The 72,089-nt window shown below is 35.2% G+C and overlaps 2 protein-coding genes across 7 annotated transcripts; one reads left to right on the top strand and one right to left on the bottom strand.

Annotated features, from left to right (window-relative positions):
* The first annotated feature begins 34,553 nt into the window (after window positions 1-34,553).
* Window positions 34,554-42,734, top strand: LOC110661879 (nucleolin 1). Of its 6 annotated transcripts, XM_021820686.2 has the most exons (22): window positions 34,554-34,659; window positions 34,746-34,786; window positions 34,874-34,922; window positions 35,457-35,629; window positions 37,215-37,298; window positions 37,410-37,553; window positions 37,668-37,754; window positions 37,846-37,983; window positions 38,143-38,256; window positions 38,422-38,547; window positions 38,709-38,816; window positions 38,971-39,087; window positions 39,206-39,277; window positions 40,035-40,145; window positions 40,425-40,505; window positions 40,596-40,687; window positions 40,761-40,878; window positions 40,988-41,085; window positions 41,164-41,257; window positions 41,343-41,434; window positions 42,012-42,286; window positions 42,486-42,734. In XM_021820686.2, exons 2-22 carry the CDS (start codon window positions 34,754-34,756, stop codon window positions 42,518-42,520), a joined length of 2,241 nt encoding a protein of 746 aa, XP_021676378.2. In that variant the 5' UTR covers window positions 34,554-34,659; window positions 34,746-34,753; the 3' UTR covers window positions 42,521-42,734. The 6 variants fall into 6 exon arrangements, with proteins under 6 accessions (XP_021676378.2, XP_021676377.2, XP_021676380.2 ...); XM_021820685.2 differs by having other exon boundaries at window positions 34,646-34,786; XM_021820688.2 differs by lacking the exon at window positions 34,554-34,659 and having other exon boundaries at window positions 34,670-34,786; window positions 37,849-37,983.
* A 203-nt stretch (window positions 42,735-42,937) lies between these two features.
* LOC110661880 (endoglucanase 5) lies at window positions 42,938-47,055 on the bottom strand. Its single transcript, XM_021820692.2, has 10 exons — window positions 46,852-47,055; window positions 46,448-46,660; window positions 45,685-45,885; window positions 45,416-45,502; window positions 45,129-45,293; window positions 44,732-44,855; window positions 44,468-44,631; window positions 44,021-44,357; window positions 43,855-43,899; window positions 42,938-43,413 (listed from the first exon to the last, which is right to left on the bottom strand). The coding sequence occupies exons 1-10, from the start codon at window positions 47,053-47,055 to the stop codon at window positions 43,124-43,126; spliced, it is 1,830 nt and encodes a 609-aa protein (XP_021676384.2). The 3' UTR covers window positions 42,938-43,123.
* Between the last annotated feature and the right edge of the window lie 25,034 nt (window positions 47,056-72,089).

Below are 72,089 nucleotides of genomic sequence, written 5' to 3'. Positions count from 1 at the left end.
TATGGCTCAAATCTTGGGTTTAAGAAGCTTTTTAGTGAGCTTCAATGGAGGAAGTTAAGAAAAATGAGAGAGATGAGAGAGGAGAGGTGGACGGCATGGAGAAGGAGACAACCCTTTTCTTTTTTTTTCTTTTGATTTTTATGTATTTATTTAGCTTTTTGACTTAGTCAATTTTTATTTAATTAATTATTCTTTTATTGCATCATGCACGATGTTATGCATGATGTCATTCACCTTTTTCTCTCTTTTTTTTTATTTTTCCATTAGTTCTTTAATTTAATTCCCGATTCCAAATTTTTCTTTTCTTCGATTTTATTTGACGATTAGATCAGGAGTCAGCTCTCAGGGTCAATTGACCAAATTGCCCCTCGCCAGTTCAACCCGATTTGCAAATAATTCAATATTTCTTCCGAATCTCTGACCTAATTATTTGACTGGCTTAACAATTCTTTTCCGTGATTTTCTCTTTTCCACTGTGTTCGCAATAGTCCTAAGGACTGCAGCGTCACATTTTACGGTTCAAAATTTGAGTTTAAATCGACTTCACAGTCCTTCCCGAGAAAGTCACCCATCGCTGTGACTCTCGGCTCATTTAACTTCTTATGTTCTGTTTTTCTTATTTATACTTAACCAATTGACAATTACTAATTATTTGTGTTCAGGGCTTATCTAGTTATCTTAAATGTGGTTCTAATCCTCTTAATTGTCTGGACTGACACCGGTCACCGGAATAGTGAAATATACCAAGCTATACAAATAGGGTGGTTACACATTGGGACATGGAGTTTTGTGCTGATCTGCAGTAGAAGTCAGTGTCACCTCCATACTTCATTTTGGCATATATACATCATTGGCTCACAGAAATGTCTGTACATGAGTTTTGTAATTAAATATAAAGGTTGTAATTATAATTTTGAGTTGTATAAAATTATGTATATCATGTAAATAATGCAATGAAAGAAATTCATGATTGGAAATGGTTATGTGAATGATTATGAATTATGATTTGTGATATTGAATGGTTATTAAAATTGAGATTATCTTATTGAGATATTCAAATAGGTTAATTATTTAACATGTCAAACGTTAATAATACGGGAAAACTCTTGCAGTTTTTTCGTTAAAAATTCCTTAAATTGAATTATAATGGAATAAAATTGAGAAATAAATTGAATAAGATAAGACGGAGTGCTTTGGCATAGAATGTGGCATTCCTTTGCTCGGCTACACTATAGATTGGGTAAGGGAGTGTTACAACTTCAGTTATTCTTCATATATACATATATACTTGACTACTTGGAATCTAAAAGAAGTAGGGCTATTATGATAAACCCACAATACTAGTAGTAATTCAGCTTCTTCTTTTTTTTAATCAAATATGCAAACTACTAATATAACCACTAAGATACTATCAAAATTGCTGGAACATTTCATTTAACAAAACAATTGCACAAAATCGCAAAACATAATTTTAAGAGACATTTCATCAAACACCAATAAGCAATCTATTGTATTGATTCAAAATCGCCAACAATAGAGACAATACCCAACAATGGAAATCAACAAATAAGTAGCTCAAAGGACACGCATGTAACACCCTCACTGTAGTAATTTCATACATTCTACTGTTCTAGTGATCGGTGTCGGTCCGGACAGTTAAAACGTCTGGAAAAATATTTAGAATAAAGTGAGGAGCCATAATTAACTCAAATATTAATAAGAAAAATGTAGGAAAAATTTTGGAAATAAAATACAACTAAGTTAAATGAGCCGGTGCCCTAGTGATGGGTAACCCAGTGGGAAGTTACGGTCCTCGCAGCTAGAAGCCCTAAACCCAGGGGAAAATTCATGACATAAATTTTTAGGACTCCAAAGAAGAGTCATTGAGGTTTCTATGGCATTAGAATGCCAAGAAAAGGCTTAGAAAAAATTTTCAATTGGTACACACAATTTTAGCTCGTTAAACCAAACGGAGGGCATTTTGATCATTTCGTCTTCAGAGATGATTTTTTACCAACTTGTCCAATTTAGTAAATAAATTATATGACATAAAATATGAATAAACATTGCTAAAAATGAAATTAAAAATGAGTAGTAAAGAAAAGAAAGAAAAATAAACTAAATGGAAATTAAAATCAAATAATGATATCAATTGATGCAATTAAAATTGTTCCAACCAATCACAATTAGATAAGCTAACTTAAAAAGAGTAAAATGGGCTGAAATTACAAAAGCAAATTTTGTCATCCCTTACCTCTCAACCCAGCCGAAACCCATCTCTAACCCATTCCTCCATTAAAGCTTTATTAAGCTTTATACCCCACTCCATTTCACCTCAAAATCCCTCACTCTCTTCACTAAAATTTATCCTCACCCCTTAAACTCTCCCTAGCCAGCAAAAAGAAGAAGGAAAAGGAAGGTTTTGCAAGCTTGGGAGTTAGCTCCAACAATGTTAGAGCCAATTTGATTGCATAATAGTTGTGTATGGCTGCCATTGAACATGATTTTGGTGTTTTAATTCATGGATTGTATGTATATAGAGAATTGAAATTGTTGGAGTTAGGGTTGGGAAAAACCTAGGGTTTTGCTCATGTATTAGTGAAAGGAAATTCTAATGGTCAATTAGTGACCATTTGGTTATGTTTGAGTAGGAATTGAAGTGAATTGTGCCATGGGAATTGAGGTTGGGTGTCCTGCCTTGAGTGCCTTGCAGGTCTGGATGTGAGTCCAGCATATTTGGGCAGCTATAACTTGAGTTGTGTAGGTTCAATTAGTGCAAGGCCAATTGGACATAAATTTAGACACATAATGGCACAACTTTGATGAAGGAATCCTGTCTAGAAAGCAAACTTAGGATGCCCTAAAAATTGACCAAATCTGGGTAACTTATATTCTGCTTGGGCAAAATGACCAAATGAACAGTGTTCATTCATTTGGTCATAACTCAGTGTATAAAGGTCCAATTGACCTGAAGTTTATATCAATGAAAAGATTAGACAATTTAGAACAACTTTTATGTTGAACACAAACTCTAATTCTAGACTTAACCAAATGAAATTATTGGCTAAAGTTGAACTACCAAATCTGACAGAATGGTATTCTGCCCAGAATTTCTGGCTAGATACTAATCCGGCCAGCCTTGCACAAAATAGCATATCTTAAGCTAGAAAACTCCAAATAGAGTGATTCAAAAAGTGAAATATAACTAGACACAATAAAGAACAACTTTGATTAAGAACACTTGGTCAAATTCTCACTGTAAAATGGGCTAATGGTACAGTGAACTCTAGCACTCAAAAACTGAAATTTTGATTTATTCTCCATTGGTTAGAAGTATGGATTGACAACTAAGACCAACACTCTTGAGAATCAAAATGTGGTAAATTTATGTGATTAGAACTCATGTAACTATTCTATATGAGAAAGTTAATATTTTGACTTAAATGACCAAATAAATAGTAACCTTACATGTTAAGTACAAATATTCAAGAAATAACTTTGTAATGTGCCCTAGTACACCTAGTAAGATTAGTTTGGATATGTTGGCATGCCAATAGAGTTCAGTTAGTAGTACTATACATGGCATTATGTCATTCTGTGATTCTATGGCTTTTAGCCATTATGATATTATGATGATACTTGGCCTTGTGCCTAATGTTTATTACAGCTTATCAGTTGTTCTGTTGCACACTGGGAGACACTATGTGACCGATGGTGTGACGGCCTGAGGTACTTGATACCCAGTGCCAGTTCACCCGTTTATCTAGTCCAGTCATCCAGTATAGGTTACTTGGGCAACCAAAATGTAACTTGATAAATTTAATGAAATAATTGATAGAACAAGTATCAAATAAATAATACTATAAATAATTACCAATAATTTGTCTGTATGAGAAATCAACATATACATTGCATATTTATTTCTTTTTAGACTTTTTTATTTTATTATTGACACCACTAAGCATTATTGCTTAGCGCGTTGCTTTTTGCCACACGTAGGTTCTAGAGAGACTGTGTGACACCCCTTACTCGTCTACAGTGTAGCCGAGCAAGATATGCAACACAGTGTGCGGAGCACTATAACTTATCTCATAACAATTTACCCTCCATAATTTATTTATTTATTTATTTACTATCCACCAAGTGCAAAATTTACCAGTTATATCATTTATTTTCAAAATTGATTAATCTGAATTTTTCATAAATTTTTATAGAAAATCTGGCAGAGTGCCGGCTGTAAATTGGAAAATAGTTCTTTTGAACCTATTTAAAAGACACTTCCAATATAGTTTTCAAACTCAGAACTCCAATATACACACATCTTGTAACATCCTCCCGGTAGCAATTCCGCACAGTCTACTGTTCCGGTGACCGGTGTCGGTCCGGATAGCTAGAACGTCCGGAAAAATATTCAAATCAAAGTGAGGGACCATAATTAACTCAAATATTAATGAGAAAAATTTAGTAAAAATTTTAGAAATAAAATACAACCAAGCAAAACGAGTCGGTGCCCAAGCGATGGGTAACCGGAGGGAAGTTGCGGTTCTCGCAACGAGGAGCCCTAGACCCGGGGGAAAAATTATAAAATAATTTTTGGGACTCCAGAGAAGGGTCATTGAGGTTCCTATAGCATTAGAATGCCAAGGAAATATTTAGAAAAATTTTTCAATCGGTACAGACAATTTTGACCCGTTAAGCCAAACGGAGGGCATTTTGGTCATTTCGCCTTCAGAGGTGATTTTTCGCCGACTTGTCCAGTTAAGTAAATAATTATTATGACTCAAAATATGAATAAAAATTACTAGAAATTAAATTAAAAATGAGTAGTGGAGGAAAGAAAAGAAAATGAAGAAAAAGGCTTAATAATGACATAAGGTGATGTCATTAAAAAGCCACCACCAATCACCATTAAGCTACCATTTGACTAAACCATTAAAAGACATAAAATGAAGACCAAATGGACCAAAAACCAGCAGCCAAAAATGTAGAGAGAGGAAGGAGAGGGTTTCCACCATAGCCACCTCCATGAAAGCTCTTTCAAGCTTTAAATTCCATGCTTCCTCACCCTAAAACCCATAAGTCCCTTCATCAAAAATTAATCCCACACCTTAAACAAGCTCTTGGCAGCCAAGAAGAAGAAGGAAAGTGAAGTTCTCTCAAGCTTGGATTGGCATACAACAAGGTTAGTGCTCTATATACTTAAAACTCTTTCATTTCATAAATAGCAACTTGAATTTAGTGAGAAAATGTAAATTAAATGAACAAAAATTCTTGTGAAGGTGTACATGAATTTCGGCTGCCCTAATTATGGAATAGGAGGGAGTGTTTTTATGAGTTTGAAGTGAATTAGAGTTATGTTGGAAGTTTGTAAATACAAGAACAATGATTAAAAAGCTAACTAAGACATATTGTATAAAAACATGAATTTGAGTTAGGGTTTTGTGAGAAAAATGTAACTTGGTTTAGAAAATTATAAGAGAGCATTTTAATGGTCAATTAGTGACCATTTTAGGTAATTTGACCAACAAATGGACTGAAGAACAAGGTTGCAAAGAGGGGTTGCAGGCTGCCCTAGGACAAAGATAGGGACTGAAAATTCAGTCCCTTTGCACTGCCATAACTTGGGCTGTGCTAGTCCAATTGGTGTTTGGCCAATTGGACATGAAACTAGGCTTATAATGGCACATTTTTGCTGAAGAAACCATGCCCAAAAGACCAAAGCAAGAGGACCAAAACTTGGCCCCAATCCGGATACCCTGAAACTGCCTCTGCAGAATTGACCAAATGAACAGTAACTGTTCATTTGGCCATAACTCACTGTAGATTTGGTCAATTGGCCTGAAATTTTTACAGCAACAAGTTAAGACATAGAAAAACAACTTTCATGAAGGAACCTACCCCAAATTATGGCCAGAACCCATTCAACCAAGTGACTCAAGTTACTGTTCATGCACTGTAGATATGGTAAATTTCTGCAGAATGCATATCCGGACAGCTTGGGTTTTTGAGCCATATCTGGAGCTACAAAACTCCAAATGGAGTGATTCAAAAAAGGAAATTCAAGTAGACAAAATAAGGAACAACTTTCATGTTTTACATTTCTTCAAATTCCAACAGTAACAATGCCTAATGGAACAGTGAAGTTGACTCACCAAAACTGAAAAATCTGCTCCTTTGGTTGAATGCTTGGAAATGGTATTAACACTTAATGCCAACAAGTTTTAAACACCAAATGTGGTATGTTGGGAGTGCCAAAGTCAATGTACACATTTTTATTCTAAAAGTCAACATTTTTGTTGACCAATGAGGTGAATAGTGACACCAAAACCAAAAAATTGGCAATTTTGCCAAAATGACCTAAACTTTGAGGAAGTGACCAAAACTAACAAGTTTTGAATACAAAATGTGGTATGTTGGGAGTATTAAAACCAATGTACCTATTGTTTATGCAAAAGTCAACATTTTAGTTGACTAAGGAAATGAATAGTGACATGAAAACTTGAAATTCAAAAATTGTGAAACTTAAAAATGCAAAATGCCCTAGTAGGCCTAATGTGATTGGTTTGGATAGTTTGGCATGCCAATAGGGTATTGTTTTAGCAGTACTGTGAAAGGAAAGGCTTTTATGCCTGTATTCATGGCTTTATGCCCGTATCCATGGCTTTTATGCCCGTATTCATGGCTTTTATGCCGATTATGTGATATCATGGCTTTTTAGCCATACTGACTGCATACGTGGTTGACGTTCTGCGTCCCATGGTATGACGGCCCGAGGCACGCGGTGTCGGTGCCAACGACCGTTATCGATCCGATCGTCAAAGATAGGTTACTTGGGCATGGAAAAGTATAACTGTAATTGAACTGATTATTGAAGAAAATACGAAAACTAAATATCAGGAATGATTACGATAGAATACAATGAAAACTTAAAATTCATGAAGAAGTTAATATCATAAAACGTAATTAGCCCTCGACTAAACACTAAGTTGGTAATTATTCAGTTCTTATGAACACAATGGCTAAGAAATTATGATTTTTCTATTGCATATTATTTCTTTCTATTTTATTATTTGCACCACTAAGCTTTATGCTTAGCGCGTCGCTTTTGCAACGCGTAGAGTGCGAAGATTGACAGAGCGCCCGGTAGACCACAGATTCGGTAAAGGCGGTTCACGATTACGCATAGTGTGCGTGTCACCTCACGTCGGCCATGCATTGGTAGGACGCTAGATGTCATTTTGGTATTTTGTAATTGATTTTATTTTCTCATATGTATTTGAAACTTATGTAATGTATTTTGATATTCATGTAAATAATGAAAAGTGTGGTTGTAAATGGAAAAGTGAATGTTTATCTATGATTTATGCATGGTATCATATGAGAAGGATGAATGAGAACTGAGATTGAACATTGTTGAGAATTTGATAAATGGAGTTGAGATGATGGAAAATGAATATAGGAAGTGTTTTTCACAGGTTCCGAAGAATTGTTTTCTCCATTTTTAGCCAAGCACTCATGGATTTTCTATAAAATTTTCGGAACCTCAAATAAATAGTAATTTCGATAAATGGCTTAAAATGAATTATATTTCACAAGTTATATTCAAAACTATGATAAAAATGAATTAAGATAAAATAGAGTGCTCCGGCACACTGAGTGGCATAACTTGCTCGGCTACACTGTAGTCGGGTAAGGGGTGTCACATTTAGTGGTATCAGAGCACGGTTTAGGCGTTTCTGGGCCTAGATTAAGTCCATACCATGCATTGCATTTGTAAGAGTCGAGGTGACACTAACGCAGATCTATTTGTCTTTGTTAAATAGGATATGGACCCTTCATCGCAGAGGGAAGTGGAAGAAGAAGTAGTAAGTCATATCCCGACTGGGAGTGATATTAGAAATCGGGGAGATCCTGCTCCACCAGTGCAAGAGGTGCCTGTACAACCCCAACAGACCTTGTTTGAGCAGATGACTGGATTCTTTCGACAGATGACTGGGGTTGTTCCACCATTGTCTCAGCAGAAATCACCTCTAGGAAAAATTAGGAAGTATGGAGCTGTAGATTTCAATGGTCGAAAGGAAGACGATTCTGCAGCGGCTAAGTATTGGTTAGAAAGGACTGAAAGAGTCCTGCAGCAGCTCCATTGCACACCAGAACAGAGTTTGGAGTGTGCAGTTTCGTTGTTACAAGAAGCTGCATATCGATGGTGGGATGTCGTAACCAAGGTAGTGCCACCAACAGACATAACTTGGAAATTCTTTCTGATAGAGTTCAGAAAGAAATATATTAGCTGTGTTCACGAAGAGGAACAGAAGAGGAGTGGTGATCAGCAAAAGAGGAAATTTGGACAATCTAGTAATAAGAGGCCGAGAGAACAGTCAAGTCAAACATCTGAACAAAGTAGGAGATCTAGACCTAGGCCTATACCCAGAAGAGATCAACCAGAAATACTAGTAGTGAGTGCGACAGGACTAGCAAGAAAATGTGGTCATTGTAACAAGTGGCATAAAGGTGAATGTAGGGGATTGACTGGAGCCTGTTATAGATGTGGGGCCATAGACCATCGTCTGAAAGATTGTCCTAAGAGGAATTTACCACGGACCCAACCAGAGGTCGTGGAAGGACCAAGTACAATAGTAACACCACTTCCAAATGTCACCAAGCCAGAGAGGAGCAAGAAGCCCCAAATGTGAATTTAAGGTAAAGTATCCTTCCCTTCTGATATGCCTAAGTGTATAATGATAGATTCAAAAAAAAAAAAAAAACTAAATAGTACCATATATATAAAAGAAGTAGACAGAGGGAGCAATAGAAAGGTAAAAGAATTGTTTTAGATACCTACACCCAGTAAATTTCGAGGACGAAATTTTTATAAGAGGGGAAGAGTTGTAACATCCTCCCGGTAGTAATTCCGCACAGTCTACTGTTCCGGTGACCGGTGTCGGTCCGGACAGCTAGAACGTCCGGAAAAATATTCAAATCAAAGTGAGGGACCATAATTAACTCAAATATTAATAAGAAAAATTTAGTAAAAATTTTAGAAATAAAATACAACCAAGCAAAACGAGTCGGTGCCCAAGCGATGGGTAACCGGAGGGAAGTTGCGGTTCTCGCAACGAGGAGCCCTAGACCCGGGGGAAAAATTATAAAATAATTTTTGGGACTCCAGAGAAGGGTCATTGAGGTTCCTATGGCATTAGAATGCCAAGGAAATATTTAGAAAAATTTTTCAATCGGTTCAGACAATTTTGACCCGTTAAGCTAAACGGAGGGCATTTTGGTCATTTCGCCTTCAGAGGTGATTTTTGGCCGACTTGTCCAATTAAGTAAATAATTATTATGACTCAAAATATGAATAAACATTACTAGAAATTAAATTAAAAATGAGTAGTGGAGGAAAGAAAAGAAAATGAAGAAAAAGGCTTAATAATGACATAAGGTGATGTCATTAAAAAGCCACCACCAATCACCATTAAGCTACCATTTGACTAAACCATTAAAAGACATAAAATGAAGACCAAATGGACCAAAAACCAGCAGCCAAAAACGTAGAGAGAGGAAGGAGAGGGTTTCCACCATAGCCACCTCCATGAAAGCTCTTTCAAGCTTTAAATTCCATGCTTCCTCACCCTAAAACCCATAAGTCCCTTCATCAAAAATTAATCCCACACCTTAAACAAGCTCTTGTCAGCCAAGAAGAAGAAGGAAAGTGAAGTTCTCTCAATGTAACACCCTCCCGGTAACCACTCCATACATCCTACTGTTCCTGAGGATCGGCCTGCCTGACAGCTAGAATGTCCTAAAAATATTCAAACTAAAGTCAGAACCATAATTAACTCAAATATTAACAAGAAAAATTTAGTAAAAATTTTAGAAATAAAATACAATCAAGTTAAACGAGTAGGTGCCCTAGCGATGGTAATCGGAGGGAAGTTGCTTTCGCAACGAGGAGCCCTAGACCCAGGGGAAAAATTATAAAATAATTTTTGGGACTCCAGAGAAGGGTAATTGAGGTTCCCATGGCATTAGAATGCCAAGAAAATACCTAGAAAAATTTTTCAATCGGTACAAACAATTTTGACCCGTTAAGCCAAACGGAGGGCATTTTGGTCATTTCGCCTTCCGAGGTGATTTTTGGCCGACTTGTCCAGTTGAGTAAATATTAATATAACATAAAATATGAATAAACATTACTAGAAATCAAATTGAAAATGAGTAGTGGAGAAAAGGAAAGAAAATGAGGAAAAAAGCTTAATTATGGCATCATGGTGATGTCATTAAGGTTATTTGGACCAATCACAATTTAACCACCCTTTGACTAACTAAATAAAAGACTAAATGAATACTAAATTTACCAAAATTTGCAGCAGCCCCTCTTCATTCCCTACCCAAATTAAACACACCTAGAAACCTCCATTGAAGTTCAAATAAGCAAGCTCAAATTCCTACCTTGTTTCACCCTAAAATCATAACCTAGCTTCACTAAAGTTTGTTCTAGTACCTTGCATGGTCTCTTGGCAGCCTAGAAGAAGGAAGAAATTGGAGTTTAGGGCTTTGGAAATTCTGCCCAAACAAGCTTAGTGCATATATGAAGTTTAAAACTCATTAGTTCCATGATCTATGCTTGTAATGAATGAAAAATTATGAAATAATGAAACAAATCCATGTGTATCTCTACCAAAGAATTTAGGCAGCCCTATGGGAGATTGAGGTTGATTGTTTGATAAGCTTAGAATGGTTGGAAATCATGGTTAAAGTATTAATATGCATGGAGACTTAAGTAAGTATGTTAATCAAAGTGTATGAGTAATGAGTTTGGATATTAGGGTTGTGTAGGTGAAATTGTGACTTAGCTTAGGAAATGGTTAGAGAACTTTTTAATGGTCAATTAGTGACCATTTTAGATAGGTTGACCCTAATTAGAACTGAAAAATGAGATGGTAAGGTGAAAGTATAACCGCCTATGGATACAAAGATAGGACTGAAATTTCAGTCCCTTTGCACTGCCATAACTTGGGCTGTGCTTGTCCAATTGATGTTTGGCCAATTGGACATGAAACTAGGCTTATAATGGCACATTTTTGATGAAGAAACCATGCCCAAAAGACCAAAGCAAAAGGGTCAAAACTCAGCCACAATCCGGAACCCTGAAACTGCCTCTGCAGAATTTGACCAAATGAACAGTAACTGTTCATTTGGCCATAAGTCACTGTAGATTTGGTCAATTGGTCTGAAATTTTTACAGCAACAAGTTAAGACATAGAAAAACAACTTTCATGAAGGAACCTACCCCAAATTATGGCTAGAACCCATTCAACCAAGTGACTCAAGTCACTGTTCATGCACTGTAGATATGGTAAAATTCTGCAGACTGCACATCCGGACAGCCTGGGTTTTTGAGCCATATCTAGAGCTACAAAACTTCAAATGGAGTGATTCAAAAAAGGAAATTCAACTAGACAAAATAAGGAACAACTTTCATGTTTTACATTTTCTCAAATTCCAACAGTAACAGTGTCCAATGGAACAGTGAATTTGACTCACCAAAACTGAAAAATCTGTTTGTGTTGAGTTACACTTTGGAATGGCAAAAACACTTAATGCCAACAAGTTTTAAACACCAAATGTGGTATGTTGGGAGTGCCAAAGTTGATGTACACATTTTTATTCTAAAAGTCAACATTTTTGTTGACCAATGATGAATAGTAACACCAAAAAAATTGAAATTCACAAATTGACGAATTTAAGAGTTTCAAATGCCCTAGTAAACCTAACAAGATTGGTTTGGATAGTTTGGCATGCCAATAGGGTTCGGTTAGCAGTACTGCACATGGCAAAAATGCCATTCTGTGATTTCATGGCTTTTAGCCATTCTGACCTTGCATTGAGACTTGGCCTTGTGCCTGATATTATTTACTGACTTGTTAGCCGCTCTGCACACCGGGAGATGCATATGTGACCGATGGTGTGACGGCCCGAGGTACTAGGTACCCAGTGCCAGTTTACCCGTTATCCAGTCCAGTCGTCTAGTGTAGGTTACTTGGGGCAATCAAATGAATAAAATTGAACAAAGTTAATGAATTAATGAATATACCAAGATCAAACAAAGAAAGCATACACATTGTATACACATTTATTTTCTTGCTATTTTCTTCTATTATATTATTGCACCACTAAGCATTATTGCTTAGCGCGTTGCTTTTTCCACGTGTAGGTACTGGAGATTCTGACCGTGAGCCCAGTAGACCACAGACTGGGTGAGTCCATCTGACAGTTCTGCTCAGTGTCCGTGTCACCTCACTACCTGTAGTGCATCGGTAGGGCACTAGGTGTCATTTTGTCATTTTGATATTTTGTAGCAGATTTGTATTTTCTCATATGTATTTGAACTCATGTAATCTATTTTGATGTTTATGTAAATAATGAAAGTTATGACTATGAATGCAAGATTTGAGCATGTATTTATTGCTTGTATATGAGAAATGGATGTTGTGAAATGAAAAGGTTGTTGAAACCTGAAACTGAAAAATTGTTTAAATCTTGATATTGAGTTTTGTGATGGTATTGAAGTTGAGAATGAATGAATTTGTTTATTGGAAGTGTTTTTAACAGGTTCCGAAGAACGGTTTTCTCCATTTTTAGCCGGTACTCCGCCGGATTTTCTTTAAAATTTTCGGAACCTTAAATGAATGATACTTTTGATGAATGGTTTAAATAAATTGTATTTCATAAATTATATGCAAAAGCATTGTCTAAATTAATTGAGGAATATTAGAGTGTTCGGTGCACTGTGGCATTACTTACTCTGTATATCGTATACGGGTAAGGGGTGTCACATTTAGTGGTATCGAGCACGTTTAGGCGTTTCGGGCCTAGATTGAGTCCATACCATGCATTGCATTTGTAAGAGTCGAGGTGACACTAACGCAGATCTGCTTTATCTTTCTTATTTTGAATAGGATATGGACCCTTCATCTCGAGAGCCGTTGAGGAGGAAGTGGAGAGTCATGCTCCACTGCAGCAAATGAGACTGGGGCATGAGAGAATCTGCTCCGCCACCAAGCAGAGAGCTCGCCAGCCTCCACAGCCATGTTTCAAAGAAATGGCCGACTTCTTTAGACAAATGGCCGGGGTAATGCCAGCACCACCACCACCAGCTCCACAGCAGAAATCACACCTGGAAAGGTTAAGAAAATTTGGAGTTGTGGACTTCTATGGCAAGAGAGAAGATGACTCATGGTACCAGAATTGGTTGAACAGAACGGCAGAGTCTTAAAACAACTCCACTGCACCCTGCAGAGCGTAACTTAGAAGTCGCTATATCCTTGTTACAAGACGATGCCTACGGATGGTGGGACATCGTGTCCATGAAGTGCAGCTAAGTCAGAATTTGGGACTTCTTCCTCTCGAGTTCAAGAAGAAATATGTGGGTATCTGTATACCGAAGAGAGAAGAAGGGAATTCATTAACTCGAGGCAGACAGCTTGTCGGTGGTCGAGTATGAGAAGGAGTTTGATCGGTAAAGCCGCTATGGAAGGGAAAAAGTCCCTAACGAAGCGGAAAGGTGCAAGAGATTTGAAGAGGGACTGAATGACAATATCAAGATACAGCTCACTGCCTTGGGAATCACAGAATTTAGCAAGCTAGTGGAAGCTGCCATAAGAGTTGAAAAAGTGAGAATTAGTGAGTGGACTAGAAGAGAGAGACAGCAGAAGAGGGACCGGTCATCGAGTTCGGCTCTGCATCGTGGAAGAAGTTCAAGGGTCCTCCCGCACGAGTTCACCACCACAGGCCGTGGCTGTGGTCGGGCCTCAGGGACCAGCCCCAACATCTTCTCGCATGTCCACACCACCAAAGATGGCATAAGGGGGAGTGTTGGAGAGTGACTGGTGCTCGCTGAGGTGTGGGTCAACAGAGCATCGCTGAGGAACTGCCAACGCAGAACTACTACAGCTGCTCCGACACAAGTAGACAGACCTGCTCCTGCACCACCAAGGGGTAGAAGGTCTGGTAAATCCGAAGCTGTGGGACCATCTCAGAGGCCTACATCTGAGCCAGCAGAGAGGCCAGATAACAGACCACCTACCAGAAATTATGCCTTGAGAGCTTAGGAGGAACAAGATGCCCCGGACGTCATCAGGGGTACGTTCTCCCTCTACAATACTCCTGTGCATGCATTGGTGGATCCAGGATCCACTCATTCTTACATTTGCATCAACCTACCCGTAGAAAGGGGGATATTGGTAGGGGAGAGTGACCAAGACATTCTGGTCACTAATCCATTGGGCCACAGTGTGGTAGTGAACAAAGTATACAAGGGTTGCCCATTGAGGATTCAGGGGTATGAATTCTTGGCAGACCTAATTGAGTTGCCCTTCCATGAGTTTGACGTGATATTGGGAATGGATTGGTTGTCACGTCATCAGGCAATAGTTGATTGCAAATTGAAGAGAATTTCTCTAAAAACTTCAGAGGGTAATGAGATCACAGTTGTGGGGGAAAGGACAGATTTCTTGTCCAATGTCATCTCAGCCACAGTTGCAAGAAGAATGATGAGAAAAGGCTGTAAAGCCTACCTAGCACATGTGGTGGATACTAGGCAGGCTAAGCCAAACTTGAGTGACATACCCACAGTGAGAGACTTCCCAGAAGTATTTCCTGAAGAGTTACCTGGTTTGCCACCAGAAAGGGAAGTTGAATTTGCTATTGAGACACCGCTGCACAAAGACACCCATTTCCATTGCTCCTTATAGGATGGCACCCACTGAATTGAGGGAGTTGAAAACTCAATTGCAAGAGTTGCTGGATAAGGGGTTCATACGCCCCAGTGTGTCACCATGGGGAGCTCCAGTGCTGTTTGTGAAAAAGAAGGATGGGACTTTGAGGCTATGCATTGATTACCGATAGTTGAATAAAGTGACTGTGAAGAACAAATATCCGTTGCCTAGAATTGATGATCTGTTTGATCAGCTGAAGGGAGCAGGAGTATTTTCTAAGATTGATCTCGCATCGTGGTATCATCACCGAGGGTGAAAGATGTAGATGTGCCCAAGATCGCATTCAGACCCGTATGGGCATTATGAGTTTCTGTTGATGCCCTTTGGCCTACCAAATGCACCAGCGGCGTTCATGGACCTTAAGAAAAGTATCATCCATACATACCTAGATCGGTTCGTAGTGGTTTTTATTGATGACATTCGTGTACTCCAAGACCGTGGGAAGAACATGATGAACATTTGAGGATTGTTACGCAAACCTCATGAAAAGAAGTCAGATGCTAAGTTGTCCAAGTGTGACTTTTGGCTGAGTGAAATTGCATTCCTTGGACACATAGTGTCAACTGATGGGATTAGGGTGGATCCCAAGAAAATAGAAGCAGTGATGGAATGGAAGCCTCCTAGAAATACAACTGAGGTCAGAAGCTTCTTGGGGCTAGCTGGGTATTACAGAAGATTTGTGAAGGGATTTTCCCTAATAGCTGCTCCAATGACCAAGTTGTTACACAAGAATATCGATTTGACCGGAATGACAAGTGTCGCACTGGGCTTTGAGAAATTGAAGGCTATGTTGACAGAGGCACCATGTTAACACAACAAAGGTCCGGAAAGGACTTTGTGGTCTATAGTGATGCCTCACATAATGGGCTAGGGTGTGTATTGATGCAAGAGGGGAAGGTGGTCGCCTATGCTTCCAGGCAGCTAAGGCCACATGAGCAGAACTACCCTACCCATGATCTAGAGCTTGCAGCAATTATCTTCGCACTAAAGATCTAGGCATTACTTGTACGGTGAAAAGTGCTACATTTACACAGACCACAAAAGCCTGAAATATTTGCCAACCCAGAAGGAGCTCAACCTTAGACAGAGGCGATGGATTGAGTTCCTGAAGGATTATGACTGTGTAATTGACTACCATCCTGGGAAGGCAAATGTAGTTGCTGATGCTTTGAGCAGAAAGTCCATCACGCCTTTGAGATCATTGAATGCCCGTCATCCTTGGTTCGAGATGGAGCTATTTTGGCCGAGTTGCAAGTGAGGCCAAACTCGCACAAACAGATATTAGATGGGCAAAAGGCAGATAAGAAGTTAATGGCTATTATGAGCAAGATCTCAGAGGGAAAAGCAACTGACTATGAGGCAAAGGCAGATGGGTGTCTGTATTTCAAAGGAAGATTGTGTGTACCAGATAATGGGGAATTGAAGGCCAGTATTCTGAAAGAGGCACACACCAGTGTATATGCTATGCACCCAGGAAGTACAAAGATGTATCGTGACCTGAAGCTTCAGTATTGGTGGCCTGGTATGAAGAAAGACATAGCTGACTATGTGACTAAATGCTTGACATGTCAGCAAGTCAAGGCAGAACATCAAGTTCCATCAGGTTTGCTACAGCCTATACGCATACCTGAATGGAAATGGGATCGGGTCACCATGGATTTTGTAAGTGGTCTACCTCTCACCCAGAAGAAACATGATGCAAAGATGGGTGATAGTTGATAGATTGACAAAGTCAAGACACTTTCTCGCCGATTAGGACCGACTACTCACCGGAGAAGTTAGCGAATTGTATATCGCTGAGATAGTTAGATCGCATGGAATCCCACTTTCCATCATATCCGATCGAGACCCAAGGTTTACATCGAGATTCGAAGAAGTTGCATGAATCCTTGGGTACACAACTCCATTTCAAAGATGCCTTTCCATCCTCACGGATGGGCAATCGTAAAGAGTAATCCAGGTAAATAATTGAAACCCATTTAATTGATACAAATATTGAATTGAAATGATAACAATAACGTGAAATACTTGTCAGGTCCTTGAGGATATGCTGAGGAGTTGTGTCATTGAGTTTGAGGGAAGTTGGGATAGATACCTCCCACTGGCAGAATTTGCATACAACAATAGCTACCAAGCTAGCATCCAAATGGGCCCCATATGAAGCACTGTATGGGAGAAAATGTAGAACTCAGCAGTCCGGACTGAATTGGGCGAAGACAAATCGGTAGGGCTGCACTGTGAAACAGCCGAGGAGAAGGTGAAATCAATCAAAGCCAACTTAAAGATTGCCTCGCATGCACATAAATCTTATGCCGACCAAGAGAAAAGAAATAGAATATGTGGTTGGCGACAAAGTGTTCCTCAAGGTGTCACCATGGAAGAAAGTGTTGAGGTTTGGAAGAAAAGGTAAGTTGAGCCCTAGGTTCATTGGCCCCTATGAAGTCATTGAACGTGTGGGTCCAGTGGCCTATAGGCTAGCTTTACCACCGTGAGGACAAGATCCATAATGTGTTCCACGTGTCCATGCTCATAAGATACCGCTCATATACTTCACATGTCATATACATTGAAGAAATTGAAATACAACCGGATTTGACATATGAAGAAGAACCTCTTGAATCTCGGCTCTGAAGTAAAAGAGTTGAGGAACAAGCAAATTCCATTGGTGAAAGTGCTTTGGAGGCACCACAACACCGAGGAGGCAACTTGGGAAAGTGAAGAGACGATGAGGCAACAGTTCCCTCAACTGTTTGCATCAGGTAAATTTCGAGGACGAAATTTAAATTATAGGGGAAGAGTTGTAACACCCTCCCAGAACCACTCAGTACATCCTACTGCTCCTGGATCGGTGTCGGTCCTGACAGCTAGAATGTCCTAAAAATATTCAAACTAAAGTCAGAACCATAATTAACTCAAATATTAACAAGAAAAATTTAGTAAAAATTTTAGAAATAAAATACAATCAAGTTAAACGAGTATGTTCTAGCGATGGGTAATCGAGGGAAGTTAAGTTCTCGCAACGAGGAGCCCTAGACGGGGAAAATTATAAAATAATTTTTGGGACTCCAGAGAAGGGTAATTGAGGTTCCCATGGCATTAGAATGCCAAGAAAATACCTAGACAAATTTTTCAATCGGTATAGACAATTTTGACCCGTTAAGCCAAACGGATGGCATTTTGGTCATTTCGCCTTCCGAGGTGATTTTTGGCCGACTTGTCCAGTTGAGTAAATAATTAATATAACATAAAATATGAATAAACATTACTAGAAATCAAATTGAAAATGAGTAGTGGAGAAAAGGAAAGAAAATGAGGAAAAAAGCTTAATTATGGCATCATGGTGATGTCATTAAGGTTATTTGGACCAATCACAATTTAACCACCCTTTGACTAACTAAATAAAAGACTAAATGAATACTAAATTTACCAAAATTTGCAGCAGCCCCTCTTCATTCCCTACCCAAATTAAACACACCTAGAAACCTCCATTGAAGTTCAAATAAGCAAGCTCAAATTCCTACCTTGTTTCACCCTAAAATCATAACCTAGCTTCACTAAAGTTTGTTCTAGTACCTTGCATGGTCTCTTGGCAGCCTAGAAGAAGGAAGAAATTGGAGTTTAGGGCTTTGGAAATTCTGCCCAAACAAGGTTAGTGCATATATGAAGTTTAAAACTCATTAGTTCCATGATCTATGCTTGTAATGAATGAAAAATTGTGAAATAATGAAACAAATCCATGTGTATCTCTACCAAAGAATTTAGGCAGCCCTATGGGAGATTGAGGTTGATTGTTTGATAAGCTTAGAATGGTTGGAAATCATGGTTAAAGTATTAATATGCATGGAGACTTAAGTAAGTATGTTAATCAAAGTGTATGAGTAATGAGTTTGGATATTAGGGTTGTGTAGGTGAAATTGTGACTTAGCTTAGGAAATGGTTAGGGAACTTTTTAATGGTCAATTAGTGACCATTTTAGGTAGGTTGACCCTAATTAGAACTGAAAAATGAGATGGTAAGGTCAAAGTATAAACCGCCTATGGACAAGAAGATAGGGACTGAAATTTCAGTCTCTTTGCACTGCCATAACTTGGGCTGTGCTTGTCCAATTGATGTTTGGCCAATTGGAAATGAAACTAGGCTTATAATGGCACATTTTTTATGAAGAAACCATGCCCAAAAGACCAAAGCAAAAGGGTCAAAACTCAGCCACAATCCGAACCACAAACTGCCTTCAGAGAATTTGACCAAATGAACAGTAACTGTTCATTTGGCCATAAGTCACTGTAGATTTGGTCAATTGGTCTGAAATTTTTACAGTAACAAGTTAAGACATAGACAAACAACTTTCATGAAGGAACCTACCCCAAATTATGGCTAGAACCCATTCAACCAAGTGACTCAAGTCACTGTTCATGCACTGTAGATATGGTAAAATTCTGCAGACTGCACATCCAGACAGCCTGGGTTTTTGAGCCATATCTGGAGATACAAAACTCCAAATGGAGTGATTCAAAAAAGGAAATTCAACTAGACAAAATAAGGAACAACTTTCATGTTTTACATTTCCTCAAATTCCAACAGTAACAGTGTCCAATGGAACAGTGAAGTTGACTCACCAAAACTGAAAAATCTGTTTGTGTTGAGTTACACTTTGGAATGGCAAAAACACTTAATGCCAAAAAGTTTTAAACACCAAATATGGTATGTTGGGAGTGCCAAAGTTGATGTACACATTTTTATTCTAAAAGTCAACATTTTTGTTGACCAATGATGAATAGTAACACCAAAAAAATTGAAATTCACAAATTGACGAATTTAAGAGTTTCAAATGCCCTAGTATACCTAACAAGATTGGTTTGGATAGTTTGGCATGCCAATAGGGTTCGGTTAGCAGTACTGCACATGGCAAAAATGTCATTCTGTGATTTCATGGCTTTTAGCCATTCTGACCTTGCATTGAGACTTGGCCTTGTGCTCGATATTATTTACTGACTTGTTAGCTCGCTGCACACCGGGAGATGCATATGTGACCGATGGTGTGACGGCCCGAGGTACTAGGTACCCAGTGCCAGTTTACTCGTTATCCAGTCCAGTCGTCTAGTGTAGGTTACTTGGGGCAATCAAATGAATAAAAGTGAACAAAGTTAATGAATTAATGAATATACCAAGATCAAACAAAGAAAGCATACACATTGTATACACATTTATTTTCTTGCTATTTTCTTCTATTATATTATTGCACCACTAAGCATTATTGCTTAGCGCGTTGCTTTTGCCACGCGTAGGTGCTGGAGATTCCGACCGTGAGCCCAGTAGACCACAGACTAGGTGAGTCCATCTGACAGTTCTGCTCAGTGTCCGTGTCACCTCACTACCTGCAGTGCATCGGTAGGGCACTAGGTGTCATTTTGTCATTTTGATATTTTGTAGCAGATTTGTATTTTCTCATATGTATTTGAACTCATGTAATATATTTTGATGTTTATGTAAATAATGAAAGTTATGACTATGAATGCAAGATTTGAGCATGTATTTATTGCTTGTATATGAGAAATGGATGTTGTGAAATGAAAAGGTTGTTGAAACCTGAAACTGAAAAATTCTTTAAATCTTGATATTGAGTTTTGTGATGGTATTGAAGTTGAGAATGAATGAATTTGTTTATTGGAAGTGTTTTTAATAGGTTCCGAAGAACGGTTTTCTCCATTTTTAGCCGGTACTCCGCCGGATTTTCTTTAAAATTTTCGGAACCTTAAATGAATGATACTTTTGATGAATGGTTTAAATAAATTGTATTTCATAAATTATATGCAAAAGCATTGTCTAAATTAATTGAGGAATATTAGAGTGTGCCAGTACACCAGGTGGCATTACTTACTCGGGTATACTGTACATGGGTAAGGGGTGTCACACTCAAGCTTAGATTGGCATACAACAAGGTTAGTGCTCTATATACTTAAAACTCTTTCATTTCATAAATAACAACTTGAATTTAGTGAGAAAATGTAAATTAAATGAACAAAAATTCTTGTGAAGGTGTACATGAATTTCGGCTGCCCTAATTATGGAATAGGAGGGAGTGTTTTTATGAGTTTGAAGTGAATTAGAGTTATGTTGGAAGTTTGTAAATACAAGAACAATGATTAAAAAGCTAACTAAGACATATTGTATAAAAACATGAATTTGAGTTAGGGTTTTGTGAGAAAAATGTAACTTGGTTTAGAAAATTATAAGAGAGCATTTTAATGGTCAATTAGTGACCATTTTAGGTAATTTGACCAACAAATGGACTGAAGAACAAGGTTGCAAAGAGGGGTTGCAGTCGCCTAGACAAGAAAGATAGGGACCTAAAATTCGGTCCTTTGCACTGCCATAACTTGGGCTGTGCTTGTCCAATTGGTGTTTGGCCAATTGGACATGAAACTAGGCTTATAATGGCACATTTTGCTGAAGAAACCATGCCCAAAAGACCAAAGCAAGAGGACCAAAACTTGGCCCCAATCCGGATACCCTGAAATTGCCTCTGCAGAATTGACCAAATGAACAGTAACTGTTCATTTGGCCATAACTCACTGTAGATTTGGTCAATTGGTCTGAAATTTTTACAGCAACAAGTTAAGACATAGACAAACAACTTTCATGAAGGAACATACCCCAAATTATGGCCAGAACCCATTCAACCAAGTGACTCAAGTTACTGTTCATGCACTGTAGATATGGTAAATTTCTGCAGAATGCATATCCGGACAGCTTGGGTTTTTGAGCCATATCTGGAGCTACAAAACTCCAAATGGAGTGATTCAAAAAAGGAAATTCAACTAGACAAAATAAGGAACAACTTTCATGTTTTACATTTCTTCAAATTCCAACAGTAACAGTATCTAATGGAACAGTGAAGTTGACTCACCAAAACTGAAAAATCTGCTCCTTTGGTTGAATGCTTGGAAATGGTATTAACACTTAATGCCAACAAGTTTTAAACACCAAATGTGGTATGTTGGGAGTGCCAAAGTCAATGTACACATTTTTATTCTAAAAGTCAACATTTTTGTTGACCAATGAGGTGAATAGTGACACCAAAACCAAAAAATTGGCAATTTTGCCAAAATGACCTAAACTTTGAGGAAGTGACCAAAACTAACAAGTTTTGAATATAAAATGTGGTATGTTGGGAGTATTAAAACCAATGTACCTATTGTTTATGCAAAAGTCAATATTTTAGTTGACTAAGGAAATGAATAGTGACATGAAAACTTGAAATTCAAAAATTGTGAAACTTAAAAATGCAAAATGCCCTAGTAGGCCTAATGTGATTGGTTTGGATAGTTTGGCATGCCAATAGGGTATTGTTTTAGCAGTACTGTGAAAGGAAAGGCTTTTATGCCTGTATTCATGGCTTTATGCCCGTATCCATGGCTTTTATGCCCGTATTCATGGCTTTTATGTCGATTATGTGATATCATGGCTTTTTAGCCATACTGACTGCATACGTGGTTGACGTTCTGCGTCCCATGGTATGACGGCCCGAGGCACCGCGGTGTCCAGGTTAACGACCCGTTATCCATCCAATCGCCCAAAGATAGGTTACTTGGGCATGGAAAAGTATAAGCGTAATTGAACTGATTATTGAAGAAAATACGAAAACTAAATATCAGGAATGATTACGATAGAATACAATGAAAACTTAAAATTCATGAAGAAGTTAATATCATAAAACGTAATTAGCCCTCGACAAAACACTAAGTTGGTAATTATTCAGTTCTCATGAACACAATGGCTAAGAAATTATGATTTTTATATTGCATATTATTTCTTTCTATTTTATTATTTGCACCACTAAGCTTTATGCTTAGCGCCGCTTTGCAACGCTGTAGGTATCGAAGATTGGACAGAGCGCCAGAGACCACGATTCGGTAAGGCGGTTCACGATTACGCATAGTGTCCGTGTCACCTCACCGTCGCCAGATTGCATTGGTAGGACGCTAGATGTCATTTTGGTATTTTGTAATTGATTTTATTTTCTCATATGTATTTGAAACTTATGTAATGTATTTTGATATTCATGTAAATAATGAAAAGTGTGGTTGTAAATGGAAAAGTGAATGTTTATCTATGATTTATGCATGGTATCATATGAGATGGATGAATGAGAACTGAGATTGAACATTGTTGAGAATTTGATAAATGGAGTTGAGATGATGGAAAATGAATATAGGAAGTGTTTTTCACAGTTCAAGAACTGCTTTTCCATTTTTAGCAAGACTCATGGATTTTCTATAAAATTTTCGGAACCTCAAATAAATAGTAATTTCGATAAATGGCTTAAAATGAATTATATTTCACAAGTTATATTCAAAACTATGATAAAAATGAATTAAGATAAAATAGAGTGCTCTGGCACACTAAGTGGCATAACTTGCTCGGCTACACTGTAGTCGGGTAAGGGGTGTCACACATCTCAACTCAATCTCCAAATCTCAACACCATTTTCAAAATTTTTGTTCACATCACCATTCGAAGCACATTCATAAATATTTCTCAACATTTCATTTTTCAACATAATATATAGAAAATTTCAATAACATGAAATTTCGTATATTTACATTATCACATAATTTCAAGAGTTTGTAATTACAATCAAAACTAATACAAAATGCAAAATACAAAATACAATCCAAAATCCTAATGTCCTACCAAGTGCACTGTAGATATGAGGTGACTCTGGACTCTGTGCAGATCTGACACTTCACCCCGTCTGAGGTCTGTTGGACTCCTCAGCTATGTCTCCAAATTCAGCCCTTAGTGGAGCACGACTCTCCACCACTTCATCAACTGCTCTTTAAGAAGCATGATCCATATCTTAATCAAAATAAGAAAACAAACAGATCTGCATCAATGTCACCTAAACACTTACAAATGCAATGCAATGGTATGCACTCTATCTAGGCCCAGAAACGCTTAAACTGATGCTCTGATACCACAAAATGTGACACCCCTTACCCGTCTACAGTATAGCCGAGCAAGCTATGCCACACAGTGTACCGGAATACCATATTTTATCTCAATTATTTATATCCAATCTTAATTTATTTCTTTATGGTGATGAAATGCAAATTGTGAAATTTGACTCATTTAAGTCATTTATTGAAATTATAAATTTATTTAAGGTTCCGAAAATTTTATAGAAAATTTGGCAGAGTACCGACTAAAAATGGAGAAAACAGTTCTTCAGAACCTGTGAAAAACACTTCCAATAATCATTTCCAATCATTCTCAAACTCCAATAACCATCAACATGGTCTCAACATTAGCAATCATTTTAAGTTCTTAACATTAATCCACAATTTCATTCAAATTCAAAATCAACTAAAATTTCATGAAGATATTCTCAAATTATATTAATTAACAAAATTCTTAATAATATGTACATCAACATATGATTACATAAATTAACTATTTACATGAGTTCATAATTTACAAATCACAAACTACTACCTATTACAAAATGCAAAAACATAATATCAAAAGGGACCTAAAGGTCCTACCACTGATGCACTATAGATGAGAGGTGACTCTGACTCTAGGCAGATCTGTGACCTCACCCAGTCTGTGGTCTACTAGGCCCTCTGTCTGTCTCTCCAGAACCTACGCATGGTAAAAAGTAACGCGCTAAGCAATAATGCTTATTAGTGCCAATAATAAAATAAAAATAACTAAAAGGAAATAAATATGCAGTGAGTGTATTGATGTCTCATGTAGACAAAATTTTGGTAATTATTTATAGTCTCATTTATTTGGTACTTGTTATATTCATTATTTCATTAAATTTATTAACTTTCATTTTTGGTTGCCCAAGTAACCTATCTTTGGATGAATTTGGATCGATAGACGTAAACCGCATCGGGTATCAAGTACCTCGGGCCGTCACACCATCGGTCACATATGTATCTCCCGGTGTGCAACAGAATAGCTAATAAGCTGTAATAAACATTGGGCACTAGGCCAAGTATCACACTGATATCAGAATGGCTAAAAGCCATAAAATCACAGAATAGCATAATGCCATGTGTAGTACTGCTAACTGAACCCTATTGGCATGTCAACCTATCCAAACCAATCACATTAGGCCTACTAGTTACACTTTTAAATTTTTACAATTCTTTGATATTGAAGTTTAATTGTAACTATTCATTTCATTAGTCAACTAAAATATTGACTTTTTCATAAATAATAGGTATATTGGTTCTAATATTCCCAACATACCACATTTTGCATTCTAAAGTTGTTGGTATTGGTTGCCAATACCATTTCAAAGCTTAGTGTTAATTATTCACAATTTTCAGATTTCAAGCACTAAGTTTATTGTTTCATTGGTCATTTGTACAGTAGGAATTTGGCAAAATTATCTTCATGAAAGTTATTCCTTATTATGTCTAGTTACATTTTTTTTTGAATCACTCCATTTGGAGTTTTGTAGCTCAAGTTATGGCCTAAACACCATAACTGGCCGGATTATAAATTTTCCAGATTTTCTGGACAGGACCAAATCTATAGTGTTTTGTATACTGACTGCAGGTTAATTTTTGAACATGTTATGATCAAAATTTGGGTTTGGTTTCTTCACAAAAGTTGTAGGTCTATGTCTCAACTTTCTGCTGGTAAAATTTTAGGTCAATTGGACCTTCCTACACTGAGTTATGACCAAATGAATAAACACTATTCATTTGGTCATTTTGCCCAGGCAAAATGCAAGTTACCTAGATTAGGGCAATCTTTAGGTCAACTTGGTTTAGTTTTCTGAGCAGGGTTTCTTCACTAAAGTTGTGCCATTATGTGTCTAGTTTCATGTCCAATTAGCCTTGCACCAATTAAACCTACACAAATCCAGTTATAGCTGCCTAAACCTGCTAGACTCACACCCAGTCCTATAGGTCACCAAGGGCAGCATACCTAGATTCAATTCTCATGAAATAAATCACTTCATTTCTTAATCACACACAGCCAAATGGTCAGTAATTGACCATTAAAACTCTCTTTCACCAAATACATGAATAAAGTTTCCAATTTGGGTCCAAACCCTACCCTACCATTTCAGATTTTTGCTTTCACTTGCACTTCACTATCCTAATCAATAGATTAGTGTTAAGGGCTACTAAAGTACCACTTTCATTCAAAGAAATCTTCAAAACCCTACCTATCCCAAAGCTGCTGAAATTTTAAGAAATGCATACACATGATATTTTTTCAATTTTCTTGTAAATTTGCATTCCACTTCACTCCTTCAACATAAATTAAAAGAAAAAGAGTAAGTTTGGTCACTAACCTCTAATGGAGTCACTTCCAAACTTGTGAGAACTCTTCCTTTACACTTCTTTTTACTCTCAAAAGCTTCACCAAGATGAAAGAACAAGATTTTGTGTTGACAACTTAGGGTTCTATTGAAAGAAGACTAAGAAAAGCAAGCTTGGTTAGCATAAAAATGGAGGAGTGAGGGAGAGAGCATGATGCGGCTTCAAGAAGAGAGGGAGCTGCTGGTTTTTTCTAGATTTTATGACTTTTTTTCCTCATTTTTTTATGTATTATAATTGTGTTTTTTTATTTTGATTAGCTAAAGAAATCTTCTGCTCCAAATTTTCTCAGTCTTTCTAGATGAGATTTCTGCTGTGGAGGTGGTGGTGGTGGTGGCATTACCCCAGCCATTTGCTTGAACATGGACCCTACATCTTAGAGGGTAGTTGAGGAGAAAGTGGAGAGTCATGCTCCACCTGCAGCAGCTGGGACTGGGGGTAGGGGAGAACTTGCTCTACCAGCTCCAACAGAGCCTGCTCAGCCTCCACAGGCCATGTTCCAGCAAATGGCCGAGTTTTTCAGATAAATGGCTGGGGTAATGCCCCCACCACCACCACCTCCACAGCAGAAATCCCATCTAGAAAGACTGAGAAAATTTGGAGCAGAAGATTTCTTTGGCTAATCAAAATAAAGAAACACAATTATAATACATAAAAAAAATGAGGAAAAGAAGTCAGAAAATCTAGAAAAAACTAGCAGCTCCCTCTCTTCTTCAAGTCGCACCATGCTCTCTCCCTCACTCCTCCATTTTTATGCTAACCAAGCTTGCTTTTCTTAGTCTTCTTTCAATAAAACCCTAAGTTATCAACATAAAATCTTATTCTTTCATCTTGGTGAAGCTTTTGGGAGCAAAAAAAGAAGTGTAAAGGAAGAGTTCTCACCTAGTTTGGAAGTGACTCCATTAGAGGTTAGTGACCAAACTTACTCTTTCTCTTTTAATTTATGTTGAAGGAGTGGAGTGGAATGCAAATTTAAAAGAAAATTGAAAAAATATCATGTGTATGCCTTTCTTAAAATTTTGGTAGCTTTGGGATAGGTAGGGTTTTGAAGATTTCTTTGAATGAAAGTGGTATCCTAGCTGCCCTTAACACTAATCTATTGATTAGGATAGTGAAGTGTAAGTGAATGCAAAAATCTGAAATGGTAGGGCTAGGGTTTGGACCCGAATTGGAGACTTTGTTCATGTATTTGGTGAAAGAGAGTTTTAATGGTCAATTACTAACCATTTGGCTGTGTGTGATTAAGAAATGAAGTAATTTGTTTCATGAGAATTGAAGCTAGGTATGCTGCCCTTGGTGACCTACAAAACTAGGTGTGAGTCCAGCAGGTTTGGGCAGTTATAACTGGAGTTGTGTAGGTTCAATTGGTGCAAGGCCAATGAGACATAAAACTAGACACATAATGGCACAACTTTGGTGAAGAAACCCTGCCCAGAAAACCAAACCAAGTTGACCTAAAGATTGCCCTAATCCGGGTAACTTGCATTCTGCTTGGGCAAAATGACAAAATGAACAGTGTTTATTCATTTAGTCATAACTCAGTGTAAAAAGGTCCAATTGACCTGAAATTTTACTAGCAGAAATCTGAGACACAGACTTACAACTTTCATGAAGAAACCAAACCCAAATTTTGATCATAACATGTTCAAAAATTGATCTGCAGTCAATGTACAAAACACTGTAGATTTGATCCTGTCCAGAAAATCTAAAAAATTTATAATCTGGCCAGTTATGGTATTTAGGTCATAACTTGAGCTACAAAACTTCAAATGGAGTGATTCAAAAAAAGAAATGTAACTAGACATAATAAGGAACAACTTTCATGAAGACAATTTTTCTAAATTCCTACTGTACAAATGACCAATGGAACAATAAACTTAGTACTTGAAATCTGAAAATTGTGAATAATTAACACTAAGCTTTGAAATAGTATTAGTAACCAATACCAACAACTTTAGAATGCAAAATGTGGTATGTTAGAGATATTAGAACCAATATACCTATTGTCTATGAAAAAGTCAATATTTTAGTTGACTAATGAAATGAATAGTAACAATTAAACTTCAATATCAAAGAATTGTAAAAATTTAAAAATGGAATATGTCATAGTAGGCCTAATGTGATTGGTTTGGATAGGCTGACATGCCAATAGGGTTCAGTTAGCAGTACTGCACATGACATTTTGCCATTCTGTAATTTTATGGCTTTTAGCCATTCTGATATCAGTGTGATACTTGGCCTACTGCCCAATATTTATTATAGCTTATTAGCTGTTATGTTGCACATCGAGAGATACATATGTGATCAATGGTGTGACGGCTCGAAGTACTTGATACCCAGTGCCAGTTTACCCGTCTATCCAGTCCAATCATCCAGTATAGGTTACTTGGGCAACAAAAAATGAAAGTTGATAAATTTAATGAAATAATGAATATAACAAGTATCAAATAAATGAGACTATAAATAATTACTAAAAATTTGTCTGCATGAGACATCAATACACTCACTGCATATTTATTTTTTTTTAGTTCTTTTTACTTTATTATTGGCACCACTAAGCATTATTGCTTAGCGCGTCACTTTTTGCCATGCGTAGATTCTGGAGAGACAAACAGAGAGCCCAGCAGACCACAGACTGGGTGAGGTCACAGATCTGCCTAGAGTCAGAGTCACCTCTCATCTACAGTGCATCAGTGGTAGGACCTTTAGGTCCCTTTTGAAATTATGTTTTTGCATTTTGTAATAGGTATAGTTTGTGATTTATAAATTATGAACTTATGTAAATAGTAAATTTATGTAATTATATGTTGATGTACATATTTTTAAGAATTTTGTTAATTAATATAATTTGAGAATATCTTCATGAAATTTTAGTTGATTTTGAATTTGAATGAAATTGTGGATTAATGTTGAGAACTTGAAATGATTGCTAATGTTGAGACCATGTTGATGGTTATTGGAGTTTGAGAATGATTGAAAATGATTATTGGAAGTGTTTTTCACAGGTTCCGAAGAACTATTTTCTCCATTTTCAGTCGGTATTCTGCTGGATTTTCTATAAAATTTTTGGAACCTCAAATGAATTTATAATTTCAATAAATGACTTAAATGAATCAAATTTCACAATTTTCATTTCATCACCATAAAGAAATAAATTAAGACCGGATAAAAATAATTGAGATAAAATATGGTGTTCTGGTACACTATGTGGCATATCTTTGCTCGGCTATACTGTAGACGGGTAATGGGTGTCACATACTGATAGAGAACCCAGTAGACCGCAGACTAGATGAGGCCATTCACAGTTCTGCATAGTGTCCGTGTCACCTCACAGACTACAGTACATTGGTAGGATACTAGGTCCCATTTTGGTATTTTGTATTGTTTGTATTTTGTAATTTAACTTTTATTTTATCATGTATAGTTGAAACTCATGTAATATATTTTGGTATTAATGCAAATATTTGTAATTTATGTTTATAAATGAAAATTGAGTATTTATTTATGATTTGTACATGATTATCATGTGAAACAAATGAATGATAAATAGAAGAAATTTTTAGAAATGGTTGAGGAATATTGAGATTATGTTGATATAATGGAGTTTGAGAAAGATTGAAAATGTATTGGAAGTATTTTTCACAGGTTCCGAAGAACTGTTTTTTCCATTTTTAGTCAGTACTTTGCCTGATTTTCTATAAAATTTTCGGAATCTCAAATGAATTTATAATTTCAATAAATGACTTAAATGAGTCAAATTTCACAAATTGCATTGCATAACCATAAAGAAATAAATTAAGGAAGGATAAAAATAATTAAGATAAAATATGATGTTCCAGTACACTGTATGGCATATCTTGCTCGGCTATATTATAGATGGGTAAGGGGTGTCACAACGCATGAATTCACCAATCAATAAATGAAACTATAGAAAAACAAATAAAATAAAATTAAAAAACTCAAACTAAAATTGATGGGTCAAAAAGGAAGAGCAAAGCATAGCAATTCCAAGAGAAAAAATCTCACATAGTAGAAATTAATATCCAAACACAAAAATAATGAAATTAACAATAAATGAGACAAGTATAACCAACCTAATTAGAAACTCAAAGCTCTGATACCAAAATGATGAGAATCCTAATGGACTTGTCAAGTAACTATCAAAATATTTGAATCAATTCTCAAAAACTCTCACAATTAGATTCTTCTAAATGAAATTACTCAACCCAAAACCAATATTATGGTAGAGAACTAAGTAAATATTTAATTAGAAAAAAACAAATCAATCTGTGGTAGAAAACCAAGAATATCAAAGTATTGCTTCTTGAAAGTTCATTAGACTTGTCAAGAATAAAAGTTCAATGAAGAACAATAAGAGGAGAAAACTCTTTCAAATTCAAATTAATGTAAAAAGCGATCAAAATACATGAAATATGAAGTATTTTATAGGTGACTGTTGTAAGTCTAACTTAAAACATTATAAAACCCTAAAATATAAGGAAAATTACAAGAAAACAAAGTATTTTTGAGAATTTTCATCAACCAGTGCATCCCACTACCAGGCTTGCAGTCTTTTGCCCATTTGCACAATTTTCCATGGAACATGGCCAGGTTGTGCTGTTCACCAAAATCACATGGCCATGCCATGTGTTTTGCAGCCCACTTGTGTAACACCCTCCCGGTAATCATTCCGTACATTCTACTGTTCCGGTGACCGGTGTCGGTCCGGACAGCTAGAACGTCCGGAAAAATATTTAAACTAAAGTCAGGAACCATAATTAACTCAAATATTAATAAGAAACACTTAGTAAAAATTTTAGAAATAAAATACAACCATAAAACGCAATGGTGCCCAAGCGATGGGTAATCGGAGGGAAGTTGCGTTTCGCAACGAGGAGCCCTAGACCCGGGGGAAAAATTATAAAATAATTTTTGGGACTCCAGAGAAGGGTAATTGAGGTTCCCATGGCATTAGAATGCCAAGAAAATACCTAGAAAAATTTTTCAATCGGTACAGACGATTTTGACCCGTTAAGCCAAACGGAGGGCATTTTGGTCATTTCGCCTTCCGAGGTGATTTTTGGCCGACTTGCCCAGTTGAGTAAATAATTAATATGACATAAAATATGAACAAATATTGCTAGAAATTAAATTGAACTTGAGTAGTGGAGGAAAGGAAAGAAATTGAGGAAAAAAGGCTATTTATGACATCATGGGATGTCATTTATAATTTTCAACCAATCACCATTAATCTACCATTTGACTAAACAAATAAAAGACATAAATAAAGACTAAAGAAGACCAAAATTCCAGCAGCCACACTCCCACAAAAGCTACCCGTAGCTCTAAAAACTCCATAGCCAAACCTCCATTTTCTTCATTTTCAAGCTCTCAAACCTCTCAAACCTCACCCCAAAACCCTAAGTCATCTTCACTAAAATTAATCTACACACCTTAAACAATCTTTTGGCAGCCAAGAAGAAGAAAGAAAGTGAAGCTTTCTCAAGCTTGGATTGGCATACAACAAGGTTAGTGCATATATGTAGTTAAAATTCCTTAATCCCATGATTTAGGCTTGAAATGGATGAGAAATTGTAATTTAAATGAGCAAAAACTCATGTGTATGAAACATGAGTTTCGGCTGCCCTAGCTATGGAATAGGAGGGAATGTTTTGATGAGCTTGAAGTGAGCTAGAATCATGTTAGAAGTTTATAAACACAAGCATAATGAATTAAAAGCTAACTAAAGTAAATTGTATAAAACATGGAATTGAATTAGGGTTTAGGAAAGGTGAAAATTGATTTGGCTTATGAAATTGTTAGAGGACATATTAATGGTCAATTAGTGACCATTTTAGATGTGTTGACCATAAATGGGACAGAAAAATGAGATTGCAAAGTGAGGATTGCAGTCATTTAGGACAAGAAAGATAGGGTGAAAATTAGTCCCTTTGCACTGCCATAACTTGGGCAGTGGTAGTCCAATTGGTGTTTGGCCAATTGGACATGAAACTAGGCTTATAATGGCACATTTTTGCTGAAGAAACCATGCCCAAAAGACCAAAGCAAAAGGGTCAAAACTCAGCCACAATCCGGATGCCCTGCACTGAATTCTGCAGAATTTGCCAAATGAACAGTAATTGTTCATTTGGCCATAACTCACTGTAGATTTGGTCAATTGGCCTGAAATTTTTACAGCAACAAGTTAAGACATAGACAAACAACTTTTATGAAGGAACTTACCCCAAATTATGGCCAGAACCCATTCAACCAAGTGACTCAAGTTACTGTTCATGCACTGTAGATATGGTAAATTTCTGCAGAATGCATATCCGGACAGCTTGGGTTTTTGAGCCATATCTGGAGCTACAAAACTCCAAATGGAGTGATTCAAAAAAGGAAATTCAACTAGACAAAATAAGGAACAACTTTCATGTTTTACATTTCCTCAAATTCCAACAGTAACAGTGTCCAATGGAACAGTGAAGTTGACTCACCAAAATTGAAAAATCTGTTTGTGTTGAGTTACACTTTGGAATGGCAAAAATACTTAATGCCAACAAGTTTTAAACACCAAATGTGGTATGTTGGGAGTGCCAAAGTTGATGTACACATTTTTATTCTAAAAGTCAACATTTTTGTTGACCAATGATGAATAGTAACACCAAAAAAATTGAAATTCACAAATTGACAAATTTAAGAGTTTCAAATGCCCTAGTATACCTAACAAGATTGGTTTGGATAGTTTGGCATGCCAATAGGGTTCGATTAGCGATCGCACATGGCAAAAATGCCATTCAGTGATTTCATGGCTTTTAGCCATTCGACTTTGTATTGAGACTTGGCCTTGTGCGAATATTATTTATAGCTTGTTAGTGCTCATTGCACACCGAGATACGTATGTGACCGATGGTGTGACGCCCGAGGTACTAGGTACCCAGTGCCAGTTTACACGTTATCGAGTCCAGTCATCTAGTGTAGGTTACTTGGGGCAACCAAATGAATAAAAGTGAACAACGTAAATGAAACAATGAATATATCAATACCAAACAAAGAAAGCATACACATTCTATACACATTTATTTTCTTGCTATTTTCTTTTATTATATTATTGCACCACTAAGCATTATTGCTTAGCGCGTTGCTTTTGCCACACGTAGGTACTGGAGATTCCGATCGCGAGCCCAGTAGACCACGTGATCGGGTGAGTCCATCCGACAGCTTCGCTGTCCGTGTCACCTCGTCACTGCAGGTGCATTGGTAGGACACTAGATGTCATTTTGTCATTTTGTAATTAACTTTTTATTTTCTCATATGTATTTGGGATTTATGTAATGTATTTTGAGGTTCATGTAAATAATAAAGATTTATGGTCATGTATGGTATTAATTTGGGTATTTAATGGTTGTTTATATATGAGAACCCTGAGAAAGGGATGTTTTGAGAAATGAAAAGGTTGTTGAGACCTGAAATTGACAAATTATTGAGATATTGATATTGAGTTTTGTTGATAATATTGGAGTTGAGTATGAATGAAATTGTATATTGGAAGTGTTTTTAACAGTGTTCAAGAACTGCTTTTCTCCATTTTTGCCAGATTCACGGATTTTCCTTAAAATCTTCGGAACCTCAAATGAATAATACTTTTGATAAATGGTTAAAACAAATCATATTTCATAAATTAACTTCAAAAGCATGACACAAATTAAGTAAGGTATATTAGAGAGTGCCAGTACACCGTGTGGCATTACTTACTCGGGTATATTGTACACGGGTAAGGGGTGTCACAACTTGAAATTATTGTGCAATTTTAATATTTTCTTGACTTTTCTTGTTACTTTGAAGGCCAATATGCTAGCATTGCTTAGGGTGATTCCCTTCCTTGAATACTTAGCCTAAAATCACCCACTTAAGTTCTCTTAACATGTCAAACTTCTCATTTTCAATTTCTTTGCTATAATGAGTTTGAGTTAGCCCTTGTGATGCCCTAGCTTTCGCCCTTGTGTTGGTCCTTTAAAGACTATAGTGCGTTGGCTCCATTCTCCATCATCAGTTGTATTTTTTATTTTTCACTTACTAATTTTTTTTATTTTATTTAATTACATTTTATAAAATTTTATATTTAATTGATATTAAATATAAGTAAGATTAAGAATAATAAATTTATATGAATCCTAAAATTAAAGATTTTAAATTTATATAAATATTAAAATTAATTTAAATAATAAAAATATAATTGTAATTAATTTAAAGAATGAATGACATTTTTGAGCAAGTCAATATTCTCTCCTTCTCATATTTATAAATAGCATAAGATAGACTAATTTATTGAATTATTAAAATATTAAGGATTAAATAAGTAGCTTTAAAATTTAGAAGGACTAAGTTGTAGATTTTATTAAATTTAAGAAATTAAGTTATAATTTATCCGATGGGGCTGTGCCTGCACCCGGTCTTAACCTAGGCTCGCGGGACGCTAAAACCCTAGCCAAAACCCCCACGCTTCTACCATTACTCGCGTATAAATACAGCAGGTTCAGCGGCTAGTAGCTCATCTCTCTGAAAACCCTTTTTCACTTTACTCCCGACTCTAATCTAAATCAGTTCTTACTTTTTTCAGTTATTATTATGGGCAAATCTAGCAAGAAATCAACCCCCAAAGTACTCTCCTTTCTGATTTAGTTATGATTTCAATCTCTGGACTATTGATTTTCGTTTTAAGCTTATGTGATTGTTACTTGTGTTTAGGTTGACGCAGCCCCTGCTGTAACCCCTTTCTTGAAGTCTGCAAAGAAAGGTATAATCTTAATTTTAATTCACATTTCAATTTCCTTGATGTTTGATTCGTTTTTTTTTTTTTTAATTGTCTATTATGTCTAGCCTTTTGAACGTTGAAGTTGTAGGTGTTTGTTAGTTGGTGTACTGCTGTTTGAATTTAGAGGGAAAGAGCACGGCTTTGTAGTCCTTTTGTTTTAGAGTATTTGATGTTCATGTTATATTGTTTAATGTTTTAATAATATGTATTCTTATGATTTAGGATGCTGTATGCGCTTTTTTTTTTTTTTTTTTTTTTTTGAGTCTGTTGAGCATTTGGCATCTTTTTTTTTTTTCATGATTTCTTTTACCTTTTCGTAATTCTGTTTTGGGGCTTGAAACTTTTCACGAACCTCAGTTCAAGTTTGCAGCATAATTTGAGATGAAAAAAAAAAAATTGAAAAGAAGTGGACAATTGATACAATGGATGTGTTCCATATGTAATTTTTTTTTTCTGAGTATTTTTCTACCTCATTATTTTTATTGTTTTCTGGGGTTTTGGATTTTTGGCTTGTAGGTAAGAGAGAAGCTGAAGAAGCAATAGAGAAGCTTGTTAGTGCAAAGAAACAGAAGATAGATGAGGGAGTAAAACATGCCCTTAAGAAAGAAAAGGTTGAAGTTAAGACTCATAAAAAGAAGAAAGAGGAGTCCAGTAGTTCTAATGACTCTTCTTCTGAGGAAGAACTGAAGGTAACTACATTTTATTTGATTACTATCATATTGCTCTCATATTAATGATTTGATTGCTTTGTCTTAGGGTAATTTGCACTCACCCTCTCTAAAGTTTGGGGTGTTTCACGTCAATCCCTCAACTTTAATTTGTGACCAAAAAATCCTTAAACTTTAGTTTCAGTATCATAAAAGTCTTTTACCTGTTTTAGCAAGTCAATGGTTTACTAAAAGTTAAATTACCTAAATACCCTCCTAACGCCTCTTATTCTCTTTATTTTTTTAATGTTTGTAATTAATTATAATAACTTGAATTTTTTAATTTATATTTTATTATTATTATTATTATTATTATTATTATTATTATTATTATTATTATTTTAACATTATATTATAAATTTTGAGTAAAAAAATTGATGCCACCTATCCCTCACCAATTATTGCCAACCACTTGGATTTCAACGAGACCCTCTGTACACCTCAGTTCACATGAGCAACCCTCTGAGACCCCATCAATGGCAGAAGGCAACAACAGGACCGCCAGTTTTTTGTTAGGACAGAGAAATGGGAAGTCGTGAGCTTCCCTACCTCAATCCAGTCGCTACAAATGGTGATTGAGTTGAGACTTGCCTCTGTACACCTCAGTTCACGTCAGCGACCCTCTGAGACCCCATCAATGGCAGAAGGCAACAACAGGACCGCCGGTTTTTTGTTGGGAGAGAGAAATGGGGAGCTGTGAGCTTTCGTACCTTGATCCAGTCACTACAAATGGTGATTGAGTAGATACATGCCTCTGTAATCAGCCCGTCCGTACAAACCCAGTCGCTACAAATGGTGATTGAGTCGAGACATGCCTCTATACGTCAGCCCATCTGTAAAAACCTGGAGCTGTTGAAAATGCGAAGATTGAAGCTCTAGGTAGAGAGAATCTAGCCGGTTGAGCCGCGACCGTAAACCCAACCTACCGGATCTTTGTTTTCTCATTGCATTATAATTAAATTAAATTATTAGTGATATAAATAAATTTAATTAATGTAATTTTGATTCTTAAAATTAAGCTTTCAGTATTTTATATATGTCTGAAATTTCTAATAGTTTTTCTATATTTTATGTAAAAATATTCAAATTTTAAATATTATTATTAGATATTTTTAATTTATAAATAAAATAAAATAAAATGTTTCTATAAATAAATAATTATATTCTTAATATTTATCGACTATTAATTATATACATTAAAAAATAAAAGAATGAGGAGTGTTAAGAGGTGGGTATTTAGGTAATTTTAACTTTTAGTAAACCTTAAACCTGCTACAACAGGTAAAACAGGCAAAGAGGGACTTTTGTGATACTAAATTAAAATTTAAGGATTTTTTGGTAACAAACTGAAGTTGAGGTTTTGACATGATACACCCCCTAAAGTTCAGGGGCAATTTGTGCAAGTTACCCCTTTGTCTTATTCTGTAATTGTGTTTCAACTGTCTTGGGAGTTGCATTGCAACTTTTTTACATGAGAGCAAAAACTTTGTGAAGACAATAGTGCAATTATTAGGACTTTTTTTGTTTGACTGGTTTGGTTTGATCATGTTTATCAAAATACTTCTAGGCCAAAGTTGTATCCACAAAGGAACAAAAGGCAAGAAAACCACCTGTCCAAGAATCTAGTAGTGAAGAATCCTCTTCAGAAGAAGTGAGCATTCTCTCTCTCTCTCTCTCTCTCTCTCTCTCTCTCTCTCTCTCCCCATTTTGTTTTTTTTTTTGTTATCTTTTTTTAGAACTAATTTGATTTAATTTTATACAGGAGGCTCCCCCCAAAGCTACTCTTCTTTTGAAGAAGCAGCTAACAGCCGCAAAAAATGGCTCTGTTGGTGCTTCTGGTACAAAAGGCAAGGAGAATAGCAGTTCAGATTCTTCAGATGATGAATCTGGTGATGAAGAGTTGAATGTACTAGGCTAGGCATTTTGCTAAATGATTAGGAACAAATTGCTATATATGTGAAGACATGTTATTTTCTGGTAATTATGTTCTTGTAATTTTCTTATGTCATTTTAAAATCAGGTTAAAGGTGCAGCCAAGAAAGGTGTCAAGGCTACAAAACCACTTGTTGATGAATCTAGCAGTGAGGATGAGTCCTCTTCTGATGAGGTAACATTGAATCAAATGCGGTGATGATTTCTCCTCTCTCTTTTTAATTTCTTTATTTTTGGTTTGGTTTAATACTTCAATTTTTGCACAGAAGCCTCATGCCAAAGTTGCTCTGCCACCAAAGCAGCAGTTAGATGCCAAAAATGGGACAGTTGGTGCTCGTCCTAAGAAAAGCAAGGATGATACCAGCAGTTCAGAATCTTCAGATGATGAATCTGATGAGGATGAGGTTAATTTTACTGGCATCTTGCAGATTGCTCAACAATTTCATTGGCCATTTGTCTTGACATTTGTGTATGATGATGAGGATGTTGGTGGATGGCATTTGTTTTGACATGATTTCAGTCATATTATTCAATATTTACATCTTGGTTTATTTCAAATGCAGAAAAAGTCTTCTCAAGCTTCCCAAGTGAAGAAGTTGCCAGAAACTGTCACTAAAAAAGCATCTCATACAAGTTCTGAGGAGTCGGACTCAGATAGCTCCTCAGATGAGCAAACTGTGAGCACTGCCTATTCTGTTTCTTTTACAATGTTTATTAAAAAAATAGGAGCTGAGACCAAATATCACATAATAATTATTCTTACCATCTTACTTTGATCTAAACCTTTGTCGGAATTGAATTATAGTAGCGACCCTATTGACCATCACTATATTTGTATGTAGGAGTTACCTGCAAAGGCTTCAGCTCCACAGATTGTTCCACAGGGAACTACCAAAAAAAATGCTGAACCAAGTAGTAGCTCTGATGAAAGTGAGAGCTGTGATGACAGTGATTCTGATGAAGAAAAGGTATCTTTATCACATTTTACTGCTGCTTGCATACGTGGATATCGTGCATGTTAAAATATCAGGAGTTTGTTTTATCAAAGAATTTGAATTTCCTCCACAGTAGCACGTTCATCAAGTCATAGCTAGTGAACTGAATTGCCCTCCATATTGTGTTTTTGTAGGCTGCTTCTGCAAAGGCCCCTGCTTCTAAGAGGGTTGCTTTACCAGCTACAAATAACAAAGCTCAATCTAGTGATGATTCTGATGATAGTGATTCTGATAAGGATAAGGTGTCTTTCTTACCCTTATTTAATTTATATGTATCTAATGGATCATAATGAATTTTGAGATTTTCCCATCCATGCACCTATAAAGAAAGTTCTAGTATTTATCTGCTCTATTTTCTATGTGGATTCTACTAATCCCTTTCTTCTGCTCTTCTAGGGCACAACCACAAAGGCAATAACAGCTGTTTTGAAAGTGCAGACATCAGAAAAGAGTGACGGGAATGGCAGTTCTGAAAGCGACTCTGATGACTCTGACTCTGACTCTGACTCTGATGTGAGAACATTGCACAGAATTAATTTATGCTAGTGTCTTGATATTCTTTGTTGGATTTATTTCTTGCAAAGCTGTGTGTCTTTACTACAATGTGGTAATTCTCATTTGTATTCTTCAGGCTTCTGCAGCCAAGGCTGCTGTTGGTTCAAAAAGGCCATCTTCAGTGGCTCAAACTAAGGAATCAAAAAAGGTTAATGTTTCCCCCAACACTCTTTTTCCTCTGTAATATAAGGTGTTGACTTTTTGTCTGGGGCCAAGGGAGTTGGATCTCAAGATTTGCTGGCTGCTTGTGGAATGGGCTTGGATTTGGACTAACCATCACCAAAATGGCTAAGCTCTTTTGTTTTGGTTGCCTTGAATTTTATATGGCTTTCTTTCTTTATCATTTGCTGTGTGGGACTTTGTCCCCTTAACCTCACTTCCAACATTTCCCCTCAAGTGCAACTAAGCTTGGCCTGTTGAGGCCCAATTATCACTTGTATTGTATCCTTGATGGCCTTGCACTTGTGCTCCTCCCTTTTTCAGCTCAGTCCCAGGATCTTTGTGGCTGTTGGGCTTAACCGCTTTGATACCATGAAGAAACTTGTAATTGTATTGATTCATTCTAATGATTACAAAGGTGTACATATATAGTTATAGAAAATAATCCTATCTAAAAGGAAAATAAATATTATAAAATCAGTGAGAGATTACGTCAAGATTACAAAATATTCAGAATTCAAATTAAGGTAAAAATAAAGCAGGAAATGAGGTTGAAATGAAGGTGAAATCCAAGCTGAATCATAGGAGAAAATCTCTGATTCCAACATGAGGTTAATGTTTGCAAATTTTGTGTCTTTTCCCTCTTAAATTACTAGAAGGGAATGCTTTCAATTGTTATGAATTTATGATGTTCTATCATTTTCATTTGCTGCTGGCAAGTATCTTTGCACAATTTTGTGCTGTAGGTTAAGATAGCTCAAAAGGAAAGCAGCAGTTCTGAGGAGAGCTCCAGTGATAGTTCAGATGATGAAGAAGAAAGCGAGGATGATAAACCTGTGAAAACCCCAAAGAAAAATGTAAAGTTATCCCTCTTCACTGTATGATAGAAAGATGTACTGGTTTGATTTTGAAAAAGTGATAATGTTTTTGGTAAATTTAGGAGCACATGCATTGTTAGGGTAATGCACATTTGGCACCAATCGTATTTTGAGGCATTGCTTTGTGCCTTATTGAATGTGGGCAATTTCATATAGTTATCTATGAACCTTTATACTTTTATCTATGAACCTTTATACTTTTGGCTTCGATCATATCGGTGCCTAATTTTGTGTAACACTAATATTACTTGATAACAGGGCGCTGATGTGGAAATGGTAGATGTTGCAACTCCACAGGCAACTGCCAAGAAGGCTGATTTGCAATCTGCTAAGAAAGCTGTAATCCACCATTTTGCTCTTGTTTTTTGGCACTTGCACTATACACGTGGACCAATTGTGAACAACAATGTTTTCCCCCTTTTTATGCAGCCCAAAACTCCAGTTACTCCTGAGGTTCAGTCTATGGGATCAAAGACATTGTTTGTTGGCAACTTACCTTTTCAAGTTGAACGAGCTGATGTGTATGTCTCGAGCATCTTAGCATCCTATAGAAGTTCTGTGTTGATTTGCTTTTGATAATTTTTCTTCCTGCAGGGAAAGTTTCTTTGAAGGTGCTGGTCAAATTGTTGATGTGCGCTTTGCTATGGACAACGATCAGAGGTTTAAGGGCTTTGGACATGTTGAGTTTAGCACAGCTGAAGCAGCACAGAAGGTTGGAGTCCTTATTGGCCTTTACAGTAGGAAGCATTTTACATTTCAGCACCAATTATGTCATCATATATGGGTCGATGTGTTAAATACTCCCATTTTCCTTTTTTTAGGCTCTTAAATTGAATGGTCAAAGTTTAAATGGCCGGCGACTTAGACTTGATTTGGCACGTGAAAGGGGTGAAAGGGGTTCGTTCGCACCTTATAGCGGGTACAGATTTCTACCAGCATATATTTAGGATGCTCAAATTCAATGAATTTGTTATCCCTTGAATTTTACCCTTTGCAGCAGCAGAGACAATAACTCAATTCATAAGGGAGGGAGAGGCCAGGCTCAGAAGATATTTGTCAGGGGGTTTGATAAGTCCCGTGGTGAGGATCAGGTAATTCTTTGCCACTCACTAAATGAGCTTTAGTTGTTTTGGTTTTCTTAAATGTTCATGTGCGCATGGATTCAAATCTTAACAGATTAGGAGTGCCCTTGGGGAGCATTTTGAAGCTTGTGGAGAGGTTACTAGAATATCTATCCCAACAGATTATGAGACTGGTGCTATTAAGGGGTTGGTATTTTTTCTACTCTTTTGCTGGATTTGTTGTCTTCTAGAGGCATATGACATCAGCTTGTATAATTTTTCTCTGCAGTGATGTGTCCATAATTTTGATTCAGGTTTCTAGAAACTATTTAGAGTTTGTATAATTGGTACAGTTTAATCTCTCTCTCTCTCGTGTATATTTGTCCTCTGGCCTCTGGGTCTACATGTGCTGCATAGTTCAACTGATTGTAATTTGATATTTATCCACTTCATGATATGCATGCTTGGTTTGGAGTAAGGCAGCAATATTGCGAAAGCTGGCAATTGTTGTGGCATGTAGTTTTAGAAACATTCTTTATAGAAATCTTTATTTTTTAGAATTCTTTTTATGATTTATCTACCTCAGTTTCAATTAACAGTAAATTATATTTGCTGAATATTAGTTTGGCAAATGAAGGGGAAAACCCACAAAAACTATTAATGTCACCATTTTAAGTGGACTTGTATTGTACACACGGTAATGTGTAAATTGCTTTTCAAACATTTGAACTTTGGCGTCTGATATGATTCTGCCCCTTGGTTCTTGATTGCAAACTTATTGCAGGATGGCTTACTTGGAATTCAAGGATGCTGAGGGTTTCAACAAAGCTTTAGAGCTTAGTGGCAGTCAATTTGGAGATCAGTACTTAACTGTTGAAGAGGCAAAACCACCAAGGAGTGATAACCGTGATGGCTGGGGTAGTGGCAGCAGTGGAGGCCGAAGCAGTGGAGGGAGGAGTGGTGGTAGAGATGGTGGTGGCCGTTTTGGGGGTAGAGGTGGTGGTCGTGGCAGAGGACGTGCAACACCCAATAAGCCTAGGGTGACTGCAGCTGCCACAGGTAATTCTGAATTTCTGATCTCTATTATTGCTGGTTTCACCGAGTCCTGGCATTATTTGTATATAATATAGAAAAGTATTGATTATTTATATGCTTATCTGTGGAAGTGAATGTTAGATTTCAGTGTTTTGCTTGTCTTAGATTTAGATGCTGTACTGGATTTTGATATTGATTTCTATGTCTTCTGCACCAATGCCAGGGAAGAAGACAACATTTCAAGATGATGATGAGTGAAGGTAGAGTAGAGAACAATTGAAGTATGTTTGCCTAATTTGAAGTGTTAATTTTTGGAAGCCTGTTGGCCCACAAGATTTTGTTTGGTTTGTTGACTTAGCATCAGGTGGTATTTGAATTTCCATATTATCTTATACTTAAATGGGTACAATGATAGTTTGTAATTTCCATGATTATTTTCTATTTATTCAAATGAAGTTGGTGATTGCTTGTATATGTGCAGGATAGCGGTGCCTAATACCCTATCATTTGCCTATAGATTAGAAATCTTAGGATCTGACCTTAAAAAATGTATGTTTCACAGCTAAAAATGTTAGTACTTGTTCACTGAAAAAAGTTGGATAAAAATTCCAATTTTTGTCAATGGATTTGGAATTTTGATTTCAAAAGTTTAGAATTAAAATCCATATTGTTGGGTATTTGTCTTATCACGAGGATGGAAACCTGCTGTTTTCGTATAGGAATATTGATTCTTCAAGAAAGTTCAATTTCCTGACGTGCGGCATGCAATTGCAAAATTGTTGTGGAAGCTGATCTTTTATCCAATCAGCAAATTGGAATGGAAAATTACTATGGTACAAAATCTCCCAAAAAAGAAATGTGTCAATGGTAACTCCGAATCGAAATTTTTGCTTGGGGGCCACCTTGAACGTAAACAAAGCTGTACTCTGAGGAAGGTTTCAAGACTTTGAGCCGTCGAGGAAGCTCATAAGTATTCTTTTCTGGCGTTGGAGAGAGACCCCAAAGAGGCCCTGAAAGGTCCTCTATCACCAACTTTAGGTCTGTAATTGGCTTCTGGGATATGTTCTTGATTATTACCTTGTGGCGATAATACGTTGACGTTCCAACAGCCCATGTGTTAGTTATGGTGTGAAGGAATTCCGCTGGGACCCCTGCATTACAAAATAATTAAAAAAAAAAAAGATCATTGCACGCGTGTAGCTTATGAATTCCCTTAATGCATAAATTTATCCCTGATTTTATATTTTACTCTTTTCGTACTCTACTTTTTTCCTTTAAATTTCATTATGCGGTGTATTTGAAGCGGCGTGGAAATAGGTGCATATTTATTAATGCCTTGTGGATTTCAAGACCCAAATCTTGCCAAAGAAGATGCGCTTGATGACCTGATGATTCATAGTGGAATTCTTGGAGTTAAGGGTTGAATTTTATTGCTTACCTAAGCTTGTGTTGGGTACTTGTGTCTTTTGGTGGTAGAAAACTGTAATATTAATTTGAAGGGCATGAATTGGATTCAGATGATGGAAGATGTATGTTTGGGAAAAGGTAAAAATAAAATAAAATTCTGTAGTAAAGAAGACATGGTTACTCACCTGGTGTCGTTGTATGGGGAACTGGTGATTCTTCATGATAGTATCCTGCAAAAATCAGTCAATTGAAACCAATCAAAATTAGTTTATGGGTATTAATTAAGCAGCAGTTAAAACTGTTTTCGACTGATTGAAGAAACAGTTGAAACTCTCTTGGATAGATCCCTACCTGTTGCTCCTCCATATACACTATGAAGCTTGGAGAAGAGGCCAACAAGAGGAGCATTGCCAGAAAGTGTAGGTTCAGTTTGTTCATAGTTAGAACGGTCATCAGAGAAGTTATCATTCTGATCAGGACCTCCGACGAGGGCTCCAAATATGCAATTAGGATTTCCCTCCGAACGACGATACCATGTTTCGAATCCTTGCACGCATTCAACAACGGAGTGGAGAGCAAATATAGAGGCAATGGAAGAACCCCTGTGGTGAACATGGATTGGATATTTTGTTCCATATCCAACCAAGTAGCTTATGGTTTTGGGGTTTTTACCAAGAATGTAATCAGCCTGTGCAATCAAATTAATATGATCAGAAATTGCCAAGTTTTTAACAGAACTATCACATACATTTAAGATCAATACCAAATCCAATATTTGTTGTACAGTGTCTCAAGTACCTGCGATTTGGCAAAATTGAGGAGCTCCTGAGGTGGGATCTGCCCTTCTGGACAACTAAGCTTGGCATTTGCAGCTGAAAGATAATCAGAGTAGATGGAAAGAAGAAGTGCCGCAGCAGAGGCATACTGCAAGTTGTTCCATTCTCGAACGTACATTAAACCCCCTGGTAAACATGCAAAATTAGAAAATTTTCAAACTGATCAAATGAACTGCATAAAAATTTAATAACCATTAGAAAAGGTATTGAAAGAGATCAGACTAACCAGGAGTTGTCTGGATGTCGTAGCCGTCATTCTTTTTCAGACAAGCACATGCAAAGCAATCTGCTTTGGCTTGATATTGCTTTAGGGTGGCAGTGTATGCGCCACCACGTCCTTCTAGCAGTATCTGCACCCAGTGTTCAATTTTGTGTCACAGGTTTAGAATATTTTTGTTAATAAGGAATTGTTCTACTGAAATTTTCCTTGTTGGAAGAAGGAACAAGGCCAAGGGAGGATACAAATCAACAACAATTTTTTTTTATATATAATGTATATTGCTGGGGCTGGGGGTGTTCTTAGCCTTTATAGCTGGGGTGTTCCTATCCCAATTTAATTAATAACTTTTGACTGTTTACTTTAAGTGAATCCTGATGAAGAGCTCTTGAATTAAAATTAGTACCTTGGAAAGAAGGATTTGTAAACCAGCATATTTATTGTCCCAAGAGAATTCTTTGACTGCCCATCCAGTTCCACTCATATACAGAGCATTGTCCACCACATACTTGAGGTAGTACTCATCATCGGTTGCCCGATACAGCCATGCTGCAGCCCACAATAACTCATCCTAAAACATTGAAAAAAGTTGTTTAACGAAAAAACAAAAAAAAATTTAATAACAGATTAACTAGTTATAATTATTAATGCACATTTTATACAATGCAGGCAAGGACCGTATATTTTACTAACCGAGTAGCCCGAGGAAGAGTAGAATTGCTTAGCATTCTGAATGGAATCATCATAAAGACCTCTAAATCTATCAGCAAATGAGAAAAGCTGCAATAGGTAAACAGAAGAAATCAATTAAATAATGCTATTGCCTTTCCACTATGTTTTTCTGAGAAAGCAATACTTTCTAAGCTAACTTCCCAAGAAGAATAGCTTCTTAATTTGCTAAAATGAACTTGTTTATAAAGACTTTTTATAACTTTAGGAGATTAATATCAAGTATTTTTCACCTGTTTTGCATGAACTAAGAGGAGAATGGAGTAGGAAGAGTTGTAAGGCTTGAAAGCTATGGATGATGCTGCCAAGGCAGCTGCAGTTTCACCAGCAAGGTCTGAACCAGGATGATATTCATCAAGCTTATAAGCAGTTCTTGGAGTTGTCATGTCCTCCGCACGCTCCCAGCAATAATGGTCGGAGTCACCATCCCCAACCTGGATTTTGAGCATTAAACCACAAAAAAAACTTTCATAAACAACAGAATTTTTTTATTTAATTTTTTTTATTGGGAGAATGTTCTGGACTCTGCAGATTGAATCAAAGAGCTTATAATTACCATACTCATTCTGTTAATTGCACTGTCTCATTGTGTGATTTTGCTATTTTTTTTTCTTTATTTAGACTCAAGTTCAAGATATCATAATACTACATATTATTCAAATGCCAGTGAATTAAAGCTCAATAGCATAACAATGAAGCATACCACACTAGTGGGCTCTAAAGAGTAGTGAAGTACATAAAAAACTTCTTTCGTGACTCAATCCGTGACCTCAAAATTAAAAATGGAGTGATTTTGAATTGCTAAACTAAACTTTATTATTAGGATTGTTGGTAGCTGGCAAATACTGGTAGCGGTTAGTGAGACAAAAAAAAAAAAAAGTTAGTTGGGAAAAAATAGCTTTCTCAAACCCACTCTATCGTTATATCCTCATCAACTTTGAGACCATCTGTGATGTAAATCAGAAATGCGTTAGCAACTACGTAATGCAAAATTACCTGAGCCCAGAGAACATTAGGCTGTGTGTGGGCCTTGATAAAGTAGTCAGTGCCCCATCTAATAGCCCACAACGTATTTCCCATTTGGTCTAATGCTGTGATCTCCTTCCTGAAATCAATAGCTCCCCATGCAAGCATTGTTACACTAAATGCCATTGGCAGCCCAAACTTCACATGATCCCCTGCATCGTAGTACCCTCCCACCAAGTCCACCTGCGCCAAATATCAACCGCTTAACATGACAATTGAGCTAGTAATCCACCCGTAAACTTGTTCATTAGGCTGCTCAGTTGGTTTTAAAGCAAATAATGCTGTAAATGTGATCCCATGGATATGACATATTTTTACGAAGGAGGAGAAAAGAAGCCTCCAAGAAAACGTTAAAATTGACAGGACATACATACCCCTTGAAGAAAGCCGTCCTTAAGGGCAGAGTCACTGCGCCACTTGACTCGATGGTTTGCAGGTAGTTTACCTGACCTCTGCGCCTCGAAAAACAGGAATGTCATATCAAGTGCTTGGCCATAGTTGAAGATTGTTGCGGTGGCTGCTTCAAGCCCAAGCATGCCTACCACCAAGATTAACATGCCAAAATGAGAGATCCTCATGGCTTAAATGATGGTGGCGGTTTAATTTAGTATGAATGGATAGATTCACATCTTGTCTGTATATATATAAGAAAGGAAGAAGAAGAAGAATAAAAGGAAGAAAATGTTTGAAGGCTGCACGTTGTGTAATGTGTAAAGACACGAAGTTGAGCCTCCCACGTTGTGTCGTGCATAAAGAATGTTTTAGTAAGCCCATGACATGGGTACTTCATTCTGTAATTGTCTACCATGCATAGATTTCTTAATTCAATTTTTGTTTCTGGTAGCCAACCTGTGACTTTATATGGGACTCAGCTATCTAACGGTGAACCAAGTTAGCATAGATCATTTGGTTTAATTTTATTTTTTCATTTATTTATTTTTATTTTTCTTATTTAAAGTATATATTAATTAAATTCAATTTATTATATATAATAAGTAATTTTAAAATGTTAGTTAAAATTCTTTTAATAATAGTCGAAATTATTTGATAAATTAATACTAAGTCACTTAAGAAATAATAATAATGATAATGACGATGGGAAAATAATTTTTGACAAGACGAGTAAAAGAAATTCACTATAGTAAAATCGAAGAAATGAAGAATTTAATTAATAGCTTAACTCTTCTCCTTGTGTATTCTATTACAAATTGAAAAATATTTAGCTATATTAGGTGAAGTAAACTATTTAATCAACAATACTAATTTTTGTAAAGCTTCTTTTTCATTATGCTCTCTCATTGTGCTCTTTCTCCCCCTGAGAACTACTGTGTTATTATTATTATTTTTTGGTTAAATCCTGGTGCTAATTACTTGAATGAGAATTAACATGATAGATATAGTGTAATACCCCTTACCCGTCTACAGTGTAGCAGAGCAAGGCGTGCCACATTTGATACCGGATCACCCTATCTTGTCTTGTCTTATACCGTATTAATTTAATTTCCATTTAGTCATATTATCCCATGCGTTAGAAATTTTATTTTTATAGAAACCCGGACAGAGTTTTCTCTGTTTTGTTAGCGTTTGGTAGGATTCCACTATTTACCTGTTAAAAACAGTTTCATATCCATCTCTTTTTTTCATATATCATATCATGTCATCATTTGCTCATATAAATTTCTCATATTCATTTCAAGTAAATAAATTTCATTTCATTCATGTAAAATTCATATACAATAATTTACAATTTATATTATAGACCCAAAATGCATTACATCTTTTTCTTATGTACAATGAATCAAAAAGTACAAAACATAAAACCATGGGCCCTACCAAGTGCACAGCTGAGGTGACTCCAACTCTAATACAGATCTGATCAAACTCTCTATCAGAGCACTACTGCTGTTGCTACTGCTGGTCTCTAGTACCAACGCGATGGAAAAACCAACGCGCTAAGCATAATACTTAGTGGTACATAAATTAAAGTAAAAATAAATAAATAATTAAAGATAATTATTCCCTGTATAATTTCACAAAGAAATGTAGATTTCATAAATTTTGAGTCATTTACATATTTATTATCAGGATCTTTTCTGTTCACTTATTCTATATTCAGTCTTATTAAGTTCATATCAGTGCCCAAGTAACCTATAACAGACTATAAAGACTGGATACACGAGAGTATACTAGTTAGACATCCGTATGTCTATAATGTATGCATCTGTCATGTCAGGCACAAGGCCAGCGGGCAGGCATAAAGCCAGAAATCATATCAAGCACAATTTCCAATGGCCAGGCATAAAGCCAGAGGAATAACCATATCAGACAGATATTATCTATCAATGATCATTCAAGTGGGCAGTACTGCAATTTGTAGTCCCTAATTGGTATCCCAATTGATCCAAGCTATATACATAAGTCTAGGTATACTTTGGGCAAATTAGTGCTATTATACTATTTTATGCACTATTCATAGTTACTATTTATTGGTACTATTCATTCCATTTGTAATGGGAATATAGGTCCTACATATATATTCATGTGACTTTTATGTTAGCAAATCATTTAGGCTAATTCCATACCATATAACAAGTTATTTCCTGAACCTTTCTATAGGTCTAGAAATGGTGTCTTGACTTTACTTAGCAAATTAGTTAAAATGTAGCCACTGTTTGGCCACACTTCCTTCATGGAAGTTGTTCCTTTATGTTTAAACTTTGATTTCACTTTTTGAATCGGCCAATTTGGAGTTATAGAGCTCAAGTTATGATCAATTTTCCAAGATTGGTTCATTGACCCTTTCTGTTTCCAGAACTAGGCAGATTTTAGAGTCAAATTTGTCCAGCCATTTGGGTATGTTATAGTCATTTTTAGGCCGAATATCCTTCATATGAGTTGTTACCCTATGTCTTAGGGTCACTCAGGTTCAAAACTCACAATTTTTCAAGTTCTGTAGAGTGAGTTATAGCCAATTAACTGATATGGACTAATAAACCCTGTGCCTTCAGGATTTCAGGTTCAGGTCTATGTCTTTGATTCCCATTTTATGATCCTTACACTCAAAATTTGAGGAAAGTTCCTAAATAAAACTTGGATTCCTGTTTCTTAGGTTTCCAGAACAGTTTGGCTCATCCCAATTGGAGTTCCTAATGGGAGATATGATATAAATACTGTTATGGGGTCAAGTAGCTATTTAGTTCAATTTTAGGATTTGAATTGTTGATTTGTTCTAGCAAATTGTTCAAGTTCCATCAGGTTCTGGATTTTGGTCAAAACATCAAAATTGTAGTTCTAGGTCTTATAGAGATTTTAACTTTAGAATCACTGCATTTGCAGTTTTTTGGACTAAGTTATGACATTTTTGCCAAAACTAGTCAGGTAGGTCAAAGTCCAGAATTACAGGTCAGTTTTGGTTCTGGTTAGAATTGTTAACCTAACTTTGTCTAGCAAATTGGTTGGGTTAGAGTCAGAACTAGGCTCTGTGTTCTTCATGAAAAATATGCTCCTATGTCTAATCTTTCCAATGGTTTAAGAATCAAGTCATTCTGACCTTCCTAGAGTGAGTTATGCCCATTTGAACATTTACTATTCATATGATTATTTTTCCAAGTCCAGCATGAAGTTACCCGGATTCAAGCCAATTTTAGGTCATTTTAGGTTCAGTTTCTGGGCAAGACCTCTACACTAAAAATGTAGCTTCATGTCCTAAGTTTTATCTCCAATTGGCCTCATACCAATTGGAGCAATGTGGCTCTACTTATGGCCACATAACCACACTGGACTCAAGGTCCAAAATTCCCTGCACAGAAATTCAACACTTCCAATCTTAATTCCACCCAACTACCAAACTTCAATCACATTCATTGTGTTAGTAGTATGCCCTAGAGCATATCATTTTATATGTATCTTGTACATATTTTGTTAATAAAAGGCAATTTCACTTTTCTGTTTACATAATATATTTATGTATAATAGAAAAGATCCATTGATATTTTGTTAGACATTCTATTCTTAAGTTGTTAAGAATATGAGTGACAGTATTTCTAGCATAAAGTATCATAAATTGGTTCACAATTGAGGATACTTCACAAAGGACATGACTTATCCAGAAAGATTGTAATCATGCTTGTTCCCAAGGTATTTATATGAGATATAAATAAGATGGAGTGGTGAGTCTCATGCCACATAACAAACATGATAGGCACTTATACATGATAAGTAGGCCGAACCAGTGACACTTATGACAAGCATATGGAGTTTACTCTTGTCAATGCATTGTCATATATCATATTAGTGCATATAATCATTAGACCTGAGATAACACAGTTATCTTATATATAGGTGGTTTGAGTTTGATATTGCTTTCATACTTGTACTGTGTATGGGTATATGGGCATGTGTTAGCTCCTATTAGTTATATATGGAGATAGGTGTTGATCAAGATGGAATCCATTACCCTAAGTAAAGAGGGATAAAGTCCTATGTTCATTTAATTGTTCTTGATGTTTCAAGTTCCTGGCCAGGACAGACAGATTTAGTCAAAAAAGAGTTTTTGACAAGAAAATCTAATTAATCAAGAACTGGAATTAAAAGAGAGTTTGACATTAACCATGACTCTAGCTCAAATTGGGACTTTGTAACGGAGAAATTCTAGTGCATGGTAACATATGATTAAAGGTTCATTTAAGGTATTCCTTATTACTGATTGGGTGGCCATGGCATACTATGCTATGTGTCAACCATGGTCTATGAGATGCTTGAAATGATTTAGAGAAATCATTTACGGTAAGAAAGAGTTCTAATAATATTAAGAGTTAATATCATTTCTTATTGCCAATAAGTAATGAGCCTAGTAAGTCACATATCTACACAAGCAAATCACCATTTAAAATATGATTTAATTAGTTAATTAAAGAGTTTAATTAATTAATTAAAGAGGTTTGGTTTGCAATAAGATTGCAAAGTCCCTAGCATGACTTGAAACCAAATCTAGGTTATTGGATGTATAGTGTAAATTAAATTTATATTTAATTTGATTAAATATGAATTTAATTATGAGAAATTAATTAATTAATTAATTTATATTTGATATAAATTGATTTAAAGAGGAGAAATTATAATTTTGGGTTGAGAACTTAAATTAAAGAGTAAGGGAAAATTGGTCTTTTCACAAGGTGACATGTGGCATCATGAGATGGTGACACATGGTACCATATGATCTTGCCACTTGTCTTCCTATGATGGAAGACCACATGTCATGATTTAAATGGAGCTTGACATTTGGCTTCATAGGATTAAATCAAATAATAACAAGATGGGATCTTGTGATGACATGTGGCAAGGGAGTTAGGGTTTGACCTAAGTATATAAAGAAAGATTATAAAGAAAAATAAGCCACACTCTCTCTTGTCTCTCAATTGTGATGGCAACAAGAAGTCTCCCTCTCCTTTTCAATTTCTCAATTGATTCAAAGGGAAAAACTAAGATTTCCTCTTGAATTAAATTACTAGAAAGTGTTTCTAACACCCAATACATTCATACAACGTTCACAAAGCATAGACCCCATCTTATAATTGGTTGACAAGGCATGAGAAGCCAATCTAGGGGCTGCCATTGCTACTTTTGCGTGTGCTTGTGGTGGACAAGCTAGAGGGACAATATTTGGGGTCCTAAGAGCATCCTAAGATTGCATCAATTGTGCATCAAGAGGTTAGTATCTAAAAATCCCTCTTTTAGTTAGGGTTTAATTGAATTAAATGTTAATTCATAATCTTTAATGACAAATGAAATTTTAATGAATGCTAAAATATAATTTGGTATGCAATTGGGCATTGAAAATTGATTAGGTTCATAAAAAACTTAGTATGGTGCATGTAACCTTAGAAATAATTTTTGAAATTCAAGGTTCTAATGCTCAATAATGACGCTTCCACTCCTTCACATTGCACTTCAAAATAGTCAATAAATGGTCTCAACAATGTCAATTTCAAGCCACATCACAAAATCCCCAATTTAGGTCAAAACCCTAACTTCCAATTTCATAAATTCACTTTACACATGTAATTCATGATCTAACTCATTTATACTCATCACATGCCATCACTAACAAGTTTAAGACAATTAAAACCATCAAATTATAACTCTCCCCATGGCTGCCGAAATCTAGGGTTTCTACTTATCCATTATATTCATTTAATTTCATGGAATTTCAACTCAATTCAACATGCTAACAATACTTAAAGAAGAAAAGAGGCTTGTATATTGCACTAACCTCACTTGTGACCAATCTAGACTTGCTAAACTTCAAGTTTCTCTTTAATTCTTGGCTGCCTATGGCTTCCTCAAGGTGTAGGATCAATTTTTAGTGAAGGGACTTAGGAGTTTTGGGGTGGAACAACATGGAAAATCAAGCTTTAAAGCTTGAAAATGGTGGATGGGAGAAGGACCATGGGTTTCGGCCAAGATAAGAGTGAGGAAGAAGATGAAGCTTTTAATTATTGAAATTTGTCTTATGTATTTATATTTATCCTAATGTAATTAAAGTAAATTTTTAATGATGTTATTTTGTCATCAAGCTCAAGTTATGTTTAGGTTATCATGAGGCAAGGCTGATGTCATAATTCAATTTCTTTTCTTTCTTTTCCCTTTTCCATTACACAAATTCATGATTTTAATTTGTTTTAAATGTTTTATTCTCACTCTTTTTGATTGAAATTTAGGTCAAGATTCAACATTGAGGGTGAAATGATCAAAATGCCCTTCGTCATGTTCTTCGAGTTATAGTTACCTTTACCGATTGGCTTTATTTCCTTGCATTTTCTTAACATTTTCATTATCATTAATCCTTTAATTTAATCCCAAATATTTATCTCACAGGTTTCCCCACGAGTCTGGGGTTGGTAACTGGACCCACAACTGCTTCCTAGTAAAGTCACCCATCGCCGGAACCTCAGCTCCTTTAACCTATTGGCTTTTCATTTCATTTATTTTTCCTTAATTTTTTTTTGGTCTTTATTCAATTAATTTATGTCTCCTCAACCTAATTTAAGTGTAGTTCCAGACATCTTGGTTGTTCGAATAGACGTTAGTCATCGGAACAGTAGAATGTACAAACTACCTAAAATGATGGCATTACATATAGATTGCAATTTATTTTTATGGAAATGGATAAAAAACTTTGAATTTTTCATATTTTATAATTGCATTCTAAATTAAAATATTTAATAATTTCATCCTATATTATAAGCAATTATGCAATTGCACCCTGCTGTCAGTGTCCATTACTCAATGAAATCCCCAGTTCAATTCATTCTCCCTTAATTAAGTCCTAATTAACTATAATTAAGTGAAATTATAATCTAATCAAAGTTTAAGCCCTTTTCACCCCTTTTCTCTCTCTCTCTCTCTCTCTCTCTCTCTCTCTCTCTCTTTAGGCTAAGCAATCTAAAATAAAGACGAGAAAGATACCAGCCATTTTAATCATTTCCCAGTTGCCAAATGGGAGACATAGAGGGAGTTCATGATTGTGATGGAGGCAAAGAAGAGAAAAACACAAAGACATACTTCTCAATCATGCCTGCTCCCCTAAATGCCATTGTTCTTGTTGACTAAAATATGATTTTCCTAGATACTTAATTCTAGGATGGAATTTGTACTAAAAAATGTATTTTTTGCTGACATAATCATTCTTGGCCACCAAAGTATTTACATACTCATAACATCTCATGCTTAGTTAACAATTATCTTGAGAAAATCTCTTAAACCAAATACATTATTCCTATGTAACCATAGCCAACAATGCAAGTATTTAAAAATTCTTAAATAATTGCCTTAGTGGAGGGCCATGATGCAATTTTCTAAATTACACCATTATCAACTTAATCATTTTATTAAAAGATTTTCTTGGCCGACCTAATTACTATTCAGTCTCACTTTGCATATTAACCATTTTCATGTATATCACATACACATCATGAATATGCATACCAAACATACATACATTTATACAATGGTAATGTAAGAGTCATGATCATGGACTATTCTATGGGAATTCAATCGTAGCCACAAGGATTAAATTCAAGGCATCCTAGGTCACATTTATCTAAATAAAGCTTATTCACAATTCTTTAACTCTTGAAGTGTTGTGCTCCCACTGATCTCCATCAATGTATCAAGCTCCATTTCTTCTTGTAAGGCCACCAAGCTAATTATATCTCGTATCCTTGGCATACCAAGGTGAAACTACAATGAAATTGAGCATGCAAGTTCAAATAAATAAATTACAACCTAAGGAATCTATCACAACAACTTATGATACAACCCTTGTAAGAATTAAAATAATTATTATAAGTCCATAGAAAAGATAGAAACACAATCACATTGGTCTCCTAAAGTCCATGATCACCTTTCATGCCAACATCCATACATTCATCACATGAATATACATTTAATTCTAAATATCACATATTCAGAATTAAATCTAATCGCATATGAATCACATTCATAATCACGTTATATTCAGTTTTGGGACTTGGATTGAACACTTTTAATCACCAAGAAAATTCATACGAGTTGAGAAAACACCTTGATCACATCAATAGCCTAATGGACATTCCACCTTGACATAATGGTGCTTCACTCAAAATTTATGATTCTTCTTGGCATCTAATGGTTTTAAACGTCATCATATGCATGTCCAAGACCATTAAACAAGCTAACTCAAAAAGATAAAATTGTTTACAAAAAACATAATTTTGGCCAAACCAAAATATGAACAGTAACTCAACAAACTTTTTTGAAATACAACAATTTTCCTTTGAGTTTTACTTGTTTCCAATTGCATCTCATGCAATATACAAATGTCCCAACTGCCTATAACGTGAATTGATATTCCTAATGGCAAATTAGGGTGGTTTTGATACCAATTGAAAAAGGAATTACACCAATTGCAAGAACAATTGTAATGCTCTGAATTTACAGACCGTATTCAGTATATTTTCATAAGAAATTCAAATATTGAATATGGTATGTAAATTAGATTAAAAGAGGGGTTAAAGTAAAAGTTTGTAAAAGACACTTATAGACTTTGTTGCAAAGTTAATAAAGTTTGGGGGAAAATTTGAAAAATTTCAACTTAGCATCTAATTGAGTTTAATTAAGGTCATTAAGTGTGATTAATTAAGTTAATTGATCATTAATTAAAATGAGTGGAAATGAGACAAATGGCAAAGTGACACATGGCAAATGAGATAAAAATCTAAAAGCACTTAAGATGAAAGTGTGGTCATCTTTTTCCTTATACCAGCCGAACCACCTCTCTCCTTTTTCTCCATTTTTCTTTCATCCAAGCTCCAATACAAACCCTAATTCATGAATCTAAGATGCTATTTTGTGATGGAATTGAAGAACAAGCCATGAAATCAAAGTGAAAGTGAAGAAAGAATTCAAGATTGGTGAGCTAAATTCCAGTGGGAGAAATCTGAAATTTCAAAGGGGAAAATATCTAGATTGAACTTCAAATTCAAGGTAAGAATACTAATATCTTCTTAAGTCTTGTACCTATTGAATTTGACTAGAGTATTGATGGAAATTTTGGTGAAAATGATAAAGGAAAGTGAAGATTGAGTGAGCTAAAGGCAAACCAAGGGTAAGGTAGAATTGTTGGTGTGGTTAACCAAGATTCATACACTAAATTAGACTTGGAATTTTAAATGAAAAGTGGTTGCAATTGGGAGTAATTTGCTGGAACTAAGTTGAGGTAAGTGCTTGTCTAAGCTTGTTATAAAAATTGTTACTTTATTAATCATTATATGGTGACTGCTAGGATTAGTGAATCCAGTGAGTATTCTATACTAATTTGTCTATAAGTTGAGTTATAGAGCTCCAATTGAGATGTAATTTGAACTAAAATTTTCTTAAGACATAGACCTACAATTTCTATGTTTTGACCTGGACTTAATTTTAAGGGTAAAGTGGCTGAAATTTAGTGCAAATTGGTATTGCAAATATAGAATTTCCTGAAATTCAGCAATTTAGCCCTATGACCTTCATGTAGTAAATAGGACATATCTCCCTCCGTACATCTCCAATTGAGGTGGTACAAGATCCTTTGGAAACTTAAGACATTGGCCTAAATTTTTGCTTTAGAGACCCTATACAAATTTTGGGTGTAAAGTGCTTGAATGTTGAGTGAAAACTTGAATTGGAAATCTGAAAACCTGAAATTTCTAGGAAAATATATACGGGAACAGTAGTTGGTAATTTAGCTATAACTCATGATATAGGCCTCCAAATTAAGTCATTCTTGAATTGTTAAAAACTTAAACATGTAGGAAGATATTTTATAGAGACGTTTTAATTGAATTTGTCTTTAGAATGGTCAAATTAGCTTATGAACAGGAACTATGAATTCTGTTTGTAACCAGAATTGGTTATGTAAAAACTGGATAGTATGTAGAAATTAGAGCATAACTTGAGATCTTACCTTAGAATGGGGTGATTCCTAATTCAAATGAAAGTTAAGACCCTAAGCTATAAATTGTATGAAGACCATAAGAGCTAATTCTGTCTTTAGAGTACCCAAGGAGTTGATAGAAAATAGGGTACCAAATAGGTGTTCCCCTGAAATGGTAATTTGCCTTCTTAAATAGTTTGAACATAAAGGTCTATAAATGAATTTCTACATGTTTAAATTGGATCAAATTAATTTGTAATGAAAGTTAAGACATAAATTGACATATTTTATGAAGGAAATTGGTCTTGAAAATGTCTTTCTCTAGGTCTAATTATGATTTCAAAATCAGTTTGGGAATTTGCCTTATAGGGACTTAACATGATTGATTCTAAATGCTATGTGAAAATAGTTATGTCCTTATTTTGAATATGAAATTGATTATATGATGATGTCAAATGGTGCTAAAATGATGAATGTCAATCCTTCCTTATTATGAATATGTAAACAAGTATATGATAATGACAAATGATGTGAACATGATGAGTGTCAATCATTTATGGATGTAAGAATGTTTGAATTACCTAATATCATGTTGTAAGACCATTGAGGCCTAAGATTCTACCTAGATTGAAGATAGAAACCGGATAGTTTGGCATGCCAAATAGGGGGATAAGCTAGCGGATCTGCAAACTGAAATAAATCTATATCTATGAGCATATAGAGACGGCATCTGAAAGATGGTGTCACAATACATATATTGATTCTAAAAGGCATGTAAGATGACACCTAAGAGAAGGTATTACTGTGGTGAAAAGGACACATAAGACAACATCCAAAAGAAGATATTGCAATCGTTCTCATGACGACCGTGTTGAGTATCAAACTATAGTGATTTTAATTATTTAGATGATTGAATTGTAGAGAAATAATAATTATATCCAAATTGAAAGAAAAAAATCTAAATATTTAACTAAAATAAAATACTAATGGATAAAGGCATTCTAGAGCTAGGGGTTCACACTTCAATCAATTATAGAATCAATCCGATTCATTCAATAAATGGGAGATTATTACTTTGATGGAAATTAATCCTAAGTTATCTTAAGTCCTCTCTCAAGGCACTCAAGGTGTATTTTAATTAATATAAACCCTACTTTCGTGGTGATTAAATTAATTAAAACCCTTTAAGATCTTTGATTAATTTTGGAACCCACAAAGGTCATCAGCCTATCTCTAGGTTAGATTTCTTAGGTTCAAAATCCTGATTTTCTAATATTAATCTTCACCTTTTAGTCCTTCAATTAATATCTATAATCAACACTAAGTGGGTACCACCACATAGCATGCATTAAGATCACAAGAGATTGAATCAAAGAATAAAATACCCAATATATTAAACAAAATCAAACCAGATCCATAATGAAATTGAGTGCTACACCCTAACCCTAGAATAAAGGACCTACTCACCCATGGTGAGTTTTACAATCAAGTTTATAAAAAGAAAAAGAGAAGACATCAGAAGAAAATAGAGTGAAAGAACCCAGAAAGAGAGTTGCAGCATTGGACTTTTGAAACTTCAGCTGAAAATCCCTTAGAGAAATCTTGCAGATCTTGTTTTCTCCCTTGCCTCCCTTGAAGTTGATGTGCATCCTTGAATGTAAATCAGCTTCCTTTGAATGTAAATTCTGTTCTTGGATGTAAATTCTCTCCTTCCCCTCAATTCTTGACTTGTTATATCTATATCTGGTGTAAAAACCCTAATTTTAGAGTCCTAGAAGCATTAGGAGTCCATTCAGGTTGGGTTGGAATGAAGAAAAGTCACATCAGAATTGCTGACAGGGTACTTTACATGGCATGTGTAGTGTTACACGCCCCTGCCCTGTGTAACTTTCTGCTACTCTTGTTTTTCAAGTTTTCTTTGTCTAGAAGTTTGTTGGGGTCCAAGAAGTTACATGGGGCAAATTACATGGCCCGTGTAATGTTTTTGGCACTGTATTCTTCATGTTTTAACCTCCAAATCTCTTCCAAACTCGTCTTTGATTCTAAAACCACACAAAAACACCTGATAAAATATAAAAATCAATTAATTGAGTTGGATTAACATGTTTTCTAAAATAATAATGAAAACATATAAAAATAAACATAAAAGAATGCTAAATGCTAACAAAATGCAATGCATGTTAACCTTAAATGTCTATATAATTTGATATAATTAAATACTGTAACACCCCCACTGTAACCATTTCGTACATTCTACTATTCCGGTGATCGGTGTCCGTCCGGACAGCTAGAATGTGTGGAAAAATATTTAGACTAGAGTGAGGAATCATAAATAACTCAAATATTAATAAGAAAAATTTAGAAAAAATTTTAGAAATAAAATACAACCAAGTTAAATGAGTCGGTGCCCTAGCGATGGGTGACCCAGTGAGAAGTTGCGGTCTTCGCAACTAGAAGCACTAAACCAGGAACAAAATTCATGAAATAATTTTTGGAACTCCAGAGAAGAGTCATTGAGGTTTCTATGACATTAGAATGCCAAGAAAAGGTTTAGAAAAACTTTTAGATCGGTACAGACGATTTTGGCTCAATAAGCCAAATGGAGGGCATTTTGGTCATTTTGTCTTCAGAGATGATTTTCGACCGACTTGTCCAGTTAAGTAAACAATTATTATGAAATAAAATATGAATAAATATTGCTACAAATTAAATTGAAAATAAGTAGAAAATAAAAGGAAAGAAAAATGAAAGAAAATAGGAATTATGACATCATATGACGTCATCAAAGCACTCTCCACCAATCATAACTCACCAAGCCAATTAAAAAGAGTTAAATGAGGGAAAATTGGAAAGAAAAATTATGGTTTCTTCTTCTTCAGCCGAATCAAGAAAGAGAGAGAGAGAAAAGGAAAAGAAAGAAAGAAAGGAAGAAGGAGAAGGAGACGAACAGTAGCAGAAACAGGGGTTTAGCAGGGCAACATGTTTCTCTTCCTTCCAGGTGAGTTTGGCTCAACTTATACCGTAGATTTTTGGATATGTTTGAGGTATGTATGTGTAGAAGTTATGGTTAAAATTTGGTGAGTTTTCAACGGTTGGATTTGGAGAAATATATTGTTGAACACAGGTTATCTACAGGTTGAATTCTGAATTTTGGCTACTAAAATTTGAGAAAAATAAATAGTTAGGATGCTTATAAAATTATGAAATTTGGTACAAATGATATTTGGGATGTTGTGTTAAAATGTGGTGAATTTTAGACTTGTGATTTATGAGATATAAATTTTTTCGCATGAGTTGTCTGAGTAAGATTGATTTCTGCAAAAATTCAGATTTTAAAGGTTTGAATGAATATTTTGATATCTCATGATGTAGAAATGATTTGATGTTAAAATTTTTACTGATATTGTATAGGGATGTCTTGAATATATGGTTAAAATTTGGGATTTATCTGACGGTTAGATCATTATTTATAAATTTGAATGCACAAGCTGCTAAATTGGGTATTAATGGTTTGTGGATTTGAGATTTATGATAGGAGTTTAGTCCAATTTAAGGGGAAATGCTGTTGAATTTTTATTGGATATTGAATTTGGGAAAGTGAAGTTATAATTGATTATGATTATTATGGTTCTAAGAGAAATCTTGAAGAATAACAAGCTCAAGTTTGGTTTCAAAAGGATTAGTGCTAACTTTTACATCTCTCTTCTTATTCCATGTTAGGAAGTTAAAGTGAATGAGAAATTGTTAAGAAATTGAATAAAACACTTATGTAGGAGTATGTATGAATTATGGCAGCCAAGAGAAGATTAGGGTTTGGATGGTTTAGTTGCAATTAAGTTTGTATATTAATGTCAATTAATGTATACATATGAATTGGAGTTGAATTTTTTTTTGGAGTTTGCATGAGAATGAGATTTGATCAATTAGGGTTAGTATGAAAATTGGAGATATTGTGTTTGAATGGTTAATTGGAGTTCTAATGGTCAATTAGTGACCATTTGATGAAGTTTGACCCTAAATTGGAAGTAATTGTGGCCTTGAAATTGAAAGTGGTGTGCTGCCTTGAGTGCCCAACAGGTCTGGATGTGAGTCTAGCATGTTTGGGTAGCTATAACTTGGGTTGTGTAGGTTTAATTGGTGCAAGGCCAATTGGACATGAAATTACACACATAATGGCATAACTTTGGTGAAGAAACCCTGCCCAGAAAACCAAACTAATAAAAATTACCCTAATCTGGGTGACGAACATCTGTCCCTGGAAAATGACTAAATAAACAGTGTTTGTTCAAATGGTCATAACTTAGTGTAGAAAAGTTTAATTGATCTGAAATTTTACTAGAAGAAAGCTGAGACATAGCCCTGCAACTTTCATGCAGAAAACAAATCAAAATTCTGATCATAACCTAGTCAAATTGCTAATCAAACTTAGGTCACCAAATCTGGCAGAACCAAATTGCCCAAAAATTCTGGGTATAGGTCAATCCGGCCAGTTATGGTAAAATGACCATAACTTGAGCTAAAAAACTCCAAATTGTAACACCCCTAAGTTCGGTAGTGCGTTCTACTATTCCGATGACCAGTGTTGCCGGACAGCTAGGATGCCTAGAACTACACTTCGTTATGATTGAGGAGACATAAAATAATGAAATACAAGAAAAGAAAATACAAGAAAAACAAAAGAAAAATAATAGCAAAGAAATGTAACCAAGTTAAGCGAGCCGAGAACCCTAGCGATGGGTGACCGCACTGGGAAGTCACGGCGTGAACCGTTGACTAGCCCTTGACAGCGGGGAACCCTGGAAAATATTTTTTGGACTTAAAGAGACATCAATTGAAGTATAAATACCATAAGAAATATTAAATAAAAATTAATTAATTAGTACAAAGAAATGTGAGAAATCGAAAAACGGACAAAACTCGGTATTACCGAAAAATCGGGAATGCAACCCGAACAGGGGCATTGTGGTCATTTGACATCCCGAATTATCTTTTGACCTAAATGTCCATTAAAAATAAATAATATTACATTCGTAAAATGTCATGAAAAATTAAATTAGTGGTACCTAATTCAATTAGCAAAAATTAGGGACTTAATGTGGGAATATGAAAAGTTTAACATTATTTATTATTAACCTATGTTAGTGGAGCACTAAGTGAATTATTATATACCATATAATACCCTAAGTGGACAGAAATGTCCACTAACATTCTGCAATTCATCTTCTCCACTTGAAAAATTCATTTGGAAGAATGAAAGCTCTCAAACCTCTCCCATGGCTGCACCATGCATGGAGCTCAAGTTCTCCATGATCAAGCCTTGATTTCTTGCAAGTGTCTTCATGCAAAATGATCCTCACACCATGGGCAGTAGATAGGCAGCAAGAAATGAAAGTTTTTGTGGAGTTTTGAAGAATTTCCAAAGTGGTAAGTTTGAGTTTTTGATTATTGTTTAATTAAAGTTTGTAAGGATGTTATGGGTGTTTGATTTATGAAGAAATTTTTGAGGTTTGATGTTGAATGGGAATGTGTACTTTTGGCAGCCATGGAAACACCTTGAAGGCAGTTTATTTTTGCTTGTAAATGGTGAATTAAATGATTGATTAAATGTATATTGTGTAGGAAATTGTTTGGGTGAGGTATACTTAGTATATGTAAATGGGAAATGAAATTTAAAGCTTGGAAATTAATGGAATGTAAATGTACCATTGTGGCAGTTTGTTAGCTCTTGAAGAATGCTGGAATTCATGCTTGGTTTATGGAATAATGATGTTAATTTGTGATAGGGGTTATGGCAAATTGAGTGCATGTATGATGGTGTGAAGTTGGATATGTAAATGAGCATGAATTGGTGATTGAATTGTTGTAAATTGAGTTGGACAAATTCTGCACTTGTTGGTGCACATTGAATGTAATTGTAAGCTGCCAAAATGACCTATAATATGTTGTAAATTATGTTTAGGTTGTGGTACAACCAGAATTGGTTTGAATGTTGAGTTTGGTAAGTGTTAAAAGTGATCCTTGATGTGTATGAAAGAAATGCAATAAGGCAGTTTGAGTTTTAGGCCTATAATTTTAAGTGTATGGCTCCAATTGGTATGAGACCAATTGGAGGTGAAACTAGACACAAAATGTGCCAACTTTCATGAAGAAAACTTGCCAAAATTCTGCTTGCAAGGTAGCTTGAAAAATGACCAAATCCGGATTAAGTGCAAATAAGGCCTGAAAATTGACCATTTGGGCAGCAGTTAGTGTTTTGGCCATAACTCACTCAAAACAGGTCCAATTGACCTGAAATTTTAACCATGAATAGTTAAGACCATATCTACAAGTCTTATGAAGACACCAAAGCCCAGAAATGACCATAAGCAAGTCAAACAGCTTGCACAAGTTCGGGTCCAAAAACTGGCCGAACCTAAAATGACCTAAAATGACCAATTTTGGTACAATTTGACCAGCAATAGTAAAATGACCATAAATTGGTCTACATAACTCAGAATGACCTGAAATTTTGCCCTGCGTTTCATAAGACATAGATCTACAAGTTTGTAGTTTTGACCAAAACTCGAAAACCGAGGGAACTAGGTCGTCCGGCTAGGTCAAACTAGTATCCCAGAATGCAGCAAATTGCAAGAAAATGCAAGATACATGGAAATGAATTTGGTAACATGTACCAACCGTAAAAGGCTACGAATGTGACATATTAGTAACATTAAAGCCTAATTTACCTAGAATGCATTGAGGGTCGACATATTAGGTTGACTAAGCAAATAATAGAATTCAGTGAGTTACTTATCAAGCATTATCGTTAGAGACAGTTTAAATGAGTATTGAAACACTTCAAATTGTGTTTCTCAGTTAGCAAAGACTCAGGGAAAGGGAAGGAAACACTGAGTCAAGGCTAGGAGACAGTTATCAGAGGCTTGTGCATAACAGTTATTTCTTTTGAATTTTTCAATTGAAATAAATTATGACTATTTGTAGATTATTATTTTCAATTATGGAAATGTGTTTGAATGGATACTTATTGCTTGAAAAGCATTGTAAATGGTTTGAAACTGTGGAAAAAAAAATTATTTAGTGTGATTTATGAAAATTGAAGTTACTTATGAATTGTGTTGCCATTTTGTGAATGAATTTATGACTTTAGAAATTTATTGGATTCTCACAAATCATTTGAATAAAATGTTTGGAATTGATTTTGTGTTCACGCTTAGCATGACAGTATCATATCATTCCTTCTCCATTTATGGGATTGTGATCGTTTATTTTCCTTCTCCATTTATGGAGTCGTGATCGTTTATTTTTCTCCCTCTCTGGTTTACCAGTTGAGGTGATCGGATGAGTACTCATTATATAGCTAGCTCCCTTCCTCATTGATTTCGATTAGTGGAGTCGTGATTACTTTGTCGTGGTGTACAACGTGACATTGATCGGAAATTTTGTGTCATGGCTTAAGTTGTGAATGAATTGGCAACACTGTATTCTTAAATTATTCGACTAAATTGTGTTATTATGCGATGTGATAATTTGTGAAATGGAGTTTAAATTCTTATTGACATTCACTGTCTTTTGAATTTAACCATGTTTTGACTATTGAGATTTATTGTGATATTGTGAATTGGAGTTTAAGTTCTTATTGACATTCACTGTCTTTTGAATTTAACTATGTTTTGATTACTGAGATTTAATGTGATATTGTGTTAAATTCCTTATGACATTCATTGTCTTGAATTTAACTATGGTTTTATGTATCCATCATTTATATGATTTATGAATTTTGATTTAAAGTTGTATTTGTTAATGTTGTGCACCACTGAGACATCGTCTCAGCAATAGCTTCTCATTGCTGTCGCAGGTAGACAGACTGACAGGGCAGCAGACTAGGCTGCTAGTACATCCAGCGAGAGATTATCGGGTATATTGAGTATACCGCATTTTGCATTTTGTACTGTAATGTATGACCACTGTATGTATATATTGGTTTTGGTTTTGAGCAGTTGTAAAATAAAATTGTACCTTGAAGTTGTAAAATAAATTATGAGTTATTTTGACTGTTAAAATTTGTACTGTATCTCTTTATCTCAGCCTTTGAAAAATTATTGAGGATTGAGTTGAAAAACATATTGTGTTGAATTTTGTTGGAGTTTGAGATTGAGGAAAATATTGAAGTGCTTTTTACAGGTTTTCTGAAGAACTGTTTTATCCAAAATACAGATGGCACTCTGCCAAAATTTTTACAGAAATTATTAATAGTCCAAATGAGTTAACTGTTTCACTTCATTTCACAAAGGTTTTTAACACCTGTAAATAGTGCTCACCACTGTAAAAAGAAGTAAGAAAAGTTTTAAAATCCCTTGTAGTGTATTTAATGGGTTATCAGTAGACGAAGTTGGTAATTCATTAGGTATACTACGGGATCATGTTATACCTTACAGAGGGGTAGGGTGTGACACAAATGGAGTGATTCAAAAAAAGAAATGTAACTAGACACAGTAAGAAACAACTTTCATGAAGACAATTTTATCAAATTCCTACTGTACAAATGACCAATAAAATAGTAAACTTAGTGCTTGAAATATGAAAATTGTAAAGTAAACAACACTAAGCTTTGAAATGGTATTGGCAACTAATACCAACAACTTTAGAATGCAAAATGTGGTATCTTGGTGAACTTAGGTTCAATAAATTTATTATGTATTAAAAAGTCAACAATTTGAGTGAACAATAATGTGAATAGGAATACAAAGATACAAAGTGTAAGAACTATATTGTTAAAGAGAAATTAAGGCCATAAATTTGAAATCCATGAAATGTTCATGGATTGCTTAAAACATGAAAAGTAAGTCACCTAATTGATGTGAATAGGTAGTTAGGGCTTAGATGCCCTTCACAAATAGAATTCATAAAATGTATAAATGAGAAAGGAAAAATGTTTTGAATAAAATGGTACATGTGAACCATTGTTTTGAATTGTGATCAATATGAATAACATGATGAATGAATAAATGAACCATATTAATGTATGAATGAGACATTAGTCCTCATTATTGTAGAAAGGAAAAGTACTTTGAGTACAATGATATAAAAGAATAATTGATGTGAATTGTGATCATATAAATGATCAAATGAATGTATGCATTATAATTGAAATTTATCATGAAATAATGAAGTCATAAAACACAAAATATTAATATTTAATGATATTATGTGCCCTTGTATTGCCTAGACATGTGTGTTAGATTGGATAGTTTGGCATGCCAATAGGGTATTATTTTAGCAGTACTGTGAAAGGCTTTATGCCTTTATTCATGGCTTTATGCCCGCATTCATTGCTTTATGCCCGCATTCATGGGTTTATACCCGCACTCATGGCTTAATGCCCGATTATGTGTTATCATGGCTTTTTAGTTATACTGACTGCATATGTGATTGACGTTCTGCGTTCCATGGTATGACGACCCGAGGCACCGCGGTGTCCAGTGCCAATGACCTGTTATCCAGTTTAGTCAGCCTATCGTAGGTTACTTGGGCAGTCTAATTTATTAAATAAGTTATAAATATTAGCAATTAAAAATACTAGAAAGTAAATAAATGAGAAGAAGTTCTGAAATAAATTAGATTAGCTCCAAAAATTTGTTCCTTAGAATGATTTGAAGTAAATTAAACTAGTTCTAAAAATTTTAAATATTACGAAATGATTGTAAACAACTTAGAAAGTATCAAAGAAGTGATAAAAAGACTAGTAGAAGAATTATAACTTAAATAACATTACAAATGTGATTTTCATAAGAATATAAGTATAAGTATAAATTTTAGATTTATTTGTACATTAAATAAATGATTATTATAAACTTATGAAAGAAGTGATTCTAGAGAGCAACATAAATGATGAAAGATATATTATATGAAAAATTTCATATGAATCCAGTAAAATTCTTGAGTATAGAAAATATGCTCCAATTATTTTTACTTATTAAATTATTTCCTTATTATATTATTGCACCACTAAGCAGCAATGCTTAGCGCGATGGATTTGTTTCCTCATGCAGGTACTGAAGTTAAAGCCCAGCGAATACCAAACAGAGATTTTGGAGTTCTAATCTGCAAAGTGTTCAAGGTTGTCACCTCCTCAGCAATGCATGTAGATAGGGCCCATATAGATCATATTATGTATTTTGTACATTATAATTAGTTATTATTTGTAATGTAAATTATGAATTGTATGTTGAAATATAGATTATGGAACTGTAATTAATTTATAGATCATGTAAATTATGAATTTATGTAATCAGTCTATAAATTATGGAAATTAATGAAACTTGAGAACTTATATATATAAATTGTGCATGAATGGAAATGCATGGAAATGAATAAGAAATTGAGATATTTGAATGAGATGTGAATTATGAGATGATTATGAAAATAATTGATGAGATTTTTATTGTAAAATATTATTGAAATTTTCAAACAGGTAAATAGTGAAATACGTCAACTGATAATAAAATAGGAGAAACTTAGCTGGTTTTTCCGTCTAAAAATAATTTATATTAAAATATAATGAGGTCAAATTATTAAAGGAATAAAGAAAGATAATTAGGGTGCTCCGGCACCGAATGTAGCACGCCTCGCTCAGCTACACTGTAGACGGGTGAGGGGTGTTACAAATAGCCCCAAACTCGAACCTTTGCTTATCCTCAAGCAAAATAAAACTTTATAAAAACTCATTGGGATACTTAGAAACATAACGAAAAAAAAAAAAAACTAAACTTGCACATAATTGGACACTTTTTAACCTTCATACTAATTCCCACTTTCAAGGCATAAAGACCTCAACAGCTACTTGCTTAGAGCTTCACCCCCTTCATGGTGCTTCAACTAGTTATTCCTCTATGCAAGGCCATTAATAAGTCATAAATAACCTATTTTATTAGGATAGACTTGAGAAACACTTGCTCCCTCAAATTTGCCTCTATTATGGATAATTGTTATGAAGTGACTCAATTCCAACTTCATAGGCATATCTCAATTTTCTATCTTTACTAATGTAGCATACACTTTTCAAAAGATCAAAAGGTTTTTAAAAGGGTTGTAATGGGGCTAAAGGGATAATGATTTGATTGCCAATGAAAGATTTTTAGGGAATGCAAATATGAGGATAGCATATATGCATAAAATATCAAGTATACTAAGTTTATTCTACTGATTTTGTATGGAGAGGAAGGGCTTTTGGTTTTTTATAGTGCCAAGCATGCTTCCATGATACTTATCTTTGAAACTTCTTCTTCTTCTCTTCTTCTCTTTTTTTTTTTTTTCTTTTTTTATGTCCTTTTTGTCCTCTCCCCAAAACTTATTGCTTTTGCTAGGTTAGAAAGATAAATTTTTCTTTGATTTCAATTACACACTTACACTCTCTCTTGAGTTCTACATCCTCTCTCCATTTTTTTTGTTGCACTTAATATACTTTTTACTTATGCATTTAGCTTCCTCAAAAGGGTAGGGTAGGTGTTTAGGCTAGAGGCTAGGTAAATAATATGGGCAAGCAACAAATTCTAAGGGATAAATATAGGCTTCAAGTTGGCTGCAAGGGATATATATATTTTAATTAGGGGTGGTTAAGGCTTAGTGAGGCTATATCAAAGAATGCCTTAATCATCTCTTCATCAAGGATACGATAGGATTTTGCCTTGATAGGTCCAAGAGACATGTTCTAGAGCTACTGAGGCATTTTTAGGTTTGCTTGTATTTCAAAATTTTCTCCTAATTTTGCAAGTTCAATGTGACACATTAATGATTATGAAAGGGTTTAACTAGTTTAACTCCACTTAGGTGATTTAGCTTTTCACAAACAACATATTGAAGCCTTTTTGCCTATCTAGTTACATTCATTCCTCTTTCCTAGAGAGTCCAATCATTAGCTCATTAAGTTTTTAGTTATAATTTTAAGTTCAAAGCCTTTTGAAAAAGTTCAGAATTTTCAAAATTTGCAAAAATTTTCTAAATTTTTGATACACAAGTATAATATAGACATAATAAGGAGATGCAGAATGAAATGCAATATATGAATGCAGCGCATGAAATGCACCCCTAAACTCAAATTTGACATTGTCCTCAATGTCATTAAGATGGCAAAATCAGGTCAAGAGCAACATCATAATTATAATAATAAGGAAAGCCTAATGGATAGAGAATACTCCCCCTTGAAGCATGCCTTCCCTTGAAGATTTGTGAGTTTGATCTCCATTGCTCCTTTCAAGTGCTTATTGAACCTACAAAGTGAACAAACATTGAAATCAAGTTTGGGAGGGTGATAAAACAAAAGAAATAGACAAATGCAAAGATTAAATTTAAAACTTGGGTTGCCTCCTAAGAAGCACTAATTTAAGGTCATTAGCTTGACCCTTTTTAAAATTACTGATCAAAAAGCAGTTTTTGCCCATAGTAGTTGTCATGTAACACCACATATGGGTCTTAATTTGTGGTAACCTCATGATTAGCAAGATTTGAAATAGGGTTGCACATTGCATGAACAACACATGGTTTACAGTGATATGCTTGGGATGAGGGCTGCTTTAGCTCATTGAGGATATATAATGATGCAGGTGTTAGTAGTATGCCCTAGAACATATCATTTAGTATGTATCTTATACATGTTTTATTAATAAAAAGGTTTTTTCACTTTTTCTATTACATAATATATTTATGTGTAATAGAAAGGGTCCATTGATATTTTGTTAGAAATTCTATTCTTAAGTTGTTAAGAATATGAGTGACAGTATTTCTAGCACAAAGTATCATAAATTGGTTCACAATCGAGAATATTTCACAATAAGGACATGACTTATCCAGAAAGATTATAATCATGTTTGTTCCCAAGTTATTTATATGAGATGCAAATAAGATGGAATGGTGAGTCTCATGCCATATAACAAACATGATAGGCACTTATGCATGATAAGTAGGCTGAACTAGTGACACTTATGACAAGCACGTGGAGATTACTCTTGTCAATGCATTGTCATAAATCATATAAGTGCATATAATCTTTAGATCTGAGATAGCACAGTTATCTTGTATATAGGTGGTTTGAGTTTGATACTGCTTTCATACTTGTATTGTATATGGGTATATGAGCATGTGTTGGCTCCTACCAGTTATATATGGAGATAGATATTGATCAAGATGGAATCTGTTACCCTAAGTAAATAGGGATAAAATCCTATGTTCATTTAATTATTCTTGATATTTCAAGTTTCTGGCCAGGACAGACAGATTTAATCAGAAAAGAATTTCTAATGAGAAAATCTAATTAATCAAGAACTGGAATTAAAAGAGAATATAATATTCATAGCAAATGGGGTTTGACATAAACCATGACTCTAAGTCGAATTGGGATTTTGTAACAGAGAGATTCTAGTGCATGGTAACATATGATTATACGTTCATTTAAAGGTATTCCTTGTTACTGATTGGATGGCCATGGCATGCTATGCTAGGTGTTAACCATGGTCAATGAGATGCCTAAAATGATTTAGAGAAATCATTTATGGTAAAAAAGAGTTCTGATAATATTAAGAGTTAATATCATATCTCATTACCAATTAGTGATGAGCTTAGTAAGTCACACACTTACACAAGATAATCACCAAGTTAAATGTGATTTAATTGATTAATTAAAAAGTTTAATGGATTAATTAAATAGGTTTGATTTGCAATAAGATTGCAAAGTCCCTAGCATGGCTTGAAACCAAATCTAAGTTATTGGATATATAGTATAAGCTAAATTTATATTTAAAGTGTTTAAATATGAATTTAATTATGAGAAATTAATGAATAGAGATTAATTAATTAATTTATATTTGATATGAATTGATTAGAAGATGAGAAATAATTATTTTGGGTTGAGAACTCAAAATTAAAACATAAGGGTAATTTGGTTATTTCACAGGGTGACATGTGGCACCATGAGATGGAAACACATGGCACCATATAAGTTTGCCATTTGTCTTCCTATCATGCAAGGTGATCAAAGTTAAGATTAAATCTAGCTTTGGCACTTGGCTTAATGTGATTAGGTCAATTAAAATTAAGATGCAATCAGGTGATGACATGTGGCAAGGGTTTTAAGTGATGACCTAATTGTAAAAGGGAAAAGAAAGAAAAATAAAACACATTATGATTTTCTCAAAGAGGTGCCACCACCTATAGTGAACTTCTCTCTTCATCTTCTTCTCTCATCAATTCATAGAGAATTGCCTAAATCTTTTTGAATTAAAATTGCTAGAAATTGTTTCTAGTGTCCTATACACATCTATAACCACTCTAAAGGAAAATCCCTAATTTCTAATTGGTTGGCAAGGCTTGAGAAGCTGGTTTAGGGGCTGCCATTGATGATCTTGGTGTGGACAAGCTAGAGGGACAACTCTTGGGGTCCTAGGTGCTTCACAAAGGTACCAATTACATCTACAATGCATCAAAAGGTTAGTGCATATATTCTTATATCAATCTAGGGTTCAAATGAATTGATTTGTTAATTCAAAAATCTTAAATGGCAAATGTAGATCCTAATACATATTAAAAGTTTTTTAATATGTAATTGAACATTGAAATCAATTAGGCACATAATGGATGTGGCATGATGCATAAAATCCTAGAAGAAAATTTTTGAATTCAATGTTCTAATCTAACAATTTTCATGCTTTAGCTCCTTCAGCAGGAGGTGTCCATGATAGAAAAGGGTCTTCTGGTGGTGTATTTGTAAACATCATTAATGAACTCATGTTGGTAGTCTTGTCAATTTCTTCATCTACCACCTTCACCTCTGATCTATTTACATGTAAGCACTCTTCTAATGACCCTCCAACAATAAAGGAGTTGTTTTCTTTAACTTTAGGTTTCAGTTCTTCTTCAAGTAACTCCCGTTTTTGTGGGAATTCTACTGGTAAGTCATCTTCAAAGGAATTTTGTTCTTTAGGCTCAACTTCTTATATAGGTTTAAATTCCAATGAAGCTTCTTCATTCTGCCAACTTTGTTCATTTGTTTCCTCCCCACAGAGTGATAGCTAATTGTTCATCATAAGGTTGTCAAAATTTTCCAATGGAGCTATCGCCTGTTCAAGTCCCACTGTCTTCTCTAATTGTAGCTTAAATGGTTGGTGTGGA

The sequence above is a fragment of the Hevea brasiliensis genome, chromosome 6 (assembly GCF_030052815.1).
Source record: "Hevea brasiliensis isolate MT/VB/25A 57/8 chromosome 6, ASM3005281v1, whole genome shotgun sequence".
NCBI classification, from domain to species: Eukaryota; Viridiplantae; Streptophyta; class Magnoliopsida; order Malpighiales; family Euphorbiaceae; genus Hevea; species Hevea brasiliensis.
The sequence above is the reverse complement of the archived record's forward strand: the minus strand, read 5'-3'. Positions and strand labels throughout refer to the sequence as shown.

What these genes read in the sequence shown, in the direction of transcription:
- LOC110661879 (XM_021820686.2), top strand. Translation starts at nt 34,754, where the DNA reads ATGGGCAAATCTAGCAAGAAATCAACCCCCAAA. An exon ending in CTTCTGAGGAAGAACTGAAG is followed by an intron (nt 35,630 to 37,214) that starts GTAACTACATTT and finishes AAATACTTCTAG; the next exon opens with GCCAAAGTTGTATCCACAAA. An exon ending in TGCAATCTGCTAAGAAAGCT is followed by an intron (nt 40,506 to 40,595) that starts GTAATCCACCAT and finishes CTTTTTATGCAG; the next exon opens with CCCAAAACTCCAGTTACTCC.
- LOC110661880 (XM_021820692.2), bottom strand. Translation starts at nt 47,055, where the DNA reads ATGAGGATCTCTCATTTTGGCATGTTAATCTTGGTGGTAGGCATGCTT. An exon ending in TCTTAGTTCATGCAAAACAG is followed by an intron (nt 45,503 to 45,684) that starts GTGAAAAATACT and finishes TACCTATTGCAG; the next exon opens with CTTTTCTCATTTGCTGATAG. An exon ending in TCAATTTTGCCAAATCGCAG is followed by an intron (nt 44,358 to 44,467) that starts GTACTTGAGACA and finishes TTGATTGCACAG; the next exon opens with GCTGATTACATTCTTGGTAA.